Below are 72,089 nucleotides of genomic sequence, written 5' to 3' on the forward strand. Positions count from 1 at the left end.
CCGTACCATATAACAATGCTGGTCTAATTGCCGTCCGGTAGAATTTTCCCTTCAATCTATTAGGCATGCCGGGGTCACAAAGGAAACCCGTAGTACTCTTCCACTTCGACCAATCAGCTTTAATCCTATGAGCAACATCTCCATCTACTTCTCCATCCGTTTGGATAATAGATCCTAAATACCGGAAGCAATCTGAGGCCTGAACAACTCTCCCATCTAGGGTGATTGTCCCTGCCTCCCTACTCCTATGGCCGCTAAACTTACACTCCAAATATTCTGTCTTACTTCGGCTCAACTTAAAGCCTCTAGATTCTAGAGTTTGTCTCCATAGTTCCAACTTCCTCCCCACGCCTTCTTTCGTCTCATCAACCAACACAATATCATCTGCAAACAGCATGCACCATGGTATACCATCTTGAAGTGAACTTGTTAGTTCATCCATAACGATGGCAAAAAGAAATGAGCTTAGTGCGGAACCTTGATGCACTCCAATCGTAATAGGAAACTCTTCAGTCTTCCCAACACTAGTACGTACACTCGTGCATGCTCCCTCATACATGTCCTTTATGATGTCAATATATTTTCGCGAAATGTCTTTCCTTATCAAGGCCCACCAAAGTACTTCCCTTGGTACCTTATCATATGCTTTCTCCAAGTCAATGAAAACCATATGCAAGTCTTTCTTCTTATTTCGATAGTGCTCCATTAATTGTCTCATTAGATGGATGGCTTCCATAGTTGATCTTCCCGGCATAAAGCCAAACTGGTTTTCTGAGATCTTCACCGTCCTCCTTAGCATTTGTTCGATCACTCGCTCCCAAAGTTTCATAGTGTGACTCATTAATTTGATTCCCCGATAGTTGGCACAATCTTGGACATCGTCTCTGTTCTTATACAAAGGGATTAAGATACATTTTCTCCATGTAAAAAAAATTACTAAATCAAACTCGTTCAAAAAGAAATTAGACACATATATATATATATATATATATATATATATAGGTGCACTCTTAATGGGTATTGTCATTTATCACTATGAATGGGTACTATAATAATAGCCATTGGATTATTGATTGAATGGTTTAGATTTAAATTTATTTAATAATATTAAGTTTCAATTAAAATAATATTAAAAAGTTAATATTAATGACTAATCACAACTTCCAAAATTAATTCCAAGTTCCAAGATAGAAGGAATATTGTAGTACCCTACATTGTTTGATTGTAAAACTACTAAAACTAAGCTACGAAATTATCCTCAAGAACACCTTAATTACAATAAAGCTATCCGGCCAGATAGGATGGGAGGAAAATTTTTTTTGATACCAAATTACCCTTACATAAAAAATTTATATTTTTATATTTTATATTCATGTATTTATTTAGGAAAAATTACAAAACTAGATCAAATGGGAGGCTCATTTACATATTTAACCCATTTACTCAACCTACTACATATCTAGACTCATTTTGTGTGACTTTCCCTTAATACCCTTAACCTTCCCACTTCCTCCCTTACGCGAACGTTCTCTCCCCTCTTCTCCTTGGTTGCGCGAAACGGTGGCAGCTCCTCCATTAATGATTCTAAGACTTTTGATCTTCCTATCTTCCTTTAAATTGCACGAAATCTGCTTCATTTCTCCAAATCACAATGAATTTCTCTTCTTCCTCTCTTCTAAGACTTTTGATCTTCCTATCTTCCTTTAAATTGCACGAAATCTGCTTCATTTCTCCAAATCACAATGAATTTCTCCATTAATGATTCTAAGACTTTTGATCTTCCTATCTTCCTTTAAATTGCACGAAATCTGCTTCATTTCTCCAAATCACAATGAATTTCTCTTCTTCCTCTCTTCTAAGACTTTTGATCTTCCTATCTTCCTTTAAATTGCACGAAATCTGCTTCATTTCTCCAAATCACAATGAATTTCTCCATTAATGATTCTAAGACTTTTGATCTTCCTATCTTCCTTTAAATTGCACGAAATCTGCTTCATTTCTCCAAATCACAATGAATTTCTCTTCTTCCTCTCTTCATCTCTTGATTCTGCAACTTCCTAATCCTAGAAAACGAAGTCATGGTTCTTCATCTTCCATTTCCTGCTCGTTCGAAGAAATGGTGGTTCTACGTTATTTTCATCGTTTTTCTCAGTTTATCATATTGGGTTCATCAAAAAATGTAAGTATATACTGTTTTTTCTGTGTTTTCTCCATAAATCCACTTAGCATATGCGGTTATCACGAGGTCTTCGGGGAGAAATTTTTCGATTTCACTTCGCGAAACGCTGATTACGCGAAGTTTGCGAGGTAATTCGATAAATTTCTCTCGTAGACTCCGCAAAATCATCGTTTCGCGAAATCAGAGCGTCACATTTTTCCTCACAGACTCCGCGAAATCATTCTTTCGCGAAGTCAGAGCGTCACATTCCTCCTCGCGGATGTCGCGAAATAATTGTTTCGCTAAGTAAAATCACCATCTTCCTTGCACATTTATGTTCGCATACGTAGCGAATCATCGTTTCGCGAAGCCAAATCTTCATTTTTTCTGACTAACACGATTAAATTTTTCTGAAGGTGGTTGAATACGTAATATTCATTCCTGGAAGCTGGTGTGTTAGGGTGCCATGAGAGATATCCATTCAAAAATGCCTGGACTTCCAACCATCAGTTGTGAATAAAAGTCTACACCGTGGAACATGTCCATTCCTCAGTGGTTAATAAGCGCCTATGTGTCGTGAGACATCCATCCATCTGTAGTGAAAAGTAGCCTATGTATAATGAAGTGATTTGTTAGGAGTTTATTGTGGCAATCTTAGTGAATAGTAGCCTATGTATTATGAAGTGATTTTTTAGGAGTTTATTGTGGCAATCTTGTTGTAATTTTTGTTGTTGTTGTGATTTTAATGTTGTTATTGCGGCAATTTTGTTGTAAATTTTGATAATGTTATGATTTTAATGTTAGAATCCGTTGTTGTTTGCCCTTTTTTGTTATATATCACTTCGCGAATTAGCTTCAAAACACATCCAGGCTTCGCATATGCGAACTAAATTCATCAAGCAAACCCAAACATTTACTTCGCAGACTTCACATAGTATGGAATATGCGAAGTCAGACGGGATGGAGCGAGCCGCGCGTAAATATTGGGGGTATTAAGGGAAAGTCACACAAAATGAGTCTAGATATGTAATAGGTTAAGTAAATGGGTTAAATATGTAAATGAGCCTCCCATTTGACCTAGTTTTGTAATTTTCCCATTTATTTATTAGGAATTGCAAAAGTTATTAGTGGGTTACGTTTTAGTATATGCATGTAATTTAGTATATGCATGTATATTGATTAAATATAATATTTACCATAAATAGAATCATTTGACAAAAAAAGGCTTAATACATCATTTGCCCCTGAACTTGTCCAAAAAGCTTGATTGGCCCCCTAAACTTTTAAAGTGTTCCAATAGCCCCCTGAACTTGTAAAAAATGTTCAGTTAGCCCCCTGAACTTGCGTAAAACGTAATCAATTGATCACTCAGTCATAAAAAAGTAAGTTAAACGCGGAAGATATATTCCACGAGTCTTATAAAAAGTAAAACGACCAAAATCGGAATATACGATTCTAATATTAGAGAAGACAAATTGCATAGTTGAGCAAGCAATAACTTCATTTTTAATCTATTTTTTAATTATGCAATAACATTTTAAGGTACGTGGAATACATCTTCTGCATTTAACTTACTTTTTTACGATCGAGTGATCAATTAATTACGTTTTACGCAAGTTCAGGGGGCTAACTGAACATTTTTTGCAAGTTCAGGAGGCTATCGGAACACTTTGAAAGTTCAAAGGGCCAATCAAGCTTTTTGGACAAGTTCAGGGGGCAAATGATGTATTAAGCCACAAAAAAAATACATAATTAATTACTTAAACTTTTAAAGATCAAACCTTTGATTAATTATTTTTTCACATTTAGCTTTTTATTATTGATTTTATTATGGATCTGGCCTTTATTTAACTTTTTCATCGAATTTGGAAAAAGAGAAGATCGATATGACGATTCTAATGCTGAAAATCACAAAATGAAACGAGAAGATCGAGTTTGGAAGAACTTTTTACTCTCTATCTATCATAGTTAATAAATTTTTATTTTTATTTGTCCACATCAATAGGCCTAATCGTCGTAACAATGCGTGCCGTCCATACTCAACGAAAAAGTTCAATAAGGGCCAAATCCATAACAGAGTCAATGACCAAGGGTTCTGGAAAAATAATTGATCAAAGGCTTAATCTTTAAAACAAATAAAGTTCAGGAGCTTAATTATACTTTTTGACTAATTTTTAAGTATCAAATTTCACTTTTAATTCTATGAAAATAAATGTGTATAGCAACTCTTATTTAATATTTGCATAACATGATTTCAAAATTAAAGTCGTTTAAATTATCAAAATCATCAATTTGATCATTAAATTAGTTAAAAATTATTAATTGAATCCTTATGCTGCAAAAAAATCATTAATTGAATTCTCATCGAAAATCATTTGGTTGAATAGTTTTAGACCTTTTTTTCCCAAATCTATTTTGAGTTAACACAAAGATCATCACAGTTAATATCGAATAGTCACAGTTTCTGATTTTAGGATATGACGAAGACTCAATTGATGATTTTTACTGAATTCAGGAACCTAATTAAAGGTTTTGATAGTTTAAAGTCCTAATTGACTTTGAAATTTTAGTTTAGGAGTCAAATGAGTTTTATGACTTTAATATTTTAAGACTATCTCTTTTTATAATATTTTTTTCTTTATCAAAATTTTATTCGTTTAGTTATATTTTTTTGACAAAATATAAAAATAAACTTTATGGTTTAGTCGATTGGTAAGATAGTACTCCCCGTTTAAAAGTTTGCAAATAATAATATATATTTGTATGAATTTTGCAGTTAAATCATATATGAGTCAATTTGAGCAAAAAAAAAAAAACACATGTGGTCTCGTTAATTTATAAAGTTAGACCTTAAATTTCGGATAATTTGCAAAGCCAATGTTTTTTAATTGTCAAAAATTCCCTCGCCTTGCAGTATTTTTTTATTTAATGACTAAAATGAGGTTTTTAACGTTTATTCATGTAAAATTATATTATTTCATTTGCTAAATATTCTATTATTTTATTTGATATTATTTCGTTTTGAACAAAAGAAACGAGCTGCTCGCAAAAAAGCTCGTGATTAAAATAAATAAGCAGTTCACGAGCTAAACTCGTTGACAAGATAAACGAGCTGGTTCGTGAGCATCTCGTGAACAAACGATCTTCTAAACGAGCCAAGTTGAAACACAAATTTGAGCTCGAAGCTCGACTCGAGCTCGTTAACCTTATGATGAGTCGAGCTTCAGCAGGACAAAACTCGGTTTGGATCAGCTCGATTACAGCCGTAGTTGTAATGGAGCCGAGCTTTGGCATACCCATGTTCGGCTCATTAGAATATTGACAAGTTCGAGCTCAATATTCTGTTTGTGAGCTGATCACAAACTTTTAACGAGCTTGTTCACGAGCTTTGTTACCACTAGCTCATTACTTTTCTCATAAATTTATTCATAACTATGTAATCGAGCTTACTCATGAGTTTTTGAGCTGAGATTCGTCATGCGCAAGCTCGTCTTGTTTAAAAATTAAGTTGAAACTAATCAAACTTTTATCAAATCAATATATATTATCCATCTCCATTAAGATGAATCTTCTATAGAAAACGATAACAAGGAATATTTGCCTCGTTGACACTCCTAATTACATCATATTGCTTTAAACCATAATTTCAAACACTTGAACTGGGGATGCAAACGAGCCGAACCGAGACCGAATAGGGGTAGGCTCGGCTCGGCTCGGTTCGATAAGTTCGGAGATCGGGCTCAGCTTGAGCTCGAAGCTCGTCGAGCCTGGAATTTTGGAGCTCGACTCGAGCTCGGTATAGGTTCGGCTCGACTCGAGCCTGGAATTGAATAAATTGCTTTTGAGTCATTCTGTTAGGGTGAATTGTCAAAATAGATTAAATAAAATTTAAAATAATATTATTACTCTTTATTCCTTTCATTAATTTACATTTATAATTTTATGTAAATTTTATCTCCTAATTTTATCATCTCATCAATTTAGGCTCGACGTACAAAATAACACTAAAATAGACTTATCGTTTAAAAAATGGTACCAATTTATGTCTTAATAACGGAACGAAACATATCATTAATATTACTCCGTTAAGTTCTATCAATTGTATGTGGATGGAGAAATCAGAACTTAACGGAGTAATAGGAATGATGTGTCCAATCCGTTATCGAACCTTAAATTGATACCTTTTTATAAACGTTAAGCCTATATTGTTTAGAGAGATGATTAACTTTTTTTTTTTTTTTTTTGGTAAAGAGAGATGATTAACTAATTATTACTAATTTCAATAATTAAAAAATAATTAATATATTTTCTTTTCAAAAAATCGGGTACAATAAATGAATTTCACCAATTCCAATATCCAATTCAATGTACAGGAAAGATGTTGGGAAATTAAAATATTAATTTAACACTTTTTCCAATAAAATATTAAATGTATTTTAATTTTTTTTTTTGAAGAAACATGTATTTTAATTTTAAGTTCCAATAATTAAAAAAATAAAAAAAAAAAAAATCTCATTAAGGACAATTTAGATATTTTAATGGAGCTCTGGGGTATCTTGTCAGGTATTAAACTCGCCATTCGCATGGGTGTTAAAAAGCTCTCGGTGGAATCTGATAATCTGGAGGCTATTAACAGGATTTCAGATAGCCAGGCTGTTTGTCTGAAGAGCCAGAATCTCATCAAAGCTATTTTGAGGCTTCGTCCTGCCTTTGAGTATCTTAATTTCTCCCATATTTTTAAGGAGCAAAACCGCGTGGCGGATCGCTTAGCAGCTGCTGGGCATGGGAGAATGTTAGGTGTTTCTACCCTATCTGTTCCTCCTTCTTTTCTTTTGCCTTCTCTCCTAAAGGATAGGATTGGAGTCAGCCTTCCTAGACTGATCCCGGTGTAGGTTTTTTGTTGGTTTTGTTTTTCTCCTTTCCTTTCTTACCAAAAAAAAGATATTTTAATGGATTCTATCCATTCTATCCTTAATTAACTTTATAATGTGTTATTCTTTTATTTTTTAAAGAACTTTATAATGTGAGGGTTTATCTTGGTCTGCTGTATTGCTTAATTAATTAAGCATTGATTTTTTAAAATTGTACATGAATTTCGGGAAAAAAAAAAGTACATCAACATGTCTTTGATCTCTCACTACGTACATGTTTTTTTTGTTCATTATTTCATATATTTTGACTTATAAATTTTGCTGTTATTTTAATTAACTTTAAAAATTCAATTAATTTTCTAAAAACTTCAGAGTTAAGAGTTTTTTTTTACCTTTTCTTATTTTTTAATTTCCTATTATTTTTTGGATTTTGTTAGGCACAAAAAAGATGGAGCAATTAGATTATGATAGGATACGTTAGATTATGTTACGCTAATTTAAGCAACGGTAAGTTACATTATATTTTGCTAAGTTACGATATATTAAATTACCTTAATTTACGTTAAGTTACGGTACGCTATGTTATGTTACACTTAGGACCGACTCGGGGTGCGATGACCTAGGGCCCAGGGCCGGAGAGGGTCAAAAAAAAAATTTCTAACCTTATATGCATATACGAAAATTAATTTTTTTATAATATAAATAGTGATAAAATGATATAGGATGACCTATTTATTTTTGAAAGCCCGTTGATAATTTTTTTTTTAAAACATGTCCTACTTTTACACTTTAAGGGGTCCTTATTACTTATTTTACCTAGGTCTCCTAAATTGTTAGGGCCGGCTTTGGTTACACTAATTTACGTACGCTAAATTATGTTATGCTAAGTTACGTTACGTTAGTTACCCTAATTTACGTTACATTACGTTATGCTAAGTTACGTTACGTTATGCTAAGTTACGTTACTTGTTGAAAGAAAATTTGATTTTAGATCGAGACGGCTGAGGCGGCGATTGACGAAGCCCTCCCTTTCTCCATCAAAGAGCTTGTTGCGCGCGGCGACCATGGCCGCTCCGGCCAGCGACGGGACACCCGACCTCGAGGATTATGTCGACATACTAGTTCTCTTCAATCCAAAGCTCAGAAGATCAGCTGCGCCTGAAGTAACACGACACCAAGAGACCCGTTCCTATGCCGATATCTTGGGAAAGAAATCGTATGAAGCACCTCCATCTTTTGTAGTTGTTTCTGAAATGGGCGGCATCAAGACTGTTAAGATCACCCAATCGGCATATGACAGATGGGCTGCGATGGGCTCTACCTCTTTGATTGGGCGATTAATTTTGAGTAAAGGTGACTCGCCTTGGAAGATTGCGGATCTCAAACAGACCCTGACAAAGGTATAGGGGCTCACTGGTAACTATCGACTAATTTCCATTGGGAAAGGGTATTATCAAGTTGTTTTGAACTCACAGGAGGTGCATAATCAAGTTTTCACCAAAGGGGTCGTTAGCGTCAAGCCAGTCATCTTCAGACTTCAACCATTGGGAACCGGATTTTGATCCATTTCCAGAGAAATCAACCAATGCTCAGGTTTGGGTCCGTCTTTACTCTTTACCATGGGAATATTGGGATACATAGATTTTGTCTAATATTGCTAAAGGAATTGGGGGATTAATTTGAATTGATAAGGCAACTATAGAGGGGGACTTTGGGCATTTTGCGAGAATGTTGATTGATGTTCATTTGGCCTCGGAATTACCAGTTAAACTTCGTATTGAAAGGGAGGGTAAGCAAATTTGGATTGAAGTGACATACAAGAATTTGCCAAGCTTCTGCAAAGTCTGTTCAAACGTCGGACACATGGCGTATGATTGCAGAAGAAACAAGAAACCAGCTGCTGAGAACACTGACAAGAGGCAAGGTGCAGGGATAGAAAAGAGGAAACAAACCAGAATGGGGGCTCGTACCGAAATACCAATTCCGGAAGTGACAAGCAGAATCCTTGTAGAACTGGATCCTCCTGGAAAAGCAGTAGAACCGCCAAAAATCACAGAGCATAGCGACGAGCCTTTGCAGATCTCTGCTCTACAAGCCAGCCCTCAAGGGTAGGTATCGCGGGAACCTTTACTAGCACTGGAGGAGCGGTCTGCTTCTCCTGGGGTAGATAATCTGAATGTTTCTCAATCCTGGGTGGACATGGCTGATGATGATGAGGAAGGAGTTTGGGAGACAGTCACTACAAAGAAAAACCGATCTCGTCAGATCGGTAAATGTATTTCTCAACATCAATGAATGTTCTTTATTGGAATTGTAAAGGTATCCACAACCTGGACACCCAGCGTTACTTATTTAATTTATGTAAATTACATAAACTGACACTTTTATGTCTGACGGAGCCAATGGTCCACTTTCAGGTAATCCGCACTTCATTTTGGGAAAGTCTTGGAATGACTAGAGTGTCTTACAACTGTAAAGAAGCTCCTTCACTTTGGGTTTTTGTTGTTTCAAAACTTCTTCATAATGTGAATATTAATACCAGGCATGAGCAATTTGTTCTGATCCAGATGCAGATTCTGGGAGTTTCTATTAACTTGTGCACGGTTTATGGCATTGTATGGGCTAATAGGAGGCTGGATTTATTTAACAGTATTCTGAACCTCAGGAATAATTTAAAAGGGCAATGGCTTACAATCGGGGGTTTCAATGCAATTCTAGGTGCCCATGAAAAGACTGGAAGAGTGCCGGCTCAGAGACCTTGCACGGACTTCAGAAATTTTATTGAAGAGTGTGAATTTGTTGATGTTTCAACATAGGGGCTGTATTACATATGGGGCAATGGCAGAGCAGGTTCGACTATAGTTGAGAGTAGAATTGACAGATCTTTGATTTCTCAGGAACTTGCGGATGGCTGGGACAGACACAGTAGCACGGTTCTTAATCGCCATCAATCAGATCACAATCCTCTTTTGTTTTGCTGCAATTTAAAGGTTCAGAAGCCATCGAGGTTCAGATTTCAAGCGATGTGGATCACCTATAGTGGGCTCCGAGGGGTCGTCAGCAATTGTTGGAATGGGGATCACCCACGTCTTCTGCCCATGCAGTCACTATGTGATAAGCTCAAGCGGCTATGACCGGTGCTTAGAAAATTGAATAAAGAAGTGTTTGGCAATCTGGACGACCAAATTCACAAGGCTGAAATAGCTCTACACGGTATTCAGTCTAATTTTGCTGCCGATTCGGGGTAGAAGCATTCACCACGGCATTGCTGTTGCATCTGAAGGAACTAATATGCTCAACAACAAAAAAATTGGTGATAACATGGCAATGAAAATTGACATCTGGACAGCTTCAGCCCATGAATTACACACGATTGGTTTCCTTTCCGACTCATCTCTTATATGTTGATGAAATTCTTCTTTTCTGCAAAGCTTCAACCAGCAACATTCTTGCCATTAAAGAGGTATTTTCTATGTACGGGACACTTTCGGGTCAATTGGTGAACTGGGATAAGTCAAAAATCTTCAATGGTACTGCTGTAATAGTTGGGCATGGTGGACGTGTTGGTCCCTTATAACGTAACAAGTTAGTTCCAAGGGGGGGATATGAACTATTTTAAAATTTTGTACATTTAAGTCTGATTTCTTTTTCTTTGAAAAGATTTACACAGCGTGCTGAGTGAGTTTAAGACAATAGCTTAGTCAACTTGTGACTAAGTCAGCTTCTGTCGTTGAGTCAGGAGATAGCACTTGAGTCTATTCCTGAACTCAGATACTCAATACACACAACTCAGCTTGACCTCTTTACTTGGTCAGTTTTTTTTAAGCAAGCAAAATATATATAAGGAGTTTAAGGTTAGAAAGATGTTACTCAGCAGATTTATCCAGGTTCGGCCTCTAAGCCTACGTCCTGTCCCTGGAACACGTTCCGAGCTTTCGAATCCTCTACTGAGCTCTTTAACGGTAGAGCATCAAACCTTTTACATTAGAAACTGAGTATGACAAGAGTACCTTCCTCTATACCTCTACTCAATCCTAATCTCTCGCTGAGTACTATAACCGAGTACTCAGCCTCTCCTTTCTAATCTCTAGAAATGATAATGAATTTGTCCTAAACAACAATTGCTAAGACACCTTAGATGATTGAATAATCACTCTAGACTTTTACACGAAAGATATAGAATTTGGTGTAAGTATTTGCTTTGCTTTTCTTCACAGAACTTTGAGTAGAATTTTGGTCAGCGTAATGGCTTGATGAAGTTATGTGTTTTTGAAGCAACTGAAAGGCCCTATTTATAGAGACGTCTGAGACATCAGTCATTTCGAATTTCGAAATAACCGTTGGAGGGAAACGGCTTCCTATCATTGTCACTCAGTACTGCTCAGAGCTCTTGGCCAATCAGATTCAAGTATCTTCTGTCTTTGGTCAGTATTGAGCAGCTTTTAGTCAGTCCGGCAGAATGTCTCTCCATTTATGGTAACGTCAACTAGACAGCTTTCTGTGTCTTCTGAACTTTACCCAAAGTGGAACTACTTGGTTTGGAAGTTGCTCTTGCTCAGCTGCTGTCTTGTACTCTTTATCGAGACAACTCAGCAACTTCATTCCGAAGTTGTTCAATGAAGGTCTTCTCGATCCTTCTTTCACTGAGCTGCGTTTTAAACATAACGGCAGCGTTTTGCACACGCGGGCGGAGTGGTCTTTGATCTGTTTGACTTGGGCTTTGACTTTCGTATTGGGCTTTAAGCCTTTTAGTCTTTATGTCTTATAAACAATTTAACTCAACATTGAACAAACACATTAGTGGAATAAATCAAAGCATTTAAACTTAGTGTGTTTAGAATATATTTAATTTTACTTAAATAATTTTGTCAAATCAAAATCATGTGGAAAGGTGTTTCAACAAACTCCCCCATTTTGATGTTGGCAAAACTATTCAGCGAAGAACTCAGTGTTGAGCTCCCCCATGATAGTTGACCTAATACTACTTAGCAAACTCCCCCGTCAGGGTTGAGCTACTGACTTAGTTTTACTCAAAATATTTTAAGGTTTAAATCAAGTAAGTCTAAGGTCAGTTTTCAGATGTAGGTCAGCTCAAGAAATATATTCTATTATACTCAGTGTTAAGCGGAAGATTTATCATTCAGAGAGCGCTGAGTATTTTATTGTTCAGTGTGTCTTAAGACAATGTTTTAATAACCATATAAGATCATGTCAAACATTTTATCAGCGTAGCATATAATCAACAAGTATTATAAGTAAACACAGTTGATTTACTTGAAGATACATAATAACATAATACTCAGCATCATATATAAAATAACCCAGGTTTGATAAAAGATGCAAGTATTGTATTGAAATAAAGTAGTCAGCATATACAGCAAAAAGAAACATAGAAACTACAAATCAAAACAGAAAAACTGAGTTAATCTATTTCTTCTTATGTTTGGACTGACTACTTCTAGCAGCCTCCTGCTGAGTTCTAGCTTGTTCTTTCTCCCCCGTTTTGTCAGCATCGGGAGGAGGAGGAATTCTAAAGGAGTCAATTAAGACGGCGGTGGTCAGTGCAGCGGATAACTCCTTAAGCTTGTCGGCACTTTCATTGATGCCGTCAAAGACAATAACGCCTTCATCCAAGACATCCTTAGGTATGCCGAGTTCAGCGGCACTGAGCAGAGTATGTAGGCCTGAGACTTACCTACCCAAGTAATTGTATCTGTCTGGGCAGCAAAAAGTTGGTGAAATGTCTTCAGCAGGGCTGAGTCATAATATTGACGCTGGATATTGGAGTGACGCACATGTGTGAAGGTCTTTTGGGTAGTGACCAGTATCTCGTTCTGCTTCATGGCGTCAGTGTCCATTTCTTGCTTATTCAAGTTCAGCAATCGAACGGCTTCGCCAATTTGCTCCACTGAGCATTGAGAGTAGGAAGCAAGTTGATTGTTGGTCTTAATTTGCTCAGTATGAAGTTGGTCAAAAAGCATCCTAACTTCAGCAGAAGTGGCATATTGAGTGTTCGCAGCTGACAAGGTTTGGAATTGGCCTTGAAGAGTGTTAAGATGTTGAACCGTTGTCAGTTGGAGCTCAGCCAGCTTCGTGATTGAGTCCTGCTTGGGCTGTTGTGAGTGAATTGAGATCATCTCACTGAGCATTTCCTTCAGTCCTTTAACTTCATTTAAAAGTTGATTGATTTGGGATAAATGAGTTGACTCATTTTGGGAAGACCCAGCAGTAGGTTCAGCATGATGAAGATCCTTGATTAATGACTGCACCGAGTTGATGAGTTTTCTACCAGACTCGGTGGCATATAGATAGCTGAGTGATCCTTCATCAGCTTGCCTGGTTTCCTGAGTATGACCAGTAGATGGAAGAGTTGTATTTGTCTCAGTGATGACATGGTCAGTGACTGGAAGGGTGTTTTCAATCTGCACTTGGTTTTCTGGCAGAGGTGATTGCTCGGCAGACGTGTTTATAGGTGCAGAAGTAGGCTGACTAGGTTCAGTGCTGACGGGGGCAGGAGTGTCCTGAGTCAGCACATTGCTTGGTGCAGCAGTATTGGCAAGAACTTGCTCGGGTTGGCTTGGGGGGTTGGCAGAAGCATTCAAGTCGGCTTGTTCCTGTAGTGAAGAAACAGAGGCTTGCTTTTCTACAAAAGGAGGAGTTTGTTTTCGGAAAAACTTTAGCTTGAGAGAAGAAGGATCCTTGGTCGGCTTTTGAATAGGAAGGTCAAGGACAGTTGTCTGACTTGCCTTTACCAATCTTCTTCTTCGAGGAGTGTCAGCAGGGATAGACTCTACTGAGTGTGGAGGAGAATCTTCTTCTTGATCAGCGTTGAGCTGGTCAGCTTCTTCTTCTTGTCTTTCTTCTGCAGCCAACTCAGTATTAGTTGGATCAGCAGTTTCCTCTTCGCTTACAGTCACCTCAGTGTCATCCTGACCACTCTCTTCTTCCTCATCATCCTGATCATCCTCTTCATCTTCGTCTAGCTCTTCTTCGACTTGTGCGATGAATTGATCATCCAGTTGTACATCGTCTTCTGGATGCTCAGCTTCAGTTCCCTGACACTGTGAGAAGTGAGAGTCACTGGGATTAATAAAGTCAGTGGGGATAGCATCGATAGGCATTAGCTCTGAAGACTTCTTCTTCTTTAGAGGTTGCTTATCAGCATCAACTCTTTCTTCTGTTTCAGGCTCATCTTGCCTGCTTCTTTTCGCAGCTGATTTCTGCTTCTTGGCTGGAGACTCAGCATCTTTAGAGGGAGTCTCAACAGCTTTCCTTTTGCGGGAAGCTGGAGCCTTAGTTCTTTTCCCTTTTTGGACAACAGTCCCCTCAGCAGGCTGAGCATCAGCAATTTTCCCTTTCTTAATTGGTTGGTTGAATTTTAGGGCAAGGAGGGAAGCGGCGGTGATCTCAGAGCCTTGAGTCTTATCTTCATCGGTTAGATCCACTTGGTGGTCGATGAGGATCTTTGTGATGAGTGAACCCAGCCTTAGCGTGTTGGTGCTCCTTTGAAAGCCAGCTATCAGGAAGACTGTCATATTGATGGGCGTATAGGTCAGCATGTGCCATATAAAGCACTTCTCGAAATTCGTTGCTGAGGTGGTGCAGTTGATCTTGGGGTAGATACAATAGGTCAGCAGATAGTGTGCCATCTTTTGGTGCTAACCCATTGAGGTACTGGAGATTTCTCCATAATGGCCAGCGGGCTTGCAGAAGGTGGCAGAATACCCAGTTCCTTCATGATCCCCAGTTCTCCTCAGTTTTGTTACCTCATTCTTCAACTTTAGCAAGTTAGCAAGGTAGGTAGGGTTTATAAAGATTGTTTTCTCCTTTACCACAGTCACTAGGTAGTCCTGGTTATCATCAGCAACCTGTAGATTATGGTAGAATTCCCTTACTAGGTCAGGGTAGGTTGGATATCTGATTGAGAACAGCTCGGTCCAGCCATTTTTTGATACCCATTCACAGAATGGTTGCTCGGTTTTTACGAAGGCCTCAGAGAACCATCTTGAGGGTTCTATCTTCCATTCTCGAACATTTTCGAAGACCTTAGAATAGGTTCTGACTTTGGTCGGCTTTCCTTTAGAGGAGGTGGCTTGGCCAGTTTTTGCTTTGCTCGGTGTAGTGGCCTTAGTCGTTCCAGGCGGAGAAGAATGCCTAGAGGGTTCGTCGGAACTGGTAACAGAGTGACCAGCACTGGAGATGTTCACAGAAACCTTAGTCGTAGTTTCAGAGGGAGGTTTGGAAGTTTTTAGAGTTCTTAGAGAGAGAATGCTTATGCCAGAGAATTCGGTAAGTGTAAAGAGATAAAAATGGGGATTTACCCATTATTTATAGCTGTGAAAGGTGGATCTTATCGAATCCATGTGTCAGTTTTGCCTTGGGATTTTCAATCGACAAGGATCCTGGCACTTATGACACATTCGGCGCATACATCATCCTAGGTGGCTATTCGCGTGCTCTAGCATTAAATGCAACAGCTCTTGTACTCAGCGTTTAGAATTCTAAACGTTCTATATTCTGAGTAGTCATTTTTATACAAACGGATGGATTAAGTGATTGGTTGCTCAGTATGAGATAACCACTCAGTGTGTATATTTGCTCAGTATGTGATATTCATTCATTAAGCATTAAACACTCAGCATATATCTATTCACTCAGCAAATAATAGCATAAGTCACTCAGCATGTTAATTCACTCAGCATGAATATATGTTAAGAACTGGAATTTACTGAAGAGGATTAAACATACCAATAGCTTCTCTCAGTATGCTGAACTGTTCACGAGCCAGTGGATTTGTGAAGATATCAGCAAGCTGCTCATCCGTTGGGACAAAGGTCAGCTTTATCTCACCCTTGAGTACATGGTCTCTAATGAAGTGATGTCGGATGCTGACATGCTTCATCCTGCTGTGCTGGATTGGATTCTTTGATAGATCAATTGCACTTTTGTTGTCACATCTGAATTCAATTGTCTTTGTTTGAACACCATAGTCTTCCAGCTGTTGCTTAATCCATAGGACTTGAGCAACACAGTGTCCAGCAGCAATGTACTCAGCTTCAGTGGTAGATAGGGCTACTGACGCTTGCTTCTTGCTGAACCAGGATACAAGACAACTCCCTAGGAAGTGACATCCTCCAGAGGTGCTTTTTCGTTCAAGCTTGTCCCATCCATAGTCAGCGTCAGTGTATCCAACGAGTGTAAAATCATGAGTGTTGGGATACCACAAATCTGCGTTCACTGAGCTTTGCAAATATCTAAGGATTCTTTTTACAGCAATGTAATGAGATTCCTTAGGGTTAGATTGATATCTAGCATAGTAGCATACTGAGAACTGAATGTCCGGTCTACTTGCTGTTAAGTAAAGTAGAGAGCCTATCATACCTCGATATAATTTGCTGTCTACTGACTTACCATCCTCGTCAGCGCATAGGATAGTGTCAGTGCCCATAGGAGTGGATATTGGCTTGCAATTTTCAAGATCATATTTCTTCAATATCTCCTTGGCATATTTAGCTTGACTGATGAAGATGCCATTTTTTCCTTGTTTAATTTGAAGTCCAAGGAAAAGTTGAGTTCTCCCATCATTGACATTTCAAACTCAGTTTGCATTTGCTTGCTAAATTCCTTGCACATTGACTCGTTAGTTGCACCAAATATAATATCATCAACATAAATTTGAGCTAGCAGGGTATCTTTACCCTTTCTCTTAATGAATAAGGTTGTATCAGCTTTGCCTCTGACATAATTTCTAGTCAGCAGGAAACTGGTCAGCCTCTCATACCAAGCACGTGGTGCTTGCTTGAGGCTGTACAAAGCCTTTTTGAATTTATAAACGTGGTTTGGGAATTTAGAATCCTCAAACCCTGGAGGCTGATTAACATAAACTTCCTCGTTTATAACTCCATTAAGAAATGCACTCTTAACATCCATTTGAAACAGTTTAAAGTTCATGTAAGATGTATATGCACATAGAATTCTTATAGCTTCTAGCCTTGCCACTGGGGCAAAGGTCTCACCGTAGTCAATACCTTCTTACTGACTGTAGCCCTGAGCTACAAGTCTTGCCTTGTTCCTGACTACATTCCCTTGTTCATCCAGCTTGTTGCGGAAGACCCATCTTGTTCCAATGGTCTTCTGAGTCCTTAGATGTGGCACCAACTCCCATACATCATTTCTCCTAAATTGATCAAGCTCCTCTTACATTGCGCTCATCCAGAATTCATCGGGCTCAGCTTCAGCAAAGTTCTTTGGTTCCTGAACTGAGACGAAAGCTACGTTGCTGAGGTACCTCCTGAGTTGATTCCTTATCATCAGGGTATTCTCAGCGGCATAAAGAATAGCACTCTCTGAGTGTCCTCTTGGTATTCTTATTTCCTTTGGTAGATTGATGTCTTGTGCTGTCTGTGTTTCAACAATCTCTGCAGGTGTAGACTGGTCAGTGAAAACAATTTGAGGTTCACTTTTACCTTTGGTCAGCCCTTGAGGGAATGACTCAGCAGCTGTTTCTTGATCAGTTGGAGCTTGGTGTGGATCATCCTCACTCAGCGGCTGGTATCTACCTGCAGGGTTAGTTTCGTCGAACTCTACATGTACTGACTCTTCTAAAACTTGAGTTCGTTTATTGAAAACTCTGTATGCTCTGCTGTTTGTTGAGTAGCCTAAAAAGATAGCCTCATCAGCTTTTGAGTCAAACTTGGCTAAGCTATCTTTGGTGTTTAAGATGAAACATTTACAGCCAAAGGCTCGAAAGTATCCAATGTTGGGCTTTCGTCCTTTCCAAAGTTCGTAGGGGGTTTTCTTTAGTATAGGTCTAACAAGAGCCCTATTAAGAATATAGCAAGCTGTGTTGACAGCTTCACCCCAAAAGTACTTTGGAAGCCTATGCTCACTCAGCATTGTCCTGGCTATTTCAACCAAGGTTCTGTTCTTCCTTTCAACAACCCCGTTTTGTTGAGGCGTTCTAGGAGCAGAAAAATTATGGTCAAGGCTCGAAAGTATCCAATATTGGGCTTTTGTCCTTTCCAAAGTTCGTAGGGGGTTTTCTTTAGTATAGGTCTAACAAGAGCCCTATTAAGAATATAGCAAGTTGTGTTGACAGCTTCACCCCAAAAGTACTTTGGAAGCCTATGCTCACTCAGCATTGTCCTGGCTATTTCAACCAAGGTTCTGTTCTTCCTTTCAACAACCCCATTTTGTTGAGGCGTTCTAGGAGCAGAAAAATTATGGTCAATGCCGCTGGCTTCACAAAATTCAACAAACTGTTGGTTTTTGAATTCTCCACCATTATCACTTCGGATGTGAGCCAATTTTAGGTCTTTATCATTTTCAAGTTTTCTAACCAAATTTGAAAATGTCTCAAAGGTTTCATCCTTGCTACTCAGCAAGATGACCCAAGTGTACCGAGAAAAGTCATCTACAATGACCAAGGAAAATCTTCTTCCACCCAGACTCAGTGGCTGGACTGGACCGAAGAGATCCAAGTGTAGTAACTCTAATGGACGCTTAGTTGAGACAATGTTTTTGCTATGAAAAGATTGTTTGGTTTGTTTTCCAGCTTGGCAAGCGTGGCATAGTTGATCTTTTTCAAATTTAAGTTCTGGCAGTCCCTCAACCAATTGCTTTCTTGCTAATTTGGCCAGGAGGTCCATGCTGACATGCCCAAGTCTCATGTGCCATAGCCAGAAATTTTCTTCCTTTGATACTAAGCATACAGTTTTTGAAATTTTTAACTAAGCATACAGTTTTTGAAATTTTTTTCTCTAAGTTTAGCATGAAGACATTATCAATGCGAGGGGCAGTTAAAATTAACTCATTAGTCTTACCCTCGAATATTTTACATCCAGTGTCATCAAATATAACTTTTCTCCCATTGTCACATAGCTGAGCTACGCAGAGTAAGTTATATTTGAGTCCGCTGACTAGGGAGACAGACTCAATAGTAGGATTACCTCCAATGGTTTCTGACCCTACTATCTTACCCTTTTTGTTGTCTCCAAAACTTACGCTTCCTCCTCGTTTACGCTCAAATGTGATGAACTGAGTTTCATCACCAGTCATATGCCTCGAGCATGCGCTGTCAATATACCACATCTTTGACTTCTCAGCACACCTCAGGCTTACCTGCAATGTAATTAGTTACCTTTAGGTACCCAATTCTTTTTGGGTCCTTGCTTATTAGGTTCAACAGGTAAAGCATCATATTTTATCTTATGGCGGCATACTTTGACAGTATGGCCATTCTTTCCACAGAAGTCACAGCTGACCTTCTGTTTAGGATGTCTCACTGACTGGTCAGCACCCCAGTGCTGAGCGTGCCAGCACACCTTTGTGGTGTGTCCTTTCTTCCCACAGAAGTCACACTGGACATTCTGCTGAGGATTCCATCTCTGCTGACCAGTACTTCAGTACTGAGTATTCAGAGGAATATTTCTTTTGTTTGGAACCTTCAGTTGGTTCTGAATGGTTGTGACGTCCTTTCTCAGTTTCTTAGAATCTGATTGGACCTCCGTGACAAACTTGTGCATAATATCTATATTACTATGCAAAGTTAAGTTGTCTTGGAGAAGGTATCGAAGATCACTCAGATTGACCTCCTCAACCTCGTCACAACGCCTGCTGAGTGCTCTAACCTTTTTATTACACTTTTTGACAAGTGTGTATAGGTCACTTAGGGCATTAATCATTTCATTTCTGAGCAGGGGTAGTGATATTACCTCATTTGATTGCTCCTCATCGTCAGATGCAATAGAGGGGTCAGCATGCTCAGAGACACACGGCTCAGCAAGTTCGTCAGCCATGAAGCAAATCTTTGCTGACTCAGTGGCATCAGCTTCTGATGATGAAGACTCATCACTGTCGCTCCATGTTGCCACCATTGCCTTTTTTCTGTTCTTTCTTTCTTTCCTCAGCTTGGGGCAGCTTGACTTGATATGGCCAGTTTGATGACATTCAAAGCATGTAATGGGCTTTGAGTTGTCCTTCTTATATTTGCTGTCGCTGGACTCAGCGTTGTACTTATCAAACTTTTTGTAAGGCTTCTTAGAATATTTATCATTCTTTCTGGACAGCCTTTTCATCTTCCTGGTGAACATGGCCATCTCCTCATCGTCTGCTGAGCTCCCATCAGTGGAGTCAGCTTTCATGACAAGAGACTTTTGCTTCTTGTCTTCAGACTTTTCCTTCACCTCGAAGTTCTTCATTGATATCTCATGGGTCAGCAGTGAGCCGATGAGTTCATCATATTTGTAGGTGGTTAAGTCTTGAGCTTCCTCAACAGCAGTCTTCTTTGCTTGCCAGTTTTTAGGAAGACTCTTTAGAATCTTCTTGACTTGTTCTTCCTCAGTGAAGATCTTCCCAAGTCTCTTGAGCTCATTGATGATGTTTGTAAATCTTGCATTCATGTCAGAGATTTCTTCACCATCGTTCATTTCAAACAGCTCGTATAGTCTCATCTGCTGGTTCACCTTGGACTCCTTCACTTTGTTGGTTCCTTCGTAGGTGACCTCCAGCTTCTTCCAGATCTCTTACGCCGACTCACAACCTGAAATCTTGTTATATTCTGCAGCATCAAGCGCACAGTGAAGCATGTTTATAGCCGAAGCATGATTTTGTAGCTTCTTGAGATCATCTTCTGTCCATTTGGCCTCAGCTTTGACAACTGTTTGGCTAGCCACAACTTCAACAGGAACAAATGGGCCTTGGACTATTGAAAGCCATGCACTCATATTTGTTGCCTGAATAAAGTTTTTCATCCTATTCTTCCAAAAGGTGTAGTTAGACCCGAAGAATAGGGGAGGCCGAGAAATGGACAGCCCCTCAGGTAAAATTTGAGTTGTCAGATTTCCTGGGAGAAACCGAGTGCTGTTTTCAGACATAGTGGGGATCAGCTCTAGGTAGTTAAACCTTTCACAGTGAGCTTGTTAAGCTCTGATACCACTTGTTGGTCCCTTATAACGTAACAAGTTAGTTCCAAGGGGGGGGGATAGGAACTATTTTAAAATTTTGTACGTTTAAGTCTGATTTCTTTTTCTTTGAAAAGATTTACACAGCGTGCTGAGTGAGTTTAAGACACTAGCTTAGTCAACTTGTGACTAAGTCAGCTTATGTCGTTGAGTCAGGAGATAGCACTTGAGTCTATTCCTGAACTCAGATACTCAATACACACAACTCAGCTTGACCTCTTTACTTGGTCAGTTTTATTTAAGCAAGCAAAATATATATAAGGAGTTTAAGGTTAGAAAGATGTTACTCAGCAGATTTATCCAGGTTCGGCCTCTAAGCCTACGTCCTATCCCCGGAACACGTTCCGAGCTTTCGAATCCTCTACTGAGCTCTTTAACGGTAGAGCATCAAATCTTTTACAACTTAGAAACTGAGTATGATAAGAGTACCTTCCTCTATACCTCTACTCAATCCTAATCTCTCCCTGAGTACTATAACCGAGTACTTAGCCTCTCCTTTCTAATCTCTAGAAATGATAATGAATTTGTCCTAAACAACAATTGCTAAGACACCTTAGATGATTGAATAATCACTCTAGACTTTTACACGAAAGATATAGAATTTGGTGTAAGTATTTGCTTTGCTTTTCTTCACAGAACTTTGAGTAGAATTTTGGTCAGCGTAATGGCTTGATGAAGTTCTGTGTTTTTGAAGCAACTGAAAGGCTTTATTTATAGAGACGTCTGAGACATCAGTCATTTCGAATTTCGAAATAACCGTTGGAGGGAAACGGCTTCCTGTCGTTGTCACTCAGTACTGCTCAGAGCTCTTGGCCAATCAGATTCAAGTATCTTCTGTCTTCGGTCAGTATTGAGCAGTTTTTAGTCAGTCCGGCAGAATGCCTCTCCATTTATGGTAATGTCAACTAGACAGCTTTCTGTGTCTTCTGAACTTTACCCAAAGTGGAACTACTTGGTCTGGAAGTTGCTCTTGCTCAGCTGGTGTCTTGTACTCTTTGTCGAGACAACTCAGCAGCTTCATTCCGAAGTTGTTCAATGAAGGTCTTCTCGATCCTTCTTTCGCTGAGCTGCGTTTTAAACATAACGGCAGCGTTTTGCACACGCGGGCGGAGTGGTCTTTGATCTGTTTGACTTGGGCTTTGACTTCCGTATTGGGCTTTAAGCCTTTTAGTCTTTATGTCTTATAAACAATTTAACTCAACATTGAACAAACACATTAGTGGAATAAATCAAAGCATTTAAACTTAGTGTGTTTAGAATATATTTAATTTTACTTAAATAATTTTGTCAAATCAAAATCATGTGGAAAGGTGTTTCAACAGGTCGGCTTGCCGAGATTTTTAGGATAAAGCAAGGTCGGATCCCATTTCGATATCTAGGCGTCCTTCTATTTTTTGGCATTCCGCGGAAGCAACACTTGGTTGGCATTATGGATAAAATCTTGGCAAATTTTAGTCGTTGGAAAGGTTCTTGCTTGTCAATGGCGAGCCGTGTTGCTCTGGTGAACTCTGTGATTACGAGTAGCTTTATACATTCTTTCATCATTTACAAATGGCCTAAGGCGCTTCTATCTCGAATGACCCATTGCATTAAGAACTTCATTTGGACGGGCAGTATTGACTCCAAAAAACTTGTTACGGTAGCTTAGAATACATGTTGTCGTCCGGTGAAGGAAGGCGGATTAGGGATAAGAGATCTCAAACTTCTGAATCTGGATTTGTTAGGGAAAATGGCTTGGGGAATTCTGTAAGAGGATTCGAGGTGCTTTGATTTGTTACGATCACGTTTCATCTCCTCCGCGGGTTTGGGGAAGGAGTATATCTCAAATTCATCAATATGGGGCTCCGTTAGATTGGTTTATGCTATCTTATGAAAGCAATGTTTGTGGTGGATTGGTAGGAGCACAAGTTGAATTTCTGGAATGGAGATTGGATTACTCCATCAATCAACAAACAGCTGAACGTCCCTCAAAAGCAACGACATAAGTCGAAGGATTGTAAGTTCTTACCTGATCGACAATAGATGGGAGGATTTACCGAGGCTGCCGACTGAGATTGAGAGTCAGGTTCTAGGAACTAGACGAGGCATGGAAGATGGGGATGCCTGCATTTGGAAGCCGGCGGCTTCTGGTCAATTCTCGACCAAGTTGTTTTATGATTGGCTCAGACCAGATCTGTTAAAGCCGGATTGGTGCCGTATGGTTTGGAAATAGTATATTTTACCATCGCACTCTTTAATCTGTTGGAAGGAGATTATGGGAGCCTTACCAACTCATGACAGACTGATAAGAAGAGACTGTCAAATTGTTTCGAGATGCTGTTTTTGTGCGGAGGAGTCTGAAACCGTTGAGCACCTTTTCATCACTTGCAAATACTCGGTCCAGTTCTGGAGAGGCGTGTGCAACATGTTTGGTCGAACGGTTTACGCTAACGGTACTGTGATGGACCTGATACTAGACGCGGCTCACTAGAGGTTCAGTCCATAAATAGCTGTACTGTGGAACTCTGCAATCGTTAATGGTGTTTGGGTTCTTTGGTACACACGAAACCAAATCATCTTTGAGGGAGAAAATCCAAACATCACGTTAGTTTTCCGTCGGCTTTGGAGCTTGGTCCGTGAGTCGGGAGGGTTGTCGAATGGCTCGATGTGGAACTCCACAGTGGAATGCAAAATCCTTGACGAGCTTGGTCTCCGGAGGAACCATCACCGTGCGCATAGAATTATACCGGTTCGTTGGCATGACCCTCATTCGAGGTGGTGGAAGGTTAACACCGACGCGTCAGTAGCAGGTTCTCCAATTACAGCCGGTTGCGGGGGAATTTTCAAAACCAAGCACGGGGCCTTTGCGGGAGCCTTTGCTTTTCAACTGGACTGTCACCATTCCTATATTGCGGAACTGTCTGCTGCAATTACTGCTATTAACATGGCTTTTGCGCGAGGTTGGAAAAATCTCTGGGTGGAGAGCGACTCAAGCTATGTGGTGCAAACTTTGAAATCCTGAACTTTATCGGTGTCGTGGATGCTAAAGCAAGATTGGCTGCAATGCCTCCAAAATATGGCTTCCATGACGATCGTTTTTTCTCATATATACAAGGAAGGGAACCAGGTTGCAGACATTCTTGCGGATTATGGTAGACTCTCGGCTAAAGATGAATGGTGAAACGAGCTTCCTCACTTTTGCAATTCGGCTTTCTTTATCAATTTAGGAGGCTGCACTGTTTTTCGATTTTGATAATTGTTATTTAACTCGTTATTTAATTATCACATAGGACTTTATAAACATCAATTATATCTTAAATATTTATTTTGGTACTAACACAATTACAAACAATTTGCCGAAATGCTAGTATTTAAATCTGTCAGATATAAGTTAATCACAAAAAACTGCATAAAATGCTTACTGTGTTTTTAAAAAAAGATATAAACAACCCGTCAAAACACACATAACTAATTTATTTTATCAACAAGCTTCTTTAGAAAATTCAATGTGATAGTCGAATAACTGTCCAATGAATCAGTTCAAATTTTCTGTTTTATAGGAGTAAAATTGGATTTGCTTGGCAACATTAGATGTAAAATTACATCATTCCATAAGTTAGAAGTAAATTTGAACAGGGAAAAATTTGGACCTTATCCCTTAAATTATCTACATCTATAATTGTATTAGAACTTACAATATAATATAGTGTTTAAGTGAAAACAATTAATTTTTTACAAGAAATAATTAAAATTTAATTAAAGAAAACAATTGAAGTTGATCAAGACTTTAATTAATTTAAGAAAATATAAAATAACCGTAATTATATTAATTTTTTTTTTTTTTTGAGAAAAGTAATTATATTAATATTTAGTATAGTATAACGTATTATAGTATAATGGTGTTTTTTTAGTACAATATAATAATAGTGTTTTCTTTAATACAATATTAAAACTTAGTATCAAAAAAATTCAGCTAACCATAATTGCATTAAAACTTATTGCAGGAAGCAATTTAAGTGATAAGAACAACATCCGCTTAAAGTAATATTTTTTTTTTCTAATTAAGTCATTAATTTTTTTTCTGTTGGAAGTGAGGCATAATGCACATAGTTCTATGTGTATTTATAATCCTATATTTTAGTAATGTGATATTTTCAAGTGACCTTAATAAATTTACACATTTTTCAAAGATACCCATGGAGGGGTAATACCCATTGAGAAATAATCCATATATATATATATGTTATCATCTGATTGATCCGGATCCAATTTTTAAATACCACTGTAAAACTTCTCAAATTAAGATAGATTTGCACTATAAAAATAAGATTAAATCGGGCTGAGGAATTGAATTACGAGTTAGATCATATGGACAAGACAAAGATAAAGATTAAAATAAGAAAAAGACAAGTTTTGAACAAATTTAAAGAATATATCCACGTATTATATATTAATACGTATTATATATTAATCAAGTTGAATTTTATAAATAAATATAAACTTAATCAGTTAATTAACTACTATAAACCTTAATTTATATGAAATAAAAGAGCCAAAATCATTCATAATAGATAGGGTTAGTTCCAACAGGGGCTGAAACCATGGTGGTTCCGATAGCCTGGTGGCCTGGATCCTTCCAGGATCCCTCTGTCTCCACCCCTGCTCCTGGAGTACCCTAAAATAGATCCTTTTTCTAATCACACTACTTCCCACGCTAATGTAACCACTTGTCTTTTTCTGACCACCGATTTTCAATTTCCAATCTTCCATAGGGCCCATAAATATTTAAGAGCGGGCATAGGCACATTTAACCCTCCATAGACCTGCTATTTGTTTAAACATATCGGACTCCTGCTTACGCACAATGAAACCCAAAAAAACAAAACCCATAACTTCAATTTAGTGATTGATATTACTGCACACTTAAAAGCAAATTCCACTTTTACAACATGACCTCAAATACAAAATCACATGCTGCTACAGATCATACCATCTATTTAACTACATTCTTAAAACCTCCCTCAAACACTACCATTTACATACCGGCGAATCAGAACGGCTGTGGAGTTAAAATATGGGTTCGCTGCGTAAAAAGTGCTCCCATATCGATTTTAAGCTATCCTTGAGCATAGAGACTGCATCACTTTCTGCTCTCTGTTCCTGAACATTGAAACAAATGAACATGTAAATGAACTCGTGAACAATTACTCGGGCCAAAACAAAAACATTTAGATCCTGAATTTAGCAATCCTATCTGCTGAATCATTTCAACTTAACTCACCTGCAATTCTGAAACTATTCCTTTCAGCTTCAGATAAGCTTCCCTTGTAGCTTCTCCAGTTCCAGTCCTAAAATCAAAACGATCTGCGTGTCTTACTTTGAGCCGTAGTAGTGATGGACTACTGTAGGCTTTAGCTGTAGTGTGCCAAACCCCTACTACACTGTACCTATTTCCAGAAGATGTCTTCCCCAAAGGCCATCTCAACCCACCCTTCACCTCTAAATCTAATACTGCTGAATTGATTAGATCTCTTATATTATCAACCTCATCATCCTGCAATAAACAAGCTATAGAAGTCACTTTGTGGTATAAAATTTACAACAAAGACCTCATAAAGTGCCAATGCAAACTAAAACAACGTTTCTTTTGGCAGTGCAGATTGATGTGAATCTCTTTTTAATTATGAGCAAAAGCATATTGTTAGAAGACCAGGTAAACACAGGATAGTACCAAAGTTCAATTTTTTCAATTTCTAATTAGTACAACAAATATATCCCATGATTGATCTTTTGCATATTATGGGGACTAAAACAGAACTCTAGTAAAAAGATTTTTCCATCTTTTCCCATTAGTCACACCAGACACTAAATTATACCGTGTTCGCAAATAAATTAATGGCAGTGGTTTGCAGAGAGTGGCAGGAGATTAACTTACAGAAAGTGTTGTTAAAATCCTCTTGGTGCATAGCATTAACCTCAGGTCTAGATTCTTATCAAGGCATGCTATATCTATGACCATCTGGCGTACTTGGTTTAATTCAACCTATAAGGAAAAAGATTATGCATTATTTATTTAAACCTCCATAACTAAGAAAGTTTAAGAACATAAATAGCAAGAAAGAAAGCAAAGGAACAAGATAAATCACAGGAGACCCATGAGTTCTACCAAATTCATCCAAATATAAATATAGAGAACATACTGTTTTCATCTAGCAAATAAACTTGCCTTGTAGAGTAGCAGTTTTTTATCTGCCCCTACACTACATTTGCATGAAACAGTTGAATCCGGTCTTGTGTTATCAGACAACTACATGAGGAAACATAATTATTAACAAATTCGTAATGAAATATAATGAGAAAGGTGGTAGTAGGAAATGCAATACCTTTACATGGTAGATGTCCTTTTCATCTTCAAAACTAAATCCTAAATTTGGGACAACTACATCTGTGAGGTATTCCATATATGAAGAAGGAACATTCGTGTAAACAGATCTTTTCAATCGTTTCAAAATACTTTCATCACTCTGAGTCTGAACATTTCCAGGCCTTACGAATGGATTCCTGCACAATATCAAATTCAGTAACCTTTACTAGCCTCGGACTGTTAGCATTCTTAGCTTAATATGTAAATAGAGGAACTAATATCAACTTGATATTGTGTTGGGAGTTGTAGATCTTTAACATAAGATAGATATCCAACATGTAACAGAATAGATGTCCTTTTCATCTTCAAAACTAAATCCTAAATTTGGGACAACTACATCTGTGAGGTATTCCATATATGAAGAAGGAACATTCGTGTAAACAGATCTTTTCAATCGTTTCAAAATACTTTCATCACTCTGAGTCTGAACATTTCCAGGCCTTACGAATGGATTCTTGCACAATATCAAATTCAGTAACCTTTACTAGCCTCGGACTGTTAGCATTCTTAGCTTAATATGTAAATAGAGGAACTAATATCAACTTGATATTGTGTGGGGAGTTGTAGATCTTTAACATAAGATAGATTTCCAACATGTAACAGAATATTGGCAGGAGGACCAATAAGATGAAGCTTCCTTCTGTAAACAGGAAGGATCAAACATCAGAATGACACTGTTCACATCATTCAGGCAACTCCACGACATAACCCAAGCTGTGTCAAAGATTTTATAGCTGTAAATAGAGCAATCTTGGGAGCAATTAAGGTTTTCAGTTTTATTGTCTTTCCTTAGTTAGAATCTCAAACCTGTATAAATGTATAGCTTCTCTATATATGAAAGGCATTACGTTTTTCTCATTCTCTCTGCCTAAACACCCTCAAATGCATCATCAATTCTTATCACTTCACATTTTCAAAAACTGACCTAGATGGAGAAACAGAGCTTGTTGGTTGGAGATGTTAACAGTTATAGTCTGCAAAATCAACTTTATTCCAATACCAAATACTGAAGGAAATTTCTTCACTAAATGAATTTTCCAAAGAAAGTAGCTCTATGATTTGTATTGTAGACGTTTCAATAAAATGTCATTATGGCCAGATGTAGAATTTCTGAAAGTGTTATCTGTTACTCCATCTAGGTATAAGATAGAATTTCTGAAAGTATAAGATAGAATTTCAAAAATCTTTGGCAATGTAGCACAAAGTGCTCGGGGATAATTTGGCAGGTTGCATTTTGGCCATATGCCCTGTAACATTTACCTAGTAATTGCAAAATATAGTACAAAAAGAACGGAGAGTATCAAAACAGATCATATAGAAGTTTCATATTAAGGGTGATGAACAAAATGAAAACAAATAAAGAACAAGCAGAATTAGATTCCTTACCCATGAAAAAGAATTTTACCAAACCTAGCAACCAAAGTTGGCTTTATAAGCTCCAACCCCTCACAGTGCATTTCATTCCTCAGACATTCAAAAGAAGTTATCAGATCTTGCTTTACATTTTCAGCTATAATAGCCCATGGACTTAGCAAATCATCCTCTCCCAGCTCAGTATTTTCTATAATATCATTAATTGATCCGTTCATAATCCAATAATAATAATATACCATAAATCATAGTAGCTCCAAAAGGGTAGATTACTAACCTTCATTTAAATGACTGTTCACCAAGACTAGAGGTTTCTCTCCAGATCTGCGCTCAATGGACTCTAACGAAACCGGCTTCAGATGAATGTGAGAAGGAAGTTGGTTATTATCACTCAAACCAACAGCAAACCATCTAGATATAGCACAATTTGCATATATGATCTTTCCACTCTTATCTTTGTTAGAATCTTGTGGTCTCAAACTTAAATTTCTCTTGAAGAAAGGAGCTAACAACTCTGCATTTGGTGATGTCCTACCCTTGTCAAGTGAATGCCGCTTGTGCGGAGGAATGTAAGCCATTGTAGCAATAGTAATTCTTCCTAACTGGATGCCTATGTTGCAGCAGAGACCGAATTTGAGAAAATAAAAGAAAAAAATTACTCGAGAATCAAACTTTTTAACAATCTACTAAGCACTTAACAACACCAAATTCTGAGAAAAAGTAGTTCATTCTGCAAAATGAAATTAGAAACATACCCCCTTAGTAGCGAGGAACAAAAAAAATCATGATTAGTAGCGAGGCAAACAAAAATAGATCATCAATTCAGAACTTTCTATTTTACTCTCTGCATTTAATTATGTCCAAACTCCGTACAACAACGACAGCATAATTATGAGATATAATAGTATATTGTCATAAACCCACTAATAGGCCGAAATGATCATTGATCAAGCACAATTACTTTATAAAGATGAGCCTTCAAAGGCGAAAAGGAAATCAAAAAACATAAATTCGAACAATAATTGTACCTGACAGTTGAAAGTCTGTGTGGATCAAGGATTGCTAGCTTTGCGCTCATAGAAACAGATTCAAATGAGTATATATAAGCATATGAAAGAATGCCCAATTAAACTACTTGGCCTAGAAGTTTAATCGTTTCATTCATCAACTTCACAAAGAGGGGTTTCTACAAAAAGAGGGCCAGCCCATGCTTTATGCTTTCTTGCTTTTAACTTCGTCTTCCTCTATGGCAACGAGTACGGTACCACTGATAATGGCAATCTCAAACTCTATTTTTTAATTACTTGCACATATCTCATTACCCTAACGGCTATACTTTTTGTATCCCATACCCTTCCTATTTAATTCGCGGGTACCCCAGTACCCTTATCCGTTAAGAATCAATAAATAAAACAAAAATATTATAAATTTAACATAGTATAAAGAGAGAATTACAAAACTAGCACCTTTTAAGGGGTTAGTTTTCTTTTATAACCTATTTTGAAAAAATCACCAAAACTAACACATTTCATTAACTAAATTCCAACATTGCCCTCCTCTCTAACCTTTTATAACTTTGTCTTTCCCCCCATTTTCCTCTTTTTCTCGCGCGCTCTCTCTATCTCTCTCTCTAAAGAACAAATCAATTTACAGACTACGAACAACAATCAATCCAACCCACAGTTTGTGCTTCAAGATTTTATACAATCATGTAAGTTTTTCGTTTTGTTCTGGGTTCCATTTAAGCTTCGTCAATTCATTAGATAAATGTAGCATTTTGTTTCTCTAAAACCCAGTATATATTGTTTCTGTTGCCTTTTCATATTATTCCTGGTCTTGCGAAACCTAAAAACGGTGACATTATTGTAGGAAGATGCATTTTGGTTTGGAACAGCACTCTGCGATTTTATGCCAGAGAGTGTCGATATACGTCGATATATTATGAATATCGACAGACATATCTGCGTCGATAGCTGATGAATATCGACCTATATCGACCACGTTTAAACGGATTTTCTATGTTAAATCATAAGAATCAAACACAAAGCACATAAAACACAGATACGAACAATATTTAATATTTATATATTAAAAAAAGTACATAAAACATAAAAAATGAACAAAAACACAAGACAAACACAAGACAAACACAAAATACATAAACAAAACAGTAAACAGATAATAACAAAACAACATAAACATTAAAAAGAAAAAAAAAACTAAACATTCAGATATTCAGGGCCCAAAAGGGCGTCAGCATAGTCCATCTTGGCCTTCGCCAACTGCCTTTCGAGGCGCCTGATTTTCCGCTTCAGTCGTCTGTTTTTTTCATTGACTGACTCCAGATGATCAGTCATTGCAGTCGCGTGAAAGACATGGTGTGTGCCATGCCCTGAATGAAACGGGCTATTTCGTCCGTGTCCCCATCGAGGAATGAACCTCTGAACAAATTGATGAGTTCTTCGAACTCAGGAAGAGGTGGTGGTGGAGGTGGCGCTTCTATGTTTTCCTGTAGAGAGTTGAAGAGTCTACTAGAGTGAATGAATAAAATAAGAACAGACAAAGGGTATATTTATAGGAGAAAGAACCGAATGTTCATGGGGAATCTCAACAGACTCTATCATATTTAATTGATAGAGTGATATTCGAAAATGAGTGAAAGTCAAAGTGATCATTAACTACATTTAATGCTCATTAACAGATCATTCTAGAAAAACGTCTATTGATCTTCCGTCGATATGTGATCAATATCGGCATCTATCACGAGAGTGCATCATAGATATATGTCAGATATCGACGGAGGAGTTCGTATTATCTGTCGATATGTGCCGGTAGGTGTCGATATATATGTTATATCGACATATATCGACGTAGGATTATAGCTCGAAATGTGTATACCATGATATGCTTCAGTTGCTTTCTTCGTTAATTTACAAATAATATATAATTTGCTTATGTTTTTATGATAATGCAGAAATATGTCAACCCCGAATACTTGTCTGTGTATGCTTTCGTGGGATGGAGAATGGAAAAAAGAGGGGCCCATGGACACAATGATATATGTTGGTGGTCAATCGAAGGTGCTTCATTTTTCAACGCCAACTGATTATCAAATTTTGAGAGATAGGATTCACGCTTCGTTGAACATTGATCCAACATGTGTTGACATACAAATGGCAATGCACACAACATACGGTCCAAATAAACTTTTTGGAAGATTAGCAGACATAGTGGATGACAGTGATATTGCTGGATTCATTGAATTTTATCGATGGAATAAACCAGATGTGATGCCATTATATGTTTCTATGACTCCTCGAACAAGTGTTGCGGAAGTAAGGCGACCAATAGTTGCTGAAGTACGACGTCCAAATGTTGCGGAAATAAGACGACCAAGTGTTGCCGAAGTAAGACGACCAATTGTTGCTGAAGTAAGACGACCAAGTGTTGCTGAAGTAGAGGCAACCAGAATAAGTTCTTGTGTTCCCAACATAGCAATTGAGACTCGTGCTCCGGCAAAACATGTCATGAATCCATATACCTAATCTCCTCTTGGGCTAGACGATATTACATTGGATCACAATTGTGGGTATGAGAATATAGTGAACGGGGATGAGTAAGGATATGGTAATGGCTGCGATAATGATGATCATGGATATGATAATGATTACAATGGATATGACAATGATGATCACGTCTATGATAACGATGATCGCCAAAGATCCGTTTCAGAACCATCTATTGACAATGTTCAACCAAGTTTGAATGAGATTGATGATCAAGCAATAATGAGAAGGAGAACGGATCCATTTCGGTATGTTCCACAAGTACCAGAGGAGACGGACATTCCGATGAAAACTACAGACACTTCAGGGGATGGTAATTTGAAGGCGCATGATATGTTCAAAAGCAAACGAGAGCTGCAAGATGCACTTGGGAGATATTCAATTGATAATATGTTCGAATGGAAGGTGCACAGATCAACTAAGTCTTTGTTTGAGGTCCGATGCAAACATGCTGACACATGCAAGTGGCGGGCCAGAGGTGGAGTCATACTAGGTTCAGATATGTTCATGCTCCGAAGAATTGACAGTATGGACAGTCACACTTGCGATATGGGTGGACAACTATTGTCGCATCATAGGCAAGCGGGGAAACGAATCGTAGGTATCATACTTAGTGAGAAGTTAGATATGGAGAATCGGGTGTACCGTCCAAGTCACATCATTTGGGAGATTGAAAAAATGTTTTCAATCAACCTATCCTATATGCAAGCTTGGAGAGCAAGATGTTGGGCGGTAGATAGCATAAGTGGTTCACCTGAAGAATCTTACATGATGTTACCTGACTATTGTGAGACATTGAAATTTGTTAATCCAGGTACTGTGACACATATTGAAACTGACGATGGAGGCCATTTTAAATTCTTCTTCATGGCTATGGGTGCTTCAATCCGGGGTTTTAACGCACATATTCGGCCCGTTATATGTGTAGATGGAACACACTTGAAAGTTAAATATGGCGGAGTACTTTATGTTGCAGTTGGAAAGGATGGTAATAATCAAATTTATCCACTCGCATTCGGAATTGGTCTGAATAAATGTAATGAATCATGTGCTTATTTCTTCACCAGGTTGAAGGAATGTATTGGTGATGTTGAAGACCTGGTCATAATATCAGACCGGAATAAGAGCATTGATTATGCAGTCAATATGGTGTATCCAAATGCTGTACATGGAAGTTGTGCTCAGCATTTAAAACAGAATGTGAAGGCTAAATTTGGGGGTGGAAAAAAGTTAGACATAGCATATTGGCAAGTTGCCAAAGCCTGGCGGACCTCTGATTTTGAGGAAAGATTCGCCAAACTTCGTAGTATATGCCCGGGGGCAGCGGACTACCTAGAGGAAGCTCGGAGAGAGAAATGGACACGTGCCTACTTTTGCGCACGTCGGTATAACATTATGACAACAAACATATCAGAATCATTCAACGCTAGAATGGGAGATGGTAGACGTTTACCGATCACATTGTTGATTGAGTATATAAGGACAATCCTCCAAGCATGGTTTCATGAAAGATGCACAAAAGCAGGTTTGATGTTGGGACCTTATTTCTAGTATAAGTTACTAAGAAGTCCTACATGCTAATACATGAAAACTGTTTTTGCAGGAGAACGGGAGACATATTTGTCCGTATTTTATAACAAGAAGATGCATAAACATGTCAATAAGTCAGTTCGTTGTTCATATAAGCCCATAGATGCTCACAATTTTGAAATCGGCGATCGAGGTAAGGGTGGAATAGTGAATTTGCGAGCGGGAACATGCACGTGTAGGAAATGGCAGTTGTCACAGTTTCTATGCAGACACGTATGTAAGATTGCATCAATGCATCGATTAGAGAATGCATATGCGTGGGTGCATCGTTACTACAAAAATGAGACTGTACGATTGTCATACATTGAGCCCATACATCCACTAGGCCACCAGTCTGAATGGAAAACTTGTGAGACTCCTAAGAGGGTGCTTCCTCCTAAAAAGGTTGCACCTAGAGTGGGACGTCCGAGAAGTCAAAACCGAATACCATCAAGGGGTGAGGAGGTAACTCCAACAAGATGCACGAGGTGCGAGAATACTGGTCATAATCGAGCGAATTGTACTAGTATGTTACGAGTGCCATCACGGCTTCTACCTACAATATCGAGTGAAGCAATCTGCTCTAAAAACTCAGCTGGAAAATAGTGTACTCTATTATACTTTGTATTGATAATTTGTGAATGAGATTTTATGTCTTTTGTTGCCATGGTAATTTGTGAATGAGATTTTATGTCTTTTGAATCAGGAGTAAACAATGACTACATACACGCCGATATAGGTTTAGTAACGACAATCGATTGTCGTTATTGATTAAATATCGACTACATACACGCCGATATAGGTTTAGTATCGACAATCGATTGTCGTTATTGATTAAATATCGATTACATACACGCCGGTATAGGTTTAGTATCGCCCGTATGGGGTTAACATGGACTACATACACGCCGATATTAAACCAATATCGACAATCGATTGTCGATATTGGTTTAATATCGACAATTTATCGTCGATATTGGTTTAATAACGACTATATGGGTTTAATATCGACTATAAAAGTTTACCAACAACCAACAATAATAGTTTATCAACAAGACATGTTTATCAACAATAACAGTATACATTCATAATTTACAAGACATGTTTAACAATAATAACAGTTTACATCCATAGTTTACAAACTCTTACAATCCAAGCAAATTAGCCCTTGTAATAAGATCATTCTGGTTGAATAAGCGTTGGTTGAAGAGTTCCAAGCACACGCGCAACCGATAGAAACGTCCATCAGACCCGGAGAAGCCATAATCCGTACATAATGGCCCCTTTTCAACATAATACTGAGCAAAAATGCATAGGAAGACACCGCAATCATTGGACTTGCGCAGCTGTTGTGGGCAACCGCGAGCCCTCTCCCACTTTATCAATCGATTACTGTTATCAGGCCTCCCACTTTTCTTCCAATAGTCAGCCTCTTCCATTGCTCTTGTCATAATACGAAACCGGGGTTCTAGCCATTTTTCTATTGATTCTTTGGATGCATTTGACTCTAGACTGTCATATAACTCCATCCTCATTTCTTCCACGTAGAACACCCCGACCAACCAATGTTCCCTTTTATAGTTGATAGGTATTAGCACATGTTTAACCTCATACCAAGGGCGACTTCGAAACTGTTCACTCCCATTGATTCGTTGTACAAACAAATTGGCCTGATCCCATTTCCCGAGTTTGTCATAATTCTTGGTCATATTTGCCATCTCCATGAATCCAAAGAAATTTGAGTCGATGGCAGTCCAATCCTGACTCTGATGGACATGTTTTCCGTTCAATAACCACAAAAATGCATTTACAAGCTGTAACACATACAACAATAGGTACAGACACATATTAGTAAGGACCCAAATGGCTATAATACGCCGATATGAATGGTATATCGATGCATCATTTAAGTGAATAATATACACCAAAACGTACAAAGTGAGCAATATCTTACTTGGCTATCAAGGTACTTTCCAGTTGTTTCTGCTTCTTCAAACCACGTTACAGTCTGTCCCCATTCGGTTCCGCCTAACTGCCTCAACACATCACGGGGCGTCTTCTTCTTCCAGTCATCGTAGGCCTGTAGCAGGTGTCCTTTTACACAATCTCGACCATCATGTTGTTCTACGGGGTACTGGTCATCATCATCAGCAAAATGATAATCCATCCGAGGATCAGTGAATGGTGACAGAATGTCTTTCCCAGGTTTCTTTTCTCGTTTGGGTCTCCCTTTAACTTCAAGTTCCTCCTTACTATTTCCATCCCTTCCTCTCCCTCTTCTTCCCCCTCTTCTTCCTCCTCGTCCATCCCTTCCTCCTGTATCCCTTACTCTCCCTCTTCTTCCTCTTCCACCTCCTCTTCCTCCTCTGTTTCCCTTCACTTCCTCCTCATGTTTAACCTCAATAGTCAAATCTTCTATTTTTCCTTTGTGTTCATGCGTAGGTAAAGATGATTGGACAACCTGGTTAACCAGAAGAGTAAGATGTCCATGATCTATGTCAGCATCATGGCCATCATGGCTCTCATCCTGTAGAAACACAGTCTTATATCATTATTATAAGTTAAAAGAACCGGGTTAAACATTAAAAACAAACTTACATCAATCATTATAACAGAAGTTGTATGAACAATTTCACTCTCCTTCTGTTGTTGCTCTTTCTTCTCCCTCTCATCCTGCTCTTTCTTCTCCCTCTCCTCCTGCTCCTTCTTCTCCCTCTCCTCCTGCCATTTCTTCTCCCTCTCCTCGTGCTCTTTCTTCTCCCTCTCCTCGTGCTCTTTCTTCTCCCTATCCTCCATCTCATTTTCATGCTCATCCATCTGATACATATAAACCTCCCCCTCGTACATCCCACGTTCCACCTCTTGCCCCTTTTCCTCTTCTTGCCCATTTTCCAAATCGGTAAACACTTGGTCATAATTACACGGCAGACCATCCACATGGTTTACTAGATGTTGATACCACGAGCTTTCTTTCTCCATGTCTTCAGTTGTAAGTTGTGTGGGATTTGGTTTTATACCCGACTTAAAATACAAATGTACAAATAAAGAAGTCAGTCAGATGTATAGCATAATAGTGACACATATAGGCACAATGATTGGTCAACTTACATCAAAAATGGCTAGAACTTTGGGCAATTTAGCGATACCGGTCTTTTCCCATCGTAGCCACCGTGGGATGCGAGTGCCTTTCTTCTCATACCATGCGTGGGTGGTATCCCATTTCGAACAACCAAGCCTGCAACAAAGTTCCAATTCATTATTTATGCCTATTACCAACATTTCTATTATACAGAATATACACACATCATACTTGAAATACGTGTGCAAAACCATATAAGTTGTATGAGACACGGTTGGTCCTTAAATGATCCCTATGAGCGACCAATTGATCAACTCGATCTTTTCCACCAATTATCCCATTAACAAGAGACCTGTAGGTCACATCCCAGGCCAAAACACCCCACGGGAACTCGTTAAACAATGTTGGAAATTCAGCAAGTTCCAAAACCCAAGTAGGAGCTTGTTTTGCGGCAGTGTTATCCAACACACTGCCAATGACAAAGTACAGCATGGCAAATGAAACTGCATCCTGATCAATTTCATTCTTCCAAACAGTTTCATGCATAATTGTGTCCACGTCTTTAAAGGTTGGTGTAGGGTGCTTTGAAAAAAACTTCTTCCTAAATCTATCAGGCTTATTTAGCGCACTAAACCTTTCCCTAAATGCTTCCATGTCTCCAAACCGTAAACCACTTAGGAGTCCAAACTCCCAATCCCCAACTCTCAACTCAACACCTCTAACTTTGAAGCAAAGCTCCCTGGGTTTGAGGTCTTCGCATATGATCTCCCTTGTTAAAAGGGTATGACAGAGGACTCCTGCAAATACTGTATTGGTCATCTCCAAATACTGCCTGAAGCAAGTCTTCCTAAATTGCTTTACTTGGTTTGGTGATAACAACACCTTTATGTGTTTTGCTGCGTCTAGGTTACACCTATCTATGATGACGCTTTCTGTTCCAAATGTTTTTTTGTATTTATATGAAGATTTCTTCTTGGCTTTCTTCTTCGAATGAGAGGCATGCTCATCTCTCTTCCTCTTGTCTACACGATCATGCTGAAATTTATTGTAGACATATCATCAGGGAACATACAATTAAGCTAATTATAACGTTGAGCTAGAATGAGCTAATGTATGCTAAAATAAGAGAGTTATTGACAATCAGGTCGTCGATATAAATGTTATATCAACATTATATCGTCGATATGTATGTTCTATCGACAATCGATGGTCGATATGAATGTTCTATCGACAGTGAGCTCAACGATATGGATGTTCTATCGGCAATAAATTGTCGATATGCATGTTCTATCGGCAATTAGGCTGTATATATCTATGTATTATCTGCAATTAGGTTGCCGATAGAACATACATATCGACGCATTTCAACCAAACCGAATGACTTCCTAACACCAGATGAACTGTTGAGCGATTTTCGCAAGTGCACGGTTTCGCTTGTAGTAATAAAAAGATATCGATCCCACAGGGAACGTTTTTTAACAAAAACTTATTTAGAATTGGTTAAATTACTTTTAAAGTTTATAATAATAAAATCGTTTAATTGGATTTGGTATTGAAATTGCTAGAATAAGAATTAGATTAGAGTAATAACAAATGTTAGAAAATGCTTCTGATTTAGGGATGAATTTGCCAAAACAGGAACGTTTAGTTCTTTTAGAAAAGTAAATAAATATATTTCTTTGCATTAAGCAAAGAAAACAACTTAAACTTTGTATAAATTATAAAGATGAAATAAATGACGGAACCTCTAATTTTTGGGCTTTGAACCATAGTCAATCTTCCTGCGGTCGGGTAAGATCGCTACCTTAATCAAATTAATACTCTACTGATGATATTAATTTGCTAAGTTGTTCAACAAAGTTTCCTTGTAAAGATTTTGAATTTAACTACGTTTTAATGAAAACACCAGCATCAATCCACTTCGGATCATTTACTAAAGTGCTGCATAAAAATCTATCGAATAGAACGGACTTTATTAGATGAAATATAAATTTGATACAAGTTTACAGAGAACAAGGAGCATGAAAACATTTTACGACTTGTAAGTGAACGGGTTGTCAATCCTTTCCTTGGGTTTCGTTAGAGTTTGTTAGACTCAGGGCGGATTCGCTACTCAATCTTCTCGCTGTAACTTCGTAATAGGGATACGGTCGGCCTCTACCAAAACGCAAACTAATATGAACAAATCTAAACGCTAATGTGTTTGTTATTATTGAGTAAACAATGTGTGTACACCATAATACTTTTACACAGAAATGAAATCTAAATTCTGACTCATTTCTGAGTCAGAGTTTCTGCATAACTCTTACACTAATCTTAAAATCTAACTCTTTCATTGTTCATGTTTTAACTCTCAATCAACTCTTTATTTATAGATGCTGAAGAGTCGTGATTGAAGTGTCATGTCCGTTGTGAAGAGACGTATCCGTTGTGGAGAGTCGTATCCGTTGTGGAGAGTCGTTTCTATCCACCCAAACGAACGCTTTTCTTGGAATTTAAACATGTGTTTGTTGTGCTGCAAAGGCTACTGATTTTACCGAGAATGGCAATTCTCGGCCGAGAATGGGGGAGCATTTATTTGGTCTTCGGACGGAAGAAGAAAATGTCTGGAAAAGGCGTGTCGCGACTGAGAATTTGGGATTCTCGGTCGCGACCCACAATTCTCTACCGAGAATTTTGGATTCCCTGTCGCGGCCCACAATTCTCTACCGAGAATTTTGGATTCCCTATCGCGGATTTGGAATTTTCTCCTGTTTCTGACTTCGTTCTCGTCTTCCTCGTATTGGTGTGTTGAATTCTTCTTCTTTTAGCTCCTAACTTAGGGTTTTTCCTTCGTTTTTTACCTCTTTTCATTCCTATTTGGATTTTACCAAATATTTAGGTACCTTGCATGAAAGAAACATATTCGAAAGTAAAAGTACTCTAAATAGATATAAACAGCACGAATTCATAGCAAAACTGATGTAATTATTGATGATATATTAGGTATATTTTGGGCTTAACAAATCTCCACACTTAATCTTTTGCTAGTCCCGAGCAAAATTTCACTGAATTTATTCTTTAACTAATCTCTTTATGAATATAAAACATATATCTCTGTATTATCTTTTAAATTAGTTAAGCCGAAAAGATTAACTTCGCATGGCAGATTTATACGCAAAAGACAAAACTAACTTAGTATAAATACGATATATCATTCGTCTTGTATTTTCAATTTTTGAATTGAAGTATTCGGGACAATGTATAAGCACGCATGTTATTGAGTCTTTCGTCTCAAGGCATTTTAAAGCACAAAATTTCCTTTTCCAAACCTAATATATGAGATATATTATTTTTAAATAAGTACTTTGGGTTAATTTTATTTACTTGGTTACGCCCGAGATAAGGGTGGTCTTGATCGTAACCTTATACGTATTTTGCTGCTTTGTGTTTGCTTAAGAGGTACCGACCATGCCACGGGTGGACGCAATCGTTACTTTAAACTTAAACACGCTTATTATTGTTTAAACGTTCCTTCTATACCTCGATTGTGATAAGGGTGGTCGCAACCGTGGTCAAAAGTAAGCGGTACTTAATTTTCTTCCCTTTCATACCTCGATTGTGATAAGGTTGGTCTCAATCGTGGCCAAAAGTTAAGAATTCAACTAATTGATTAATTAATATGAATTATAAAATTGAAATTGCAAATTGGGAAAAAGAAAGATAGCACATTCATCCTATATTGACTTAAAATTCAACATGTATTATGGCTAAAGTTTCCTTAAAAACTTCAAATGGTGTTAATGTAAGACGAAATCAAACCGAGCTAAAATTGTTAGTTCAATTTAATGCCTATAAACCTAATTGAAAATTTAAAATAAGATTTATTTTATCATGAATTGCATGATATAAAATAGAGATTGAAATAAAGAAGTTTTGATTAAATACATTCACTCGAGACAATTTTACTTAAAATTGTATCGGAGATTTGTGATAGATATGAAAAATATTACCCGTATAGAAATATCATTTCTAACGATAATGATAACCTAAAAATAATCATAAGTTAAAATATATTTTAAACATATAAAAATGTAAAGTTATGAAAAATAATGTTTAATAAATTGTGTTGCAATATATGTTGCATTTGCATAAAACAAGTGTTGCATTTATAAATTATTCTTATTTGTTGCATAAAAATTATTCGTTGCATTTATTCGTACTAAAAATGATATATGCAATATCTCCTCCCACACTTAAATTGGACCATGTCCTCATTGGTGCAAAAATTGATAAAACACGAAAAATTGTACGGAATAAATCATAAGAAAAGAAAATAGATAAATATGAAATGGATTTTATCCAACATAAATAGAATTTAAAATTGTACCAAACGTAAGCAAAAATAACATAAGAGATAAATGAGTTGATAAAGGATAAGATAAAACCTATTCTTGTGAAGGTGAACCTGTTGGAGATGGTGTGGTCACTACGCCTCGACGATGGAAAAATGATGACAACCTGCGTCGGGTTGACGGGTGCTCGCTCCTCAAAGTATGGATATTGACATCTACCGTGTTTAATCGTAAACTCATCACTTAATTGTTCTTCATAATATCATCGAAGCATGAACCTTTTAACGGTTGTGTGCATGCATCTGGTTCAAAATTTGTTGCAAATTAACTTGATCATCAACAGTGTGCTTCTTCAACAAGCTCTTGTACTTGTGTTGCAACATGCTCCCTTTCCTTACCCTCGTCATCCTCTTCATCCTCATGCATATCGTCACCCCTACCAAAATTCGCCTGCTCATTACCATCCCCGTTAATATTATTACCATGTGAACTTGAAGTACCAACATCGAACTCGTAAAACTAGCCAACATTGGCTAACCACTAAATGAATGTGTAAAATAGCGGCATAATCCAACATCGGATAATAATTTAGGAGTAAGTGATTGAAAATTACTCCATAATACTAATAGCATCCAAAACAGGACCACGAAAACTAATGTTCCTTAATGAGCGTGCTAGTAGCATTCTTAGGATTAAATCCATCCAAATTAGGCAAATTATGTCCAAACCGGATTAGCTTGAAAATTGATGGGCTTAACAATAAATTATTTTGTATGATTTCCAAACCAAATACTCATCTCGTCATCCCCAACTTCATAAAATTTACCTAAATCCCTAAATGTAATCCGCGCATTCTTTTTAGAGTAGGAAAGAGTAACCAATACAATAATGTTTGTGTCACTACGCACTATGTTCATAAAAGTGCTTGTACCGCTTGCCCGATCCCATCTGAAATAATGTTGAATGGATCCATATTCAACATGCAAATAATTTATTAGAGGTAGAGGAAACCTTGTGAGTAACCTTCTTATGTTCAGACATGGTGTGTAAAACGGTGAACTTTAAGAGAGAAATAGAAAATTAATGTAAAAGATAGAGAAAATAAAGGGTTAGGTTATGGAATTTGTGGAATTTGGGTAAAATGGAGGGTGATGTTAGGTTTGTGTGAGGGATATGTATATATATAGGTATGAATATAGGTGTTAGGAATTAATGTAGGAATAGGAAAAAGGTTAAAATTTGTTCAAATTCGAGCCAAACCCCTGCCTACAGGTCGTATGTCGCGACCGAGAATGTCGATCCGCGGTCGCGGCACGCGAAATTCAGAGAACATTTTGCTCTGAATTTGGTCCGTTTTTGCTGGACTTACCGAGAATATATAATTCTCGACCGCGGATAGGTCCAAAGTGGCTGTTTATGTCCATGTTGACTTGGTTTGTGTAATTTAATTGGTTAAATGTGTCCTGAACTTAATGTAAACTGTACCTGCACTTAAGAACACAAATTTAAAACATTAAATTCAAGGTAAACCAAAGGTTTAGCCTTGATAAATACTGAATTAATGAATCAATTAATGACCGAACTGAATTAAATGAATCATAAATGATCATTAACACTGTTAGAGAATTGAATTTAATCATGAATGTGCATTAATTCACATAAGGTAAATTAATCTTTGAAAAGATAATGAATGTAAGTTCATGTAGGTATTTATTCATGCGTAAAACTTAAACATGAACCTTATTCAAATTAAAGCAGCATTCAAATAAAGAAACATTTAACCTTAAACATTAACCTGATTCTAATTGATACAGATTCATATGAAAAATTGTATGTTTTATTTTAATAAGTTCATACTGATATAATAATCAACATGATATAAGTTCATGATTCCATAATTAAAATTAAACTCACTGGTTGCATGAAAATGAAAATTTAGTATAGTTAATAATGATCATAACTTATTAACATTGAAGATATATATGAACAAAGTCATTTGCTGATAGTTTATAAATTTTAACAGACATAAACCAGAATATAAGATTAAAGTATGAAAATGAAACAAATTTTTATTGCATAACACATATTTGCATAAATGAATATTAACATATGTACAAGAAAGATTAGAAACAAACCTATATACAAAAACAAATGAAAATTAAACAAATCAAATTATTAATCACTGATTCATATTAAATCTGAAATATTGAAACTTATGCAGAATAATGAAATGACATACAAATTCATTTTAACATTAGAGACAAATTCATGGTGAAGGTGATACTGTTCCATATGAACATATATACAGATTCATTCAAATAATTTGCATAGTTAACACATACGAATCAAAAAGAAACAAAGAATCAAAGTTGATATGTTATCAAAATTGAAAAACATATATACAGAATAAAACTTAGAATTATCATATAAAATGAATGTTCATGAAATAGTTATTAATGATTTATAATTTATGAGCGTGTAATATATATGAAAAATCAGATGTTCAGAAACATTTCTGAAATGGATACAGATTCAAAATAATTACAGAGTCATTGTAAAAGTTATACTGTTTCATTTAAACTTGGATTCAGATTAAAAGTTAAACTATTTCATTTAAACTTAGATTCAGATGTATTCGTATAACTTGTATGGTTAACGTATTTTTAAGCAAAAAGAATCAAAGAATCAAACTTGATAGTTTATTAAAATTAGAAGAACACATATACATAAGAACACAAAGAACATAAATATATAAAAATGAAAACAAACCTATGTACACACTATACACAATAAACAGTTTTATTATATCTTCGTTCTTCATTATGTGTGTAAATGGGAAATGGTGCACGGTAGCATTCTGATATATCAGGACGCTTACTGCGTGCAGCATTAATCTTCATGGAAGATTTATGCTTGGAAATCATGATTTTGAGAAAAGGAAAAAGTCTCTGGAACTTTTTGAAATGTTTGAATAATTGGAGAAGAATATCAGATTTTGTCTGAAAGAGATGAAAAGTATGGAAATCTGATCTTCTCTAATTATTTATAATAATGTTAGGATGAATTAATGTGTCTGTTGGTGACGAAAAGGTGCAAATTCACACCATTTGAACATGAAGAAGCTTAATTTTCGAAATGGTGCATGAACTGAAGGAGAAAAGAAAGAATATATGTCTGATACCGCCCGTGTCGCGACCGTGAATGGCGATTCTCGGTCGCGACAAGTCATTTTCAGAGAAAAAATCTCTCTGAAAAATTTTGTGATTTTGCTGAGGTTACCGAGAATTATCAATTCTCGACCGAGAATTTCGATTCTCGATAAGTTCAAATTTTTTTTTATCTCGCTGAAGTTACCGAGAATTTCAATTCTCGGCCGAGAATTTCGATTCTCGGTAAGTTCAGAAGTTTTTTTTCTCTTCCTTTCCTTGGAAATCCTGAATTCTCTACTGAGAATTCATATTCTCAGTAAGTTCAGAAATTTTCAAGGCAGAGAAAGTAAGATTCTCAACTGAGAATTCACATTCTCAGTAAGTTCAGAAATAAAAAAATTTTGCAAAACATTTAGAAACATGACTTTAAAGAATTTTTATTGGATAAAACTTGTTTATACACAAATCAAACTTATGAAATAAAAATAAAACAAAAATAAATTAAACTAAAAACAAATAAACATAAAAATTATGAACAAGAGATAAGAAGTATGAAAATCTAAACGTAAAAACTAAGCGAATTAATTTTCAAAGAACTTGTTCGCAAATTCAATTGCTTGAATTGGAGCTCTTTCTTATTCAAAATATTTTTATCAACTAAATATGGACTTGTCCATTTTAACTTACCTGGAAATAATTTCAAGCGGGAATTAAAAAGTAGAACTATACCCCCAACTTGAAATTATTATTGTATTTTTTTTCTTTTTTTTAACATTTTTTTAAGCGCCTTTTCTTTTTTTTAGCGTTTTCTCAATTTAAGGATCTAGTGATTTCGGTTGAATGCCCGAACTTCTAGTTCTGGCCACGAACAAAAACTACGCACATGAACCGAAACTTTCAAAACTATATTAAAAGTAATTTCATCCTACTTGCTCATCTGTCTAAGAAGAGTTGATCGGCTGTTTCTAAGAGAGATATATGTAGGTGTTTAAGGAAATGATAGGATAAAAGAAGAAATTATTTGGGTGTAATGTAGGAATTGAATAAAAAAATTTACAAAGAGAAATGATGTTTTGGCGAAGGGTTAAGTGTCTAGAAAAGAGGTAAAGGTGTTTGGGAAAAAGGTAAATTTTTCTGAAAAAATTATATCTGTCACGTCTGACATCCTGTTTCAAAAATTTGCTTTCCCGTATGATGTATCTGCAAGCCGAATTTCTTTTCTGTAGACTCCTTCTGTGCATTTATATTGATGATCAAATCTCCAGTTTATCTTTGAAAAAACTTGGATTTTTTTTTATCTGCAAATATTAAATAACAACGAGGATTTAGTCCTAGTGACCATCCTCAAAATAAAAAAACTATAAAATAAATAAATACATATATTATAAACCAAGGTTCGGAATAAAACACGAAAAATATAAATTTTTGTTAAAAATTTGGCGTTCCCCGGCAACGGCGCCAAAAACTTGTTGAGCGATTTCCGCAAGTGCACGGTTTCGCTTGTAGTAATAAAAAGATATCGATCCCACAGGGAACGTTTTTTTAACAAAAACTTATTTAGAATTGGTTAAATTACTTTAAGGTTTATAATAATAAAATCGTTTAATTGGATTTGGTATTGAAATTGCTAGAATAAGAATTAGATTAGAGTAATAACAAATGTTAGAAAATGCTTCTGATTTAGGGATGAATTTGCCAAAACAGGAACGTTTAGTTCTTTTAGAAAAGTAAATAAATATATTTGTTTGCATTAAGGAAAGAAAACAACTTAAACTTTGTATAAATTATAAAGATGAAATAAATGACGGAACCTCTAATTTTAGGGCTTTGAACCATAGTCAATCTTCCTACGGTCGGGTAAGATCGCTACCTTAATCAAATTAATACTCTACTGATGATATTAATTTGTTAAGTTGTTCAACAAAGTTTCCTTTTAAAGATTTTGAATTTAACTACGTTTTAATGAAAACACCAGCATCAATCCACTTCGGATCCTTTACCAAAGTGCTGCATAAAAATCTATCGAATAGAACGGACTTTATTAGATGAAATATAAAATTTGATACAAGTTTACAGAGAACAAGGAGTATGAAAACATTCTACGACTTGCAAGTGAACGGGTTGTCAATCCTTTCCTTGGGTTTCGTTAGAGTTTGTCAGACTCAGGGTGGATTCGCTACTCAATCTTCTCGCTGTAACTTCGTAATAGGGATACGGTCGGCCTCTACCAAAACGCAAACTAATATGAACAAATCTAAACGCTACTATGTTTGTTATTATTGAGTAAACAATGTGTGTACACCATAATGCTTTTACACAGAAATGAAATCTAAATTCTGACTCATTTCTGAGTCAGAGTTTCTGCATAACTCTTGCACTAATCTTAAAATCTAACTCTTTCATTATTCATGTTTCAACTCTCAATCAACTTTTTATTTATAGATGTTGAAGAGTCATGATTGAAGTGTCGTGTCCGTTGTGAAGAGACGTATCCGTTGTGGAGAGTCGTATCCGTTGTGGAGAGTCGTTTCTATCCACCCGAACGAACGCGTTTCTTGGAATTTAAACATGTGTTTGTCGTGCTGCAAAGGCTGCTGATCTTACCGAGAATGGCAATTCTCAGTCGAGAATGGGGGAGCATTTATTTGGTCTTCGGAAGGAAGAAGAAAATGTCTGGAAAAGGTGTGTTGCGACCGAGAATTTGGGATTCTCGGTCGCGGCCCACAATTCTCAACCGAGAATTTTGGATTCCCTATCGCGGATTTGGAATTTTCTCCTGTTTCTGACTTTATTCTCGTCTTCCTCGTATTGGTGTGTTGAATTCTTCGTCTTTTAGCTCCTAACTTAGGGTTTTTCCTTCGTTTTTGACCTCTTTTCATTCCTATTTGGATTTTACCAAATATTTAGGTACCTTGCATGAAAGAAACATATTCGAAAGTAAAAGTACTCTAAATAGATATAAACAGCACGAATTCATAGCAAAACTGATGTAATTATTGATAATATATTAGGTATATTTTGGGATTAACACGAACCCAGATAAATCCTAACACCAGAAGAAGTAAACGAAACGAATCGAACAATTCCTTCTAAAACCCAGCAAATGTAAATACAATACAAGAGAGAATCGCAAATGTAAAGTCAGTTTATTTACCCTCTTTTTCTTCCTTCCTTCTGAATTTGATTCGTTGTCTGAGCTTCATGTTCTCGCCATGTCCACTCAAAGTAACAGAGATTCGCCCGATGAAATGTACAGAATCGGGCAATGAATCGCCGGAAAGTTAGAGAGAGGAATAGCGGGGTGTTAGGTTAGAGAGATGGAAGTTCGAATGTTAAAGAGCGGGGAGCGGAGTGTTAGAGAGGAGGGCAAGGTTGGAATTTAGTTAATGAAATGTGTTAGTTTTGGTGATTTTTTCAAAATAGGTTATAAAAGAAAACTAACCCCTTAAAAGGTGCTAGTTTTGTAATTCTACCTAGTATAAATTTAATAAATCATCTATCTAAAAATTGAACAAATTGAACCTTAATTAATAAGAATAAAATAGTTTAGTGATATCACTCAATGGTTAAAAAACAAAATATTGGAGTTCAAATCTCACGTCTTACATCTAAAAAACAATTATATTTATTAATATACATAAATTTTATGACGGGTACTGGGTACCCTAGGGGTATTCCCATACCCGTCCCATTATCCTAACGGATAATGGTTTTGATCACATACCCTTTTATACAGGGTACGGATAGTCCCATTAGGGTCGGATAGTGTTGGGTACCCCCGGGTATACTACCCGTTGCCATCCCTACTCTTTATTGGCTTTCCGATTAGGTATTTTACCCTTCGTATTAATTTTTTAAAAGTTCAAGAAAATTAATTTACTACATTGTCTTTACTATTTAGGGCTAAAACCTTGTTTGATAATACATTTAGGGGTGTTTGATGATACTTTTCACCTCGTTACACCTGAAAAGTAACAGTAATAATAAAACAAACGAGTTCTAAGTAAAAACGAAAAACAAAATTTTTGACTATATTGATCGTGATACTGTTTTCGGCACAATGGTAGATCAAACTCTTAATAAAAACATGGTGACACTCATACAAGGCGACAGATCATGACAGCCACTTATATCGAGAGAAATACAAAAAAAAAAAAAAAAACTCTATAAACTATGAAATCTACAATAAAAAATGATTCAATAAAAAAATTCAAAGTAAAAAATGAAATCTTTCATTAAAACCCAAAAGAAAAAAAAACCTCAAAACTTCTATGAAAAAATTAAAAATTTGTTTGGCACCTAGTATGTTGCTTTCCGGATAGAACTAGCAGGTTTTCAGTATTCACTTACAATGTAGTTATGCATATTGTTAAACACAAAGATTTAAGGTTTCATCCATTAAAATCTTTTAAACACTTACCAAGTCTCTTCATTATTAAACCGTAACAAGGAAGCATATTCATTATAATTATCCTTAACACAAGGAAGGTCTTACATATCTCCAATTTTAGCATACATGTGCATAATGATTTGTCCCCCTCTTAATCAAATTTCAAAGGAAAAGTACAAAAATAAACCTTATGGTTATACCCATTTTCGAACAACACACATGTGGTTTAAAAGTTTGCAAAGGGGTATGATGTATTTCATTCCGTTAGCAAACACATACCAAATTGACTAACGGTGTTAAAAGTCAAAGGAAAAAGAGTTAATTTAGTCCTTATATTTATTTATTTTTATAAATTGACCCCTTATATAATAGCGGAAACAGAGAGAATTTACAAGAAATGTTTTAGGGCCTTTTTTGCTTAGTTAGCATCGTAGGAGCAAAAAGAATAAATGAGTTAATGAGCTTTTATTATTTATATATCATAAATACTATATTAACACATTATTTATTGTCAATTATTAGCGTAATAAAAGAAAGTATGAGTTACAAGAAGATGAAAAAACACTCAGCGAAGGAAATCCAAAAGTCACAAATAAACCTATATATAAAACATGTTATATAGTATTCCATCACTATATTTATTGGCCACCGAAAATCAAAAACCTCCTTTAATTTTGATTATGTATTAGTTTTGTTCTTAATCTTGTAATTTTGTTCTTACTTCAAATAATATAGTTTTATAAAGATTCCGATTTATTTAAGAGCGGTTTCCATTGTTAAACTGTATTAATAGTATTTTTTTAAGAATTTAGAGAATTTAGACTTTGATATCTCCAATTGAAGAAATTAGATGGAAATAGAAGAGGCATAGACAACTGAAATCGGAAAAAGCAAATGTGTCAGAAATTAGAAGAAATCGTTATGTTTCCGAATGTAATTATTCGATTTTTTTTCATGTGTAGTAGTTATTTTATTTCTAATTGTCTTGTTCCACACCTCTCACTGCCTTATCTATGTTTTCTTTTTTTATTTGTCTTTTTTTTCAAAATGACTAAATAAAGATTTGTATATTTTCATTTTTTTAGTATAAGTTGCTATGTGTAATCGTTTCGATTGTTAACTCTAACTAAAATATGGATTTTCGGTTTTATATGAACTCAATTGTTAGGTTTAATTGAAGTTATATTAATTTTTCAAATTTAGAATCTCGTGAAGTCATTTTTTAATTTGAATTTATCTAACTCATATGGATTGATTTTTTTTTATTATTTTTATGCATTTTTTGTACGAACAGATATAAAATTTCACACAACAGTTGTTTATTGAAGTTGGAGACATATCGAAGAAAATCATTAAAGAGGTATTGAAACATTATACTTACAATGAAATTTATTTCAATTATAATCATGTTTTGTCATGATTACCATTCTAAATTTCTTTTGTGAGTTTCAATGATGGATTCTATATCTATATTATATATAATAATGGAAGTAGAGAGATTACTTAGGAGAATTTTAGAGGCTTTTTTTTATTAATGGTCAAAATAGTTATAAAGAAAAATTATAAATATTATATTTAACCTAATATATATTTAATAGATATAATAAAATAGTTTACAAAATATTCCAATGAAAAAAATTATATGACGATAAAAAATATGTAAGGATCCGTTCAAATTCAATTCATTTAACTTTAATAAATAACATTAAAACTAATATTTTGGAAAAAAACTTATATTTATATTTAATAGCTATAATAAAATAACTTATAAAATATCACAACGAAAAAAAAAATAACGACAAAAAAATATGTAAGGATCCATTCAAATTCTCTTTATTTAACTTTTAATAAATAGCATTAAAACCAATGTAACCGAATTTTTTTTTATAATGCATTGACAAAAAATATCTAAGATCCATTCAAATTCAATTAATTTAACTTTAATAAATAGCATTAAAAGTAATTGAAAAAAATTATATTTATATTTAATAGATATAATAAAATAACTTATAAAATAAAACAAATTATACAACGATAAAAAATATGCAAGGATCTATTAAAATTCCATTCATTTAACTTTAATAAATATCATTATAACCAATAGAACTGAAAAAAATATAACACATTTAATTTTTCATTGTAATAATTAACACAATATTTAAACCATCAAACTACTATATAAACTAAATAAAATTTAAAAAGAAAGACATGCTTATTTCAAATTCATGGATTTATCAAAGACTTGAATTTTCACATGCACCTTAATTAGCAAGTGAATTTGCTCATTCACCGTTAGATTTAGGCTTATTAAATCTAAGCATGAGGATCCTTTGAATCTCCACCTTAAGATTCTAATAAGCGTAGATTTAATGGTGAATGTGCAAATTCTACATGCTCATTAAGGTACATGTGATCAAGACTCTTATCAAAGATTCTTGAAAGCACGAGAAAAAGAATTTTGAGAAGAGCTAGAATTTGATTGCAAAAACATCGCCACAAAGTGTAGCAAATATTTAAAAATTGCAAAATTATATAGAAAAAGTATTATACAATAACGGAAATCAAGGACCCTTGCAAACATGTCAACATGGCCAATAAAGTATGACTTCAAAAACTTCCAAAACCTATTATCAAACAATTATAAAGATATGTATGTTAATTTATTTATAATTTGTAAATTTAAATTATTTTAAATATTAATATCAAGGGCTAATTACAAATCTAGCCCAACTAAAAGGGTCCATTTATATATCTATCCCACTTTGCTTCAATATCACCAAATTAGACACTTCCATCCACTTTGGACAAGAATACCATTATTTCAATTCATCTTATTTCTCAGATTCTGAACGTCTTTCTCGTCATCCCAAACGGGCGAAAAAGACGGTGGTTTATAGAGAGAAGAGATTTTGTTTCGTTCAACCTTTGAAGAACCAGTGTCTACGGAAGAGGATTAGGAAGGAAATCTTAAAAAATAAGAAAGAAAAAAAATCTAACAATTGAAGAATCAGAAATTGAAGAATCAGAAATTGAGAAGAAGAAGAATCGAACCAAGAAGAAGATTCGATCGAAGAAGAAGAAGAATCGAACCAAGAAGAAGAAGAAGAAGAAGAAGAATCGAACCAAGAAGAAGATTCGAACCAAGAAGAAGATTCGATCGAAGAAGAAAGAAGAAGAAGAATCGATCGAAGAAGAAGAATGGATCGAATAGAAATATGAGTATTCTTGTCCAAAGTGGATGAAAGTGTCTAATTTGGTGATATTGAAGCAAAGTGGGTTAGATATGTAAATGGACCCTTTTAATTGGGCTAGATTTGCAATTAGCCCTAATATCAATATATGTCAATGATATAAATTTAAAAAATATTAAAATATTGTACAAAAAAATTATCCACTCGCGCAACACGCAGGCACAATACTAGTTATATAATTATTACAAACAAACCCCAAAATAAAAAATAAAAATCAAATATACCATTTTCTCTATCTCTCTTTAATTTCTTAATTTTTTCTTCTTTCTCTCTCCTCTTTCTTAATTTCTCTCTCTAAAATAAAGCTATCCCCATCAACACTTTCAAAATTTCTATATATATACATTTATTAATCTCCCCTTCAAACACTTGCATACATTAGTCCATAATCAAATAAAATTCTCTCTGAAATTTCTCCCATGGCCTTCCACGTTTGCTTAGAAATTCTCCTACCCCTCACCATTGCATCCTTTTGCCACTCTTCAATCCTTATAACCGAGGCATCAAACGCTCTTCATCTTACATGGCAAACCACGTTAGTCGGTTTTCCCTCATTTTATTTTCAATAGATGTAACCCCTATTTTTGTCCTAATTATTTCATTACTCATCCGATCTTTTCTCGTATGACCACACATACGCATCTCTACCACCACAGTGTTTCATCTATAATCATCTGAAATAAAGAGGCCAAAATCATTCATAACAGATATAGTTCTAACAGCCGAGGTGCCGAAATCATCCATGTGGTTCCGGCAACCAGGTGATCTGAACCCCTCCAGGCCGCCCCTATGTCTCCACCTGCTCGTAGAGTACCCTAAAATATTTCCTTTTTCTATTCTACAAAGAATTTCTCTGAAATCACACTACTTCCCACGCTAATGTAGCCGCTCATCTTTTTCTGACCACCGATTTTCAATTTTCAATCTTCCATAGGGCCCATAAATATTTAAGAGCGGGCATAGGCACATTTAACCCTCCTTAGACCTGCTATTTGTTTAAACATATCGGACTTCTTACACACAATACACAATCAAACCCAAAAAAAGCTCATTCAAAAAAAAAAAACCCAAAAAAAGCAAAACCCATAACTTCAATTTAGTGATTGATATTACTGCACATGAAAGCAAATTCTACTTTTACAGCATCACCTCAAATACAAAATCACATGCTGCTACAGATCATACCATCTATTTAACTACATTCTTAAAACCTCCCTCAAACACTACCATTTACAGACGGGCCAACAGGAATGGCTATGGAGTTAAAAAAAATGGGTTCGCTGCGTAAAAAGTGCTCCCATATCAATTTTAAGCTATCCTTAAGCATAGAGACTGCATCACTTTCTGCTTTCTGTTCCTGAAAATTGAAACAAATGAACATGTAAATGAAACAACTTCATGATCAACTCATGAACAATTACTCAGGCCAAAACAAAAACATTTAGATCCTGAATTTGGCAATACGATCTGCTAAATCATTTCAACTTAACTCACCTGCAATTCTGAAACTATTCCTTTCAGCTTCAGATAAGCTTCCCTCGTAGCTTCTCCAGTTCCAGTCCTAAAATCAAAACGATCTGCGTGTCTTACTTTGAGCCGTAGTAGTGATGGACTTCTGTAGGCTTTAGCTGTAGTGTGCCAAACCCCTATCACACTGTATCTATTTCCAGAAGATGCCTTCGCCAAAGGCCATCTCAACCCACCCTTCACCTCTAAATCCAAAACTGCTGAATTGATTAGATCTCTTATATTATCAAACTCATCATCCTGCAATAAACAAGCTATAGAGGTCACTTTGTGGTATAAAATTTACAACAAAGACCTCATAATGTGCCAAATGCCTAAAACAACGTTTCTTTTGGCAGTGCAGATTGATGTTAATCTCTTTTAAATTTGAGCTAAAGCATATTATTAGCAGAGCAGATGAACACAGGAAAGCACCAAAGTTCAATTTTTTCAATTTCTAATTGGTATAACAAATATATCCCATAATTGATCTTTTGCATATTATGGGGACTAAAACAGAACTCTAGTAAAAAGATTTCTCCATCTTTTCCCATTAGTAACCCCAGGCACTAAATCATTTTAACAGTATTTGCAAGTAAATTAGTTCCAGCGGTTTGCAAGGACAGGCAGTAGATTAACTTACAGAGAGTGCTGTTAAGATCCTCTTGGTGCGTAGCATTAACCTCAGGTCTAGATTCTTATCCAGGCATGCTATATCTATCACCATCTGGCGCACTTGGTTTAATTCAACCTACAAGGAAAAAGATTATTCATTATTAATCTAACATCCATAACTACGACGGAAGTTTAGGAAAATAAATGGCATATTGAGGAAAGCAAAAGGAACAAGATAAAATCACAGGCCACCCAGGACTTCTACCAAATTCATCAAAATATAAATATGGAGAAAATATTATTTCCATCTAGCAAACAAACTTGCCTTGTAGAGTAGCAGGGTTTTATCTGCTCGTACACTACATTTGCATGAAACAGTTAAATCTGGTCTTGTGTTATCAGACAACTACATGAGGAAACATAATTATTAACAAACTGGTAATGAAATATAATGAGAAAGGTACACAGAAGAGGTAATAGGAAATGCAATACCTTTACAAGGTAGATGTCCTTTTCATCTTCAAAACTAAATCCTAAATTTGGGACAACTACATCTGTGAGGTATTCCATATATGAAGAAGGAACATTCGTGTAAACAGATCTTTTGAATCGTTTAGAAATACTTTCATCAAACTGATTTCTCTGAACATTTCCAGGCCTTCCCAATGGATTCCTGCACAATGCAAATACAGTAACCTTTACTACCTTGGACTGTTAGCATGCATAGCTTATGGATGACAAATGTGAATACAGTAACCTTTACTACCTTGGACTGTTGGGAGTTGTACATCATGCAACAGAATATCGGTAGGAGGACAAATAATATTTAGCTAAGCACAAAGCACTGCAGAAGCTTCCTTCGGTAAAGCAACAAGAATCAAGGATCAAACATCAAAAGAACAGTGTTTATTTACATCATTCAGGCAACTCCACAACATAACCCAAGCTCTGTGTCACAGATTCTATAGGGGAAAATAGAGCAAACTTAGGAGCAATGAAGGTTTTCAGATTTATTGTCTTTCCTCAGTTAGAAACTTAGAATCACAAACCTGTATAAATGTACAACTTCTCTACGAATGCAAGACGCTACATTTTTCTCATTCTCTCTGCCTTGACACTCTGAAACGCATCATGCATTCTTATTTCTTTACATGTTTCGAAAACTGACCCAGATGGAGAAATAAAGCATAGTGGTTGGAGATGTTAAAAGTATATGCTCAGAACAATCAACTCAATTCCAATACAAAATACTAAAGGAAATGAATTTGACAAAGAAATTAGAAGCTCTATGATTTGTAGACATGTCAATAAAAATTCTAAACAGAGTTGACCCAGAGTCAGGCATCTAGGTTACTATCATATATTGTCAAGGTTAACTGTTAAGAGGTAAAATTTCACAAATCTGCTTGACAGATGTAGCACAAAGCGTTCAGGAGATACCAATTTGGCAGGTTTCATTTTGGCCATAGTTAACATTTACCTAGTAATTGCAGAATATAGTAAGAAACGAACCAAAGGATTCAAGAAAGTTCATCTAAAATTTCATAAAGGGTAATGAAGAAAATGAAAACAAATAAAGAACGAAGCAGAATTAGATTCCTTACCCATGAAAAAGAATTTTACCAAACCTAGCAACCAAAGTTGGCTTTATAAAGTCCAAACCTTCACAGTGCATTTCATTCCTCAGACATTCAAAAGAAGTTATCAGATCTTGCTTTACATTTTCAGCTATAATAGCCCATGGACTTAGCAAATCATCTTCTCCCAGCTCAGTATTTTCTATAATGTCATTAATTTATATATTAATAATTCAATAATAATAGTATAGCATAAATCATAGTAGTTCAAAAAGGATAGATTACTAACCTTCATCTAAATGACTGTTCACCAAGACTAGAGGTTTCTCTCCAGATCTGCGCTCAATAGACTCTAACGAAACCGGCTTGAGATGAATGTGAGAAGGAAGTTGGTTATTATCACTCAAACCAACAGCAAACCATCTAGATATAGCACAATTTGCATATACTATCTTTCCACTCTTATCTTTGTTAGAATCTTGTGGTCTCAAACTTAGATTTCTCTCGAAGAAAGGAGCTAACAACTGTACACTTGGTGATGGCCTCCCCTTGTCAACTGAATGCCGCTTGTGTGGAGGAATGTAAGCCATTGTAGCAACAGTAATTCTTCCTGACCGGATGCCTATGTTGCAGCAGAAGCCGAGTTTGAGAAAATAAAAGAAAAAATGACTCGAGAATCAAACTTTTTAACAATCTACTAAGCACTTAACAACATCAAATTCTGAAAAAATGAAGAGTTCATTCTGCAAAATGAAATTAGAAACATACCCCCTTAGTAGCGAGGAACAAAAAAAATCATGATTAGTATAGAGGCAAACAAAAATTGATCATCAATTCAGAACTTCCTATTTTACTCTCGGCATTTAATTCTGTCCAAACTCCATACAACTACGACAGCCGAATTATGAGATATAATAGCATATTGTCATAAACAGATTCAAATACCATAGCGAACACCATGAGTATATATAAGCATATGAAGGAATTCTCAATTAAACTACTCGGCCTAGAAGTTTAATCGTTGCATTCATCAACTTCACAGAGGGGTTTCTACAAAAAGAGGGCCGGCCCATGCTTTATGCTTTCTTGCTTTTAACTTCGTCTTCCTCTTTATTGGCTTTCCGAGGAGGTATTTTGCACTTCATATTAATTTTTTGGCCTAATACATATCCAGCCCCCTAAAGTTGTCCATTTTATTCATTTAACCCCTTCAATTTAAGGGACATCCTTTTAACCCCCTAAACTCCAAAAAAACGCTACTTTTAACCCCCTATTTTAGAATGCCGAGATATAATGTTGTCCGTGTGTATCACGCGCGTGACACGTGTGTATCCTGAATTATCCAGCCCCTTAAAGTTGTCCATTTTGTTCATTTAACCCCCTCACCTCACGGGCCGCCCCTTTAACCCCCTAAACTCCAAAAAAACGCTACTTTTATCCCCATATTTTAGACTGCCGAGATATAATATTGTCCGTGTGTATAATTTGCTCTTTTCTTTCCTACTTTCTTCTTTTGAAAGTCCTTAATATTGAAAAATTGCTATAAATATCATTTAGTCATCACTTCTCTTCCATTGTATTCTATACTTCATATCAAATCAGATTTTAACTCTTCCTTTGTATTGCCTTCCACTGTATCTATATACACTGTGGTCATAATTCATACAAAGTTAAAGCATTTTTTACAATTCCAACGTGGATTGAGACCAAAAAAAAGCACCAATTAAAAATTAGAAAGACACCAATTAAATCTTCTTTATCTCCAATGCCCGTACTTGAGTTGGAACTAGGATTTTTTTGGAGTTTAGGGGGTTAAAAGGTTGTTCCGTGAGGTGAGGGGGTTATAAATGAACAAAATGGACAACTTTAGGGGGTTGTATGCATTTTTTTTACCGTTGGAGGCAAGAACAAAATCCTCCCACGCGCCTCTTGTGTTTGAGACACAAACGTTGACTAGGTCAATGCCACGTCGGATGATAGGGGTTAAAAGTAGCGTTTTTTTTTAGTTTAGGGGGTTAAAAGGATGTCCCTTAAATTGAAGGGGTTAAATGAATAAAATGGACAACTTTAGGGGGCTGGGTATGTATTAAGCCTAATTTTTTTTGAAAGTTCAAGAAAATTAATTTACTACCTTGTCTGTACTATTTAGGGCTAAAACCTTGTTTGATAATACATGTAGGGGTATTTGATGCTACTTTTCACCTCGTGATAATCTTTTACACCTGAAAAGTAACCGCAACAATAAAATAAACAGGCTCTAAGTAAAAACGAAAAACAAAATTTTTGACTATATTGATCGTGATAGAGGAATAGTAAGTGCTTGAAACTGTTTTTGACACAACGGTAGGAAACATACCCCCATCCAGAATCGACTTCAGTGTCTTTTTTTTTTCAGGAATGACTTCGTGATCTTTTAACGAGTCAGATGTAGGTGATAGTAGATCAAACTCTTAATAAAAACATGACGACACTCATACAAGGAGACAGGTCATGGCAACTCATACAATAAGATAAACCACAACCACTTAATCGAGAGAAATACAAGAAAAAACAAAAAAAAAAAAAAAACTCTAAATAAAAGATAAACTATCAAATCTAAAAAAAAATCATTCAATAAAAAATTCAAAGTAAAAAATGAAATCTTTCATTAAAAACCCAAACAAAAAACACTCAAATCTTCTATGAAAAAACTTAAAAATTTGTTTGGCACCTAGTATGTAGATAGAACTAGCAAGTTTTCAGTATTCACTTACAATGTAGTTATGCATATTGTTAAACACAAAGATTCAAGGTTTCATCCATTAAAATTAATTAACCCTTGAATTGAATTGAACTGAATGGTATTGAATACTGAATTGAATTTAACTGAATGCTATTGAACTTAATTGAATGCTACCAAACTTAACTGAACTTAACAATAATGATGATATTAGACTTTAAAATAATTTTAATGATAATATCAGACATTAATAAGCTTATAATAATAATAATGGTTATAATAATAATATCAATAATGAATAAATATGTTATTAAAGATAAAACTTGAATATCAAATAAAAGCTCGACTTAATAAAATCTTGGCTCGATAGCCTATGAAATTAAATAAAAATGAGTCTAATTTAAATTAAAAATACAAATTACATACAAATACAAATTTACATATAATTTAAAGCCTATGAAATTAAATACAGATTTTCATATGAATACAAACTCTTAACTTTTTATTACAATTAAGGGTTAATGTGCAAAAATACCCCTAACGTTTTGGATCAGGAGTAATTTTACCCCTAACGTCTAAAATAGTGCAATTTTATCTCTAACATTAATAAATTGGGTAAATTTGAGAAATAATTCATAATATGGATGCAATTCCTAATTTTCAAATATGGATGCATACTTTAATTTTATTTTTTTTATTAAACGATATATATTTTAATAAACTATCATTTCTTGACTTTTATCTAATTTATAGATAATAATAAACTATAAATAAATATATTATTTATATAGAAATTTAAAAGTAACTAGCGATTCGAGAGAAAATGAGTGAGAGAGATAGGGTGCGGGATCGGTCCAGGGAGAGGGAAAGGCCGGCGTTAGGTGGCGGGGCAGGGCGGTTGGGGGTGGTGAGGCCGGATCTGCCGTTTGTTGTTGGACGAGGGGTGGATCTGGTTGCGGAAGGGGAGAGGGAGACGGGAGACAGGGGGCTGGCTGGGATGGGGTCTCGTGGGATTTATGAATCTGATCCAAGGGATGATGGGGAGGCGATGCGAGGGAATAGGGAGGGAGAAGGGATGGGCGGCCAGGGTGGTTTGGCTAGGCAAGGGGATCTGATGGGGGGAAAGGTCAACGACCTGGGTGGGCGGGGATTGGAGGCGGGTGGTGTGAGGGGTGTCTCAGAGGATGGTTTGGGCGGTAGGCAGGACCGCGAGGGGTTCGGCCAGGGGGTGGGAAGCCGTAGGGCGAAGGATCCGGGGTTGATCGCGGCATCTGGTTTAAAAACGATTGCTAATTATAAGGAGAATGAGACAATTAAAAATAATTACAATCAAGGATTGAGTAAAAATTCATGGAAAGACACGGTGATGGGAGTTGTCACGGAAGAGCCTTTAATTTTAAATGATAACCTGATGGATGGTGACTTGGATGAGGTGTTTTCTGATTCGGACGAGAAAGATGGGGAACAGGATGATCCTCTATGTCATGTGATTCGGCTCTCTTCGGTTGATAAACGTAACCTTCGAGCCAATTGGAAATTGTCTTTAATTATGACGGTGCTTGGTAGAAGAATTAGTTTTAACTATTTTGCCCAGAGAATCCAGGCACAGTGGGCTAAAAAATGGAAAGTCAGTATCACTGACTTGGAAAATGATTATTATGTAATTAAATTTACCCATGCTGAAGATTACAATGTTGTGATTAATGGGGGCTCTTATATTATTATTAAGCCCAAAATATACCTAAAATATCATTAATATTTATATCAGTTTTGCTATGAAATCGTGCTATTTATATCAGTTTAGAGTGCTTTTACGTTCGAATATGTTTCTTTCACGCAAGGTACCTAAATATTTGGTAAAATCCAAATAGGAACGAAAAGAGGTTAAAAACGAAGGAAAAAACCCTACAAAAGGAGTCAAAGACGACAAAAATCAAACGCACCGAAACGAGGACGAGGACGAGGACGAAGTCAAGACGGAGGAAATTACTCCCGTGTCGCGACCGAGAATGTTCTCGGTCGCGACACGCGTTGCCTAGATACTTCCCCCTTTCGTTCGAAGGCTGAAAAGTTTCTTCCCCATTCTCGGCCGAGAATTTACATTCTCAGTAAGTTCAGATTTTCAGGAAGCATGAATTGCACATGTTCGTTTTCGACGAAACGTGTCTGTTTGATTGGATAAGAGCGTCTCTTCACAGCAGACACGTTCCTTAGACACGACTCCTTAACATCTATAAATAAAGAGTTGATTTCAGAGTTAAATATATATTGAAGAAATTATTTAGTACAGAATTAATGCAGAAATTCTGAATCAAACAATTCCGAGTTATAAAGTTCGATTTTGTAAAAAACAATATGATGTACACACATTGTTTATCAAATAATTACAAACACAGTAGCATTTAGATTTAGATTAAGATTTGTTCATATTAGTTTACATTCTGGTAGTAGAAGGAACCGTCTCTATTCCGAAGATTCAGCGAGAAGATTTAGTAGAGGATTCGGCCCAGGAGCCTGACAAACTCTAATCGAGGTTCAAGGAAGTGATTGACAACCCGTTCACTTGAAAGTCGACGAAAGCTTCCCTGCTTATTTTTCTCTGTAAACTTGTATCAAATTCACACTTCATCTAATAAAGTTTATTCAATTCAATAGATTTTTATGTAGCACTTCTGTAATTGATCAGAAGTGAGTTCTGGTGTTTTCATTAAAACGTAGTTGAATTCAAAATCTTTACAAGGAAACTTTGTTGAACACTTAGGCAAATTGATATCTTGGATTAAAGTATTAATCTGGTTAAGGAAGCAATCTAAACCAGTTAGGAGGATTGTTGTGTTCAAAGCCTTTTAATTGAAAGAGTTTACGTTATTACATTTATATAATTGTTTACAAAGTTTAAAGTTGTTTTCTTTGCTTAAAACAGAATTGATTTCTAACATTCTACATATTCTAATCTAATTCTTACTCTATCAATTTCAAAACCAAATCCAATTAAACGATTTTCCATATTATAAACCTTAAAAGTAAATCAACCCGAATTAAAATAAGTTTTCGTTAAAAAACGTTCCCTGTGGGATCGATATCTTTTTATTACTACAAGTGAAACCGTGCACTTGCGGAAATTGCTCAACAAGTTTTTGGCACCGTTGCCGGGGAACGCCAAAATTTTTAACAAAAATTTAGATTTTTCGTGTTTTATTTCGAATCTAGGTTTATACATACTTATTCAAACTTTTATATTTTATTACTTTTAATTTACTAACATATTTATTTTTCAAAATCTGTTTTGAAGGTAGTTTCGGTTCGTGCAAGATTTCAAGTTCATGCGCAGTTCTCGAAGATCAGACATTGCACCAGACCCATTAGACCCAGAAATTGAAAAAACCATTAAAAAGAACAAGAAAAACAAGAAAAACAAAAATAAGACTCCAATAAAAACAAAAACAAATATCGAGCCAGAAAAAATGGCAGATCCACCAACATTTATGGAATACGCTAGGCCAAGGGTGGCCGGTGTGACCAATAGCATAGTTAGACCTAGAATTGCCGCAACCCAATTTGAAATTAAGTCCGCTTTACTTAATATGTTACAAAATAATGTGACGTTTTATGGGTTACCTAACGAAAATCCTAACACCCACTTGACAAATTTCTTAGAAATTTATGACACTTTCAAAATAACCGACGTGACTGGCGAAGCAATCAAACTTCGCCTTTTTCCTTTCACTTTGAAGGATAGGGCCAAAGAATGGTTAACTTCTATGCCAGCCGCAACTTTTCAAACTTGGAAACAATTAGCCCAAGCATTTTTATCAAAATATTTTCCTTTAGCAAAAACCGCAAGAGTCATAAAGGAGTTAACATCTTTTTCTCAGAATGATAATGAAACTCTTTATGAGGCTTGGGAACGTTTTAAAGAACTTCAACGTTTATGCCCACACCACCACTTGCCCGACGCACTTTTAATCCAAACATTTTATAATGGATTAAATCCTACAACTAGAGGTTCATTAGATGCTATATCGAGAGGGTTATTTATGAAGAAGACATCAGCCCAAGCAAGAGAACTTTTGGAGGAAATGGCAATCAACAGCAGTATGTGGCCCGCGGAACGTGGACATATACCGGTGGCGAAACCATCATCCTCACACACATCATCCGTTAAAGGTATAGTAAATCTTGATCCAGTTGCGATGTTACAAGCCCAATTTTCTACCTTAACGCACAAAATTGATAGGTTTATGACACCGTGCGATTCTAACAGTAATCCAATTCCAACGGATGTGGATTACGAAGGTATGAGTGAGATCGAACAGGTAAATTTTGTCCATGGGCAAAACCAAACTAATAACCCTTATTCCAATACTTATAATCCTGAATGGAGAAATCATCCTAACTTTAACTGGAAGGATAATAATAATGCAAATGCTAATCAAAATCGTACAAATAACTATCAAAATCAATCAAGAGATACGATTAGCACTTTATCTTCTAAAATCGACAAATTTATAGATGCTATTAGTGGAAAAATAAGTAATCACGACGATGGTTTTAAACGGATCGAGAATAAATTCGATCAGCTTATTAAAAACCACTCATCTAGCATCCATAATTTGGAGGTTCAAATTGGCCAAATTGCTAAATCAATTCCATCCCGAAAAGAGGGAAGTCTTCCTAGCCATACGGAAGAAAATCCGAAAGAGCATGTAAAGGCTATCACTCTTCGTTCAGGGAAAAATTACTTAGGTCCGGAAATTCCCGAAGATTCAACTTTACCAGGAACTGATTTACCAAAATCCAAAGAAGATACATTAAACACAAAAAGTTCACCAATTGACTCAAGTACAAAAACTTTTGTACCCTAACCACCTTTTTCACACAAAGTCCGAAATAAGGACTATGACAAACAACTTTTAACGTTTTTGGATAAACTTAAAAATTTGCACATTAATTTAACGTTTATGGATGTAATTACGCAAATTCCCAACTATGGTAAGTTCTTAAAGGATTTAATTTCAAAGAAAATTAGTTGGGAAGGAATTTCGTCCATTTCACTAACTGAAGACTGCAGTTCAATAGTGTCTAGTAATTTGCCCACTAAACTCAAAGATCCCGGATGTTTTACTATTCCGTGTAAATTGGGAGATATTGAATTCCCAAGTTGTTTTTGTGATTTAGGAGCAAGTATAAACTTAATGCCATTGTCTATTTTTAATAAGTTAGGTTTAGAAGAAGATATCAAACGTACTAATATGGTTTTGCAATTAGCGGATCAAACCACTAAAAGACCATATGGTATAATTGAAGATGTTTTAGTTAAAGTTGACAAATTTATCTTTCCTACCGATTTCGTTATATTAGATTTTGCATATGACGCTAATATTTGGTAGACCGTTTATGAACACGGGACGTGCTCTAGTTGATGTGTCGAAAGGGAAAGTAGTTTTAAGGATAGGAGAATATAAGATTGAGTTTGATATGAACAAAGCGATGAAATATCCTACGGAGGAATTCGCCTGTATGAAACTTGACTTAGTTGAAGAATGTGTCAACGACATTATTCAAAAAGAAGAAATAATAAAACCTATAATGGGTGAAGAATTGGAAGATAAGGACCCAGAGCCTTTGATTCGAGAAGATGGACCAGTTCCGCCTTCAATTGTAATACCACCTAAATTAGAACTTAAAGAGTTACCAAACCATTTGAGGTACGCTTTCTTAGGCGAAGGTGATTCTCTACCTATAATTATCTCTAACAAGTTAACAAAAGATCAAGAAGAAAAATTGAAAGAAGTTGTTAAAAATAGGATAGGAAGTATGGGATAGCAAATTTCAGACTTAAAAGGAATTAATCCTAGTATTGTAATGCACAGAATTCACTTAGAAGAAGATACGCCACCTAAAGCGGATAGGCAAAGATGCTTAAATCTGAACATGAAAGAAGTAGTAAAAAATGAGATTACTAAACTTTTAGACAATGGAATCATTTATCCAATCTCGGATAGTGAGTGGGTTAGTCCAATCCATTGTGTACCTAAAAAGGGAGGCATAGCTGTAGTAAGGAATGACGGAGGTGAATTAATACCTACGCGAACCACCACCGGTTGGAGGGTTTGTATAAATTATAGGAACCTTAACAAAGCAACTAGGAAAGATCATTTCCCTCTACCTTTCATCGATCAAATGATCGAAAGGATAGCTGGTCATGCTTTCTATTGTTTTCTAGATGGTTATTCCGGATTCTTCAAATTTATATTTACCCGGATGACCAAGATAAAACAACCTTCGCATGTTCTTATGGAACCTTTGCATATAGGAGAATGCCCTTTGGTCTATATAATGCACCAGCAACATTTCAACGTTGTATGACTGCAATTTTTAATGATTTCATTGAAGATATCATGGAAGTATTTATGGTTGATTTTTCAGTTTATGGAGATTCTTTCGATGCATGTTTAGGAAACTTGGATAAAGTTTTGTCTAGATGTGAAGAAACTAATTTAGTATTAAACTGGGAAAAATGTAATTTCATGGTTGACGAAGGAATTGTTTTAGGACATAAAATATCTGAAAAAGGTTTAGAAGTGGATAGAGTAAAAACTTCAGTAATAGAAAAATTACCCCCCCCCCTGACTACTGTTAAGGGAGTAAGGTCATTTTTAGGACATGCAGGTTTTTATAGACGTTTTATAAAAAACTTCTCTGTAATTTCTAAACCACTTACTAATTTACTAATGAAAGACTCAACCTTTGATTTCAATGAAGATTGCGTTAAAGCTTTCGAAACATTGAAAGCAGCTTTAGTCAGTGCACCCATTATTGCTAAACCCGATTGGGAAATAATGTGTGATGTGATGGTGCGAAGTCTAGTGCGTCGTATCTTCTTACGACCAGATATATGTATATTATGATAAGTTCGTTATGACTATGGATGTGGTCTTTCTAAATGCTCTATGTTCACTAGATGTCACTACTTAGGGGCAAGTGTACCCCATCGTATCAAGTAATAATCCGGTTAAGTCCGAGTATCGAATCCGCGGGATTTATAACTGCAAGTATTAAACGACTCGGTTTTATACGTTATTTAAGCGGTGAATACTTTGAGGTTGATGTGGGGACCAACTACAAACTACTCCTAACTACGGGCGAGGAAAATTTATATAACGAAACTCTATGAAATGATGCGGATGGCGATAAGTTATAAATATGATAAATAACGACTCCTAATGCATATACGGTTAATGTTTTGCTCTTGCAAAGATGACTATGTGTAGCGTAACCGACCTGTGAAGTACTTAGACTACGTGGTTCCTAGTCAAGGCATGTCTAATGCTTGGGACCAGAAATTAGGGCCCGTAAGTTCTGTGGCTTGTCAATTCCTACGGTTTCTGGAGCGTCACTTCCGGTAAGGCAACACCTATATGAATCCCTAAAGATAGCCCGAATGGCGTCGAAAATCGCGTTCGCCTACACAATAATCAATTACAATTATCAAAACAAGTAACAAACATCAACACATATATAGAAAAAGAGATTATGAATCATAAATTATAAATGTGGAGAATGTAAATATGGATTACAACCAAGCCTAGTACATAGGATGAGATCAAGCTAATTAGCAAGTGTAAAGGGAAGAATCCATCCTCGGAACTAGCTAACCGGACTCAAAAGCCGTCTCTTAGGACTTGGATGGTGGAACTTGCGAGCTTGGTGTGCGAAGATGGAGCGGAACTTTGATGGAATGCCGGGATCAACGAACAAGCCCTCAAGTTGGAAGAGTTTAGCTATATAAAGCCTAAAAACAAAACCTAAAACTACAAGAGTTTAAGCAAAAGATGTATATTACAATGTGTAAGGTGTATAGAGGTGTGTAAATGAGTGCTAGTCACTCTTATTTATACATCAAGCTAGGGGTGAGATTGTAATTTCACAAGGTGCAAGCATGGAGGAACATAATTTTGTGCAGAAATCCCATAATACGCCCCGCGTATGGTGGCATACTCCCTGTGTGTGTGCCCATTCCGTCAGAAATCTCCTGCATGTGGACCAAATCCAGATTTTGTTGTCTCAAACACGCCCCGCGTAGACTGGGATGCGCCTGGCGTGTTTGAGACTCTGACTTTTTTATTGCTTGCTTTAGTCCTTTTATGCCGTGTGTAGCTTAAGGCACGCCCCGCGTAAATGAGTCTCTAATCTTTTATGTTGAAGAATCCCCTCACACGCCCCGCGTGTAAGGTAGTACGCCCCGCGTATGGGTAGTTGACTCAGGGAGACCATGCAGTCTGACTTTCAGGATTAGGCTAATCATTTCTGACATGTGTTATAGGCCTCGCGTAGGTTGGCATACGCCTCGCGTATGCTGACTCGATCCCACGTGATGTCTGTGGATAGGGCAATTATTTCTGACTCAATGTTTCACGCCCCGCGTAAGGGATGATGCGCCCCGCGTATTGAGTGGATTTTCACTCCTTGCTCGTACCTGAAATACAAATCTCGAGAGCCGTGTTAGCTTGACGTTTTTATTTCCAAAATTAATCAAAAACAAGGAAAATTAACTAAAAGCACGAAATTTATTTTTATTTCGTTATTTTATTAAAATACTCTATTTTTGTAATTAAACTTATTTATTTTATCCAAAATTAACCCGTAAATCACGCTAAAAGATAGGGGTAAAATTAACCCAAGTGATTTAGCCGTCGGATGTGTTTTAGGTCAAAGGAAGGATAAGAAACTTCATGTTATTTATTATGCCAGTCACACACTGTCCGGTGCATAATTAAATTATACCACAACCGAGAAAGAAATGCTAGTGGTAGTTTTTGCATGTGATAAGTTTAGGTCGTACCTGCTAGGATCTAAAGTTATTATCTATACCGATCACGTAGCTTTAAGGTATCTATTTGCTAAAAAAGATGCAAAACCGCATCTGATTAGATGGGTTTTGTTATTACGAGAATTTGATATAGAGATTAAAGACAAAAAGGGAATAGAAAACCTTGTCATCGGTCATCTATCAAGACTCAAAGATGAAAACGGTCCTATAGGTGAAACTATCGGTATACGAGATGATTTCCCTTATGAATATCTCTATCAAATAAAGAGTGTCATGTCACCATGGTATGCGGATATAGCTAATTATCTCGCAGCTAACATTGTTCCAGAAGGGTTTAATTTCCATCAAAGGAAGAAATTCTTTTCCGATGTTAAACAATACTTTTGGGAAGATCCTTTCCTATTCAAAACTTGTGGTGATGGTATGATTAGGAGATGCGTTAATGAAAATGAATACGGGTCTATAATGTCAGAATGTCATTCTAGCTTTTATGGAGGACATAACGGCATTAGTAAAACAGTAGCTAGGATATTAGAATGTGGATTCTTTTTGCCTATGTTGTTTAAGGATGTTCGTTCATTTATTATTCGTTGTGACAAATGTCAAAAAACCGGGAATTTGGGAAGGAAAGATGAGATGCCTCTCACAAACATATTAGAAGTTGAAATCTTCGACGTATGGGGGATCGATTTCATGGGTCCTTTTCCCCCTTCTTTTGGTAAAACTTATATTCTAGTAGCCGTAGATTATGTTTCAAAGTGGGTTGAAGCAATTGCAACCCCGACAAATGATTCTAAGGTTGTTGTTAAGTTTCTTGAAGATATATTTTGTAGATTTGGATGCCCTAGAGTCATGATAAGTGATGGAGGTACCCATTTCATAAATCGAAGTTTTGAAACACTTATGAGAAAATATGGAGTACACCACCGCGTATCTATGCCATACCATCCTATATCGAATGGTCAGACGGAGATATCAAATAGAGAACTCAAATGGATTCTAGAAAAAACAGTTTCGTCTTCAAGAAGAGACTGGTCTTGTAAACTTAACAATGCATTATGGGCATACCGTACTGCATTTAAAACACCAATAGGAATGACACCCTACCGATTAGTGTATGGGAAAGCATGTCATTTACCTGTAGAATTAGAGCATAAAGCCTATTGGGCTATTAAAGCACTTAATTATGATTTGCAACAAGCAGGTAAGAAACGTTTGCTCAACTTAAATGAGTTGGATGAATTACGTCATTTATCTTACGAAAATGCAAAAATATATAAAGAAAAAGTGAAAAAATGGCACGACGCCAAGATTAAAGTCAAAAGCTTTAGCATTGGAGATAAGGTGTTGTTATTAATTCACGACTCCGGTTATTCCCAGGTAAACTTAAGTCTAGATGGACAGGAGCATTTTTAGTCGTTAAAACTTTTGACTATGGATCTTTAGAACTTGAAAGACCTAATGGAGTTCGCTTTAAGGTTAACGGTAATAGATGCAAAATTTATTATGAAAATGCTCCAATTAAGGAAATTGAGTTCGTAACAAAATTTCCTGAGGATTAATTTGTTAATTCTCGTGTACTTTTTCTTCATTTTTTTGTTTGAATTTTTATTAGTTTAAAATTTTCTTTATTTATTTTATTTTATTTTTATTTTTACACATGTCATTTTTATGATTTTTAGTTATTAGATGAATTTATATTAAGTTTTAGATACATGAAAATATATTTAAGTCATGTTTTTAATCAGATTTTAGTTTAATAGTTCGAATTAGAAGAAATTCAGTGATTCTCAGCCGAGAATTTGGAATTCTCAGTTGAGAATTTGGAATTCTCAGTTGAGAATTTACATTTTCAAATTTGTCAAAAAGGTAAGGGATTTTTCTGATCTTACCGAGAATTTATATTCTCGGCATAGAATCAGAAAGTTGAGGTTTCGACGCCTGATTTTCGAGAGTAAATCAGCGTGTCGCGATCGAGAATCATAATTTTCGGTCGCGACACGGGTGTTTTCTGCACCATCAGACTTGTTTCTTCTTCCTCTTGCAGACACATCTATTCAAACTCGAAAAATTGAGTTTCTTCATCTCCAAAAGGTTTGATTTTATGCCTTTTCGCATCAAAACAACACCTTCTTTCATCCTATGATTCCTATAAATAAATCAAAGAGGTTCAGATTTCTGTTACAACTTTTCTATTCATCTCAGTCAGACAAAAACTCTGATATTCTAAACACCATTTTCAAACAAGGTTCCAGAAACATTTTTGTTCCTCAAAACCATGACTACCAAACACAAATCTTCCAAGAAGATTGCAGCTTCACGCAACAAGCGTCCTGACTTATCAGAATGCTACGGTGTGCCATTTCCTATATATAATCATGACGAAGGCAGACGCTACTACAGACTTCGTTATACGTTCTTCGTTGGTATGCTGTATATGGACGAGTTTTTAAATGATGAATTGGGAATCAGCGATTATATGAACGCTATCTAGAGAGATTGGGATGGAATAAGTTCGCCCATATGAGGTTTCCTATCATTGGCGATTGGATTCTCGAATTTTTTGTACAGTACGTTTCGTGAACAAGCGTCGGGTGCGTCTCAGTTTTCGAAGAGATGGCAAAACCTTTACGTTTGGATACCCTGAATTACATGCCTGGTTTATTTTTTGATAGGGGTCAAAAACCCTATCTTTGGGTACGGTTTTAGGACGGGTTTTAGCGTTATTTAGTTAATAAGCGAGCAATTCTCGCATTTAAATGCTTTTGTGTGAGTTAGTTAGAAATTGGAAACGTTTTATTTACTTTTCGTTGTTTAGGCTCGTTTTATGATCAATTTAGGCAAATACGGCCAAAATGGCATGCATATTATAATTCCGTTATCTTTTGAAGCTAATTGATCCGTCAAAAGTTGCACCAAACGAAGCGTTTGCTCAAATAAGCGATTGACGGGTCAATTTATCCCTTGGACTAATGTTGTTTGGAGTTTATGTGCGTGTGCAGGATAAAACATGATCAATTTCAGGCAAAAATCGAGTCTCGGGGACCCCCGGTAGTCGCTCGGCGAATTGAGCATCGGCGCGCAGCCCGGGCGCTGCTCGGCGAGCAGCCCAGGCACTGCCCAGGCACCGCCCAGGCACTGCCCAGGCACTGTGCCTGAGGCCTACTCGGCGAGCAGGGCGCTGCTCGTCGCGAGTAGCCCTGCTCGCCGAGCAGCTCGCCCTGCTCGGCGAGCAGACCTGCGGGAATTGGTCAAAAAGACCAATTCCGCCCCCACGAAGCCACGATGGACCCCACGACTTCCTACATCAATGAGGACACGAAAATAGGTCAAAAAGAGGGCCGAGCCGCGTCTATAAATAGGGTTTTTCCAATGTAAATTAGACATCTTTCGTTTTTGTAAATTATTTTAGCTTTCCCCTTGTAATTCCTCTCCATCTTCTCCATCTTCTCCAACCTCCATTGAAGCTCCTTCAAAGCTTTTTCTCGAGGAATTATCAAGGTCCGTCCTTAAGATTAAGTCGCCGGCTGCAGAGTAAACAGGTTCCCTGAAAGGGATTTTTGTATCTCCTTTTATCTTTCCTTGTTTGTACTCTTTGATACAGTTGCCGAACTTGACTTATTGTATCTTGTGACAATTATCTTCGCCTTTAATAATAATTTAGCTCTTGTTTTGTTCTATGATTATTTGTTTAATCTCTGTCTTACGCTTTATTCAATTGGTTTAACTCATTCAAAAGCCCCAAAATCTAGTAGGCACATATTGCGAGCTGAATCTGACCTAGTCAGAGCCTAGGAGATTGACGACCTCTTAGTTGATTAAGCGCCAATTTACTGAGCCTTAGACCTAGTTTCGGCCTTAGGGAATCACGTGCTAGGAACCTCAGGAGGGTAAGTAGGGTTAATCGCCTTGAATACAAGTGACTCAGATTAGGTTTTTATTCAATAGACTTGATAATCTATCTTCATTATTATCGTTCATACCATGTTCCTTCGAATAATTGCATTAATGAAAGATCAATTAGGGGTAGAGTAACTTAGTTAGGCGTAGAATAACTTAGCTAGAATTAGATAACTTAGTTAGAATTAGATAACTTAGCTAGGATTAGTATGTTTCAACCTAGGAGTAGATTAATTTAAACAAACCAACTCAAAACCCCCTAAGCCTAGATAACATCCGAGATCGAGTAGCTCGGTACTTGCAGAAATAAATCCTGTGGACGATAATCTGGACTTAAACCAGAAATTTATTACTTGATAACGACGGGGTACACTTATCCCTTAGTGAGTCTTCACCGAAGGCGCATCAGTTTTCCCCCGAGGGATACAACCAAACATCATCCTGGCAGAGATATGAAATCCCGAGATATATGGAGGATGCTAACAGGATTTTGGCGTTTCAATCCTCGACTCGCCTACAACCAATCCATCAACTCCAATTCGATGTTGTATCTACACAAATTTCTATGTCACAGTTTGTTCGGACGCATATTTAGTAGTGTTGTCAAAGACACAGACCTATATGTCCTTGGAGATATATTCCAAGGCAATACAGTTGATACCTCTAAGATTTTAATGGAAGGTCTTGTTGCCACTTCTCGATCCAAGGATAAGAAGATTGGTTTCGGCAATATTATATTTGGGATAATTTTCGGGGCCAAGGGGACAATTTCTGTTCTTTGGAGCGATGCTGAATCTTTTCCAACATTGGACTAGGAGTTCTTGGAATATGAAGGCC

General features: G+C 36.3%; 2 protein-coding genes and 1 non-coding gene across 4 annotated transcripts; all 3 read right to left on the reverse strand.

Moving 5' to 3' along the window:
• Positions 1-25,836: 25,836 nt before the first annotated feature.
• LOC136207187 (uncharacterized) lies at positions 25,837-30,036 on the reverse strand. The gene is made up of 8 exons (XM_065998493.1): positions 29,793-30,036; positions 29,042-29,374; positions 28,780-28,954; positions 27,353-27,530; positions 27,196-27,276; positions 26,905-27,012; positions 26,251-26,523; positions 25,837-26,129 (listed from the first exon to the last, which is right to left on the reverse strand). Exons 2-8 carry the CDS (start codon positions 29,340-29,342, stop codon positions 26,037-26,039), a joined length of 1,209 nt encoding a protein of 402 aa, XP_065854565.1. The 5' UTR covers positions 29,343-29,374; positions 29,793-30,036; the 3' UTR covers positions 25,837-26,036.
• Positions 30,037-53,175: 23,139 nt separating this feature from the next.
• Positions 53,176-56,895, reverse strand: LOC136207060 (uncharacterized). Of its 2 annotated transcripts, none has more exons than XM_065998320.1 (8): positions 56,746-56,895; positions 56,090-56,422; positions 55,828-56,002; positions 54,716-54,896; positions 54,549-54,629; positions 54,252-54,359; positions 53,597-53,869; positions 53,176-53,459 (listed from the first exon to the last, which is right to left on the reverse strand). In XM_065998320.1, exons 1-8 carry the CDS (start codon positions 56,774-56,776, stop codon positions 53,319-53,321), a joined length of 1,323 nt encoding a protein of 440 aa, XP_065854392.1. In that variant the 5' UTR covers positions 56,777-56,895; the 3' UTR covers positions 53,176-53,318. The 2 variants fall into 2 exon arrangements, with proteins under 2 accessions (XP_065854392.1, XP_065854393.1); XM_065998321.1 differs by having other exon boundaries at positions 56,569-56,890.
• A 5,466-nt stretch (positions 56,896-62,361) lies between these two features.
• On the reverse strand, positions 62,362-62,468 carry LOC136207571 (small nucleolar RNA R71). The gene has a single exon (XR_010676707.1). It is a non-coding gene; the product is annotated as a small nucleolar RNA R71 (small nucleolar RNA).
• Positions 62,469-72,089: the final 9,621 nt, after the last annotated feature.

Source organism: Euphorbia lathyris, chromosome 9 (genome assembly GCF_963576675.1).
Source record: "Euphorbia lathyris chromosome 9, ddEupLath1.1, whole genome shotgun sequence".
Classification (NCBI taxonomy): Eukaryota; Viridiplantae; Streptophyta; class Magnoliopsida; order Malpighiales; family Euphorbiaceae; genus Euphorbia; species Euphorbia lathyris.

Coding starts and splice junctions, on each gene's coding strand:
- LOC136207187 (XM_065998493.1), bottom strand. CDS start 29,342: ATGGCTTACATTCCTCCGCACAAGCGGCATTCACTTGACAAGGGTAGG. Junction 27,277..27,352: donor AGGACATCTACCATGTAAAG/GTATTGCATTTC, acceptor TTCCTCATGTAG/TTGTCTGATAACACAAGACC. Junction 26,524..26,904: donor GGATTTTAACAACACTTTCT/GTAAGTTAATCT, acceptor TGTTTATTGCAG/GATGATGAGGTTGATAATAT.
- LOC136207060 (XM_065998320.1), bottom strand. CDS start 56,776: ATGCTTATATATACTCATGGTGTTCGCTATG. Junction 56,423..56,745: donor TACTCATGGTGTTCGCTATG/GTATTTGAATCT, acceptor GCTGCAACATAG/GCATCCGGTCAGGAAGAATT. Junction 54,897..55,827: donor GGTAAAATTCTTTTTCATGG/GTAAGGAATCTA, acceptor TGCATTGTGCAG/GAATCCATTGGGAAGGCCTG.